The following is a 68,226-nucleotide window of genomic DNA, read 5'->3' as shown; positions in this document are numbered from 1 at the left end:
CCTGCTCTTACCTGGACAGACTGCCGGGCTCGGCACAGCTGTGGCTCATGGAGCAGCTTCCCAAGGCCGTTCTCTCTCCCAGCAGGAAGCACAACTCGCCTCCACACCAGGGGAAACCACGAGCGAGGCTGCAAATGGACACAGAACGAGCAAAAAGCATTAACGCTGCACCAAAAAACCAAGTTAAAGCAGTCTTTTTCCTCAAAACCCTGCACGAGGAAAGGCTTTGGGATTCCAAAGCAAACCCTCAGACACCCAGTGAGCACCAGCCCCACAGCCCCGCCACGGCTCCCCCCGGGGTTACCCGGCAGGTAAGGGGCTTACCCGGCCCCCGCCGCCCAGCACAAGGCGCCCCAAAACGCCCCCGGCAGCCCCGGTGCACAAACCCAGCGGCCAAGGCGCTCTCCCCTCCGCAGCCCGGGCAGCAGCGGGGCCGCACCCTCAGCCCTCACACACAACCGCCCCCACCTGCCCCGCCGGCCCTTTATACCGCGGGCCGGCAGCGCTGCCCAATCAGCACTCGAGCGCCTCCGCCCAATCCCAGCCCGCCTGGCCCTGCGGCCCCGCCCCGCCCGCTCAGCCCGGCCCCGCCCCTCGGCGCGGCCCCGCTCCCCGTTCCCTCCGCGCGGCTCCCGCCGCCGCCGCAGCCCCGGCGGGCGCTGCTGGGGCCGGGGAAGGGCGGGTGGGAGCTCCGCGGTCACGGCCCGGCCGGGAGCTCTCCCGGGAGAAGGGGAGCGGGGCGGGCAGCGGGGACGGCGGGGTTCTTGGGGGCGGGCAGGGCGGGGCCGGGCGGCGGGGCCGGCGCGAGCCGGGGGGCGGGCCTGGGCGGGCCGAGGGGCGGGGCCGGGCGGAGCGGCGCGAGCCGGGGGGCGGGCCTGGGCGGGCCGAGGGGCGGGGCCGGCGCGATCCCGCGGCGCTTCGCTCTGGGCTCCGGGGCTGTTCCGGGCTGGTTTTGGGTGCGGGTTTTGGGGCACTGCGCACACCCTGCCCTGGTCACAGCCCCGCCCCAGCTCGCTGCACTCCCCGCACCCCTCGCTCAGCTCCGCGGGGATTTGTGCCTCCTCTGAAGGTGGCAAATGTCTGCAAAGCCAGTGGCGAAGCCAGAGAGGTGCAGCCCCCGGGCCCCGCCGCGGCTTCCCCGCCCTCCCCCGGCCCCTCCCGCCCGTCCCGCCCCGCAGCGCCGCTCCCGCTGCCGCCCTCGACCCCAAGGAACGAACCCCGTGCCCCCAGCACAGGCCGGTCCCTCCCCGGCAGCCTCGGCAGCGCCGGGAGCGGCCGCAGCCCCCAAGGACGGGCGGGGCGCGCCGGGAGGGGCCGCGCGGGGCGGGGGCGGGTCCCGCGGCTGCGACCCCGCGGGGAAGGGACCCCCGGGCCGGCCCCGTCCGGCCCCGCCGCTGGCCCTGCTCGGCCACCGCCCCTCACCCACAGTTTTAACGTTAGAGAGCCAAGATTTAACCCAGAGCGCCGCAAGCTCCCACGTGCAGGGCATTTCCACAGACTTGTTATTTTTTTCTTTTTAATGACCACATGGCTAAAGTCAGGGAAATACAATCAGCATTCCCTAAACACCATCACTTCTACACCCACCTGCGATCAGGGGCCGATGGGCAGCAGCCTGCCCTGGACAGGCTGCAGGGATGGTGTGAAGGCCACTGTGCCCCAGGTTTGAAGGACTCTGGCCATGATCCCTGGCCCGTGGGCAGAAAGCCCAGAGCCAACGGGAACTCCAGCCAGCTGCAGGCAGATGTTACTCTGTCCCAGTTTGCCAGGGGTGGGCACGAAGGGGCCCTTCCCCGTTCGGAAGTGGAAGTTGTCCCCTGTGCACAGCCCGCTCTCATCCTCGGCCTCGTGGGAGCCAATTCCCTTGTCCCAGCCCACTTCCTGCAGAGAAGAAAGGGAAAGATTGCACAGAAGGGAGACATTCTTCCCTGGGAGGGTGGGGAGGTGGCCTGGCACAGAGAAGTTGTGGCTGCCCCATCCCTGCAAGTGGCCAAGGCCAGGCTGGATGTCTATTAGAAGGTGTCCCTGCCTGTGGCAGGGAGTGGAAGCAGATGATCCCTGAGATCCTTTCCAACCCAAACCCCTCCAGGATCCCAGGATGATTCCATGCTCTCTGCATTCATTTGGCATCATTTCCTCTCAAAAACAACATCTGCGATTTAGTTGATTGCTAAAGCCATCATTTTAAAATCATCCCAGGAATCCAAAGGGACTGGAAAACACACAGAAATCATTCCTGCACCCACCAAAGCATTAGGAATTGGAACCCCATTCCCTCATCTCTCTCCTTGTTCTTCTTGGCTGGAAAACCTGATGATCCCCACTGGCTGTTTTTAGGCTGCTTTTCTTCCACAGCTCCTTTCCTCCCGGCTGAAACCTCCTGGCATCTTCAGGCCTTATCTGGAGGGAAGCCCCTCTGAAGTATTTCCTCTCGTGGCAATTCTGTGGGATGAAGAAGTAAAAAAAGCACATCAAGAGCTCCTTCCACCCCCTTCCCTCGCAAACACCCTCCCAGCTTGTCCTTGGCAGCTCCATCCCCCCGGCAGCGGCACCCGACGCTTCGGCTCCGCTGGGAAAGGGACAGCAAGTGCAGAAGCAAGTTCAGGTCTGGGCAGGGGCTCCCTGGGGAACGGCACTTCAGTGCTTTAGTCCGTGGCCTTTCCTGCTGCCCTCCCTCCTGGAGGCAGAGGATGACCCGTCCCTTGTTTCTCCCACGCTGGCAGACCCAGGTCCTGCTCCTTTGGCCCCACTTTTCTTGGCAGACCCGGCATCATTTCCCAGGGTCCCCAGGAAACTTCTGCACTTGACCCACTGCTAAGTGCAGAGCACAGGGCGAGGGAAGGACAAATTTCTCGGCACCCACCCCCTGGAATTTCCCTCCTCCGCAGCACGCTCCTGTTCCCGCTGTCTCTGGAGGTGCCCGCACGAGTCCTCCTTCTCCCAGCACCTCAGAGAATGTCCTTTTCACCCAGGTCCTGCTCACCGTCGTCCAACAAAACACGCTGACAACATTTTTCACGATGCCAGTGGAGAGCTATTAGAGCACACTGCACAGGGAAGCTGAGCCTGCCCCATCCCTGCAAGTGTTCCAGGCCAGGCTGGACGGGACTCGCAGCAACCGGGGACAGTGGAAGGTGTCCCTGCCCACGGAAGACAGGCTGGCCTTTGAAGGTCCCCTTCAAACCAAATCGCTCTGGGATTCCCCTCCAAAATCACTCCCAAAGAGACACAGCAACCAAAGCAGAGGGACTGCACTCCTAGCTTTTCTTACCTGCAGGCACACACAGCACAGCACGTTGGACATAAAAGCCACAGGGTTAGTCCTGCCAGAGGCGTCCGGCACACCCACGGCGACCGAAGGGAAAGAGGGAGCCTGGGAACACGGAGTAAAAGACACCTTAATTAGGACTACCCTGAGCCATAGCCAGGTCATTCCCACAGACAGCTTCACCGTCCAGTCGTCCAAAAAGCACTCACCGAGGCCTCAGGTAGGATGGTTCCTGACGCTGACCAGGTGAATACCTCCCTGCAAGCCCGCTCTGCTCCTGCCAGGCACTGGGGCTCACCCAGAGGGGCTTTGCCAAGCATCCAAGGGAAATTAAAATTACAGCCTGGGCAAAGGCGCTTCCCGCAGGACCGCTCCTGGCCAAGGCCACCGGTCCGTGCAAGTCAGACCACTGACCACCCAGGGCTGGGGATTTTCAGGGGCACGCTTCCAGCTTTTATTCTCCAGAAACTCCAGTTCTTCCTGGCACCGCTTGCCAGAAAGTCTTCCCCTGTTGGAAGAGGTCACTTAGTCTTTCGAGGGGCCAGATTGCCAAAGCCCGGCCAGTCCGTTCCCACGAGGAAAGGTAGCTTTGTCTTGTACAAGATACTGGGGGGGAGACACAAAAGTTTAATTTAAAACAACTGCCGAGAATAGAAAGCAATTCAAACAGAAGGCAGACGAGACTCGTGCAAAACCCAATACATTTGACTTCAAAGGAGAATTATTTCCCTCTGCACCTAAGTCATTTTCACCCAGGTCCTGCTTACCATCCTCGAACAAAACGTGCTGACAAAGTTTTACACGATGCCAGTGGAGAGCTATTAGAGCACACTGCACAGGGAAGGTGAGCCTGCCCCTGGATCCCTGGAAGTGTTCCAGGCCAGGCTGGATGGGACTTGCAGCATCCAACTGGGGATGAGAGTGGAAGGTGCCCCTGCCCACGGAAGACAGGGTGCCCTTTAAAGGTCCCCTTCAAACCAAATCGCTCTCTCATTCCCCTCCAAAATCACTCCCGAAGAGACACAGCAACCAAAGCAGAGGGACTGCACTCCCAGCTTTTCTTACCTGCAGGCACACACAGCACAGCACGCTGGACGTCAAAGCCACGGGGTTAGTCCTGCCAGAGGCGTCCGGCACACCCACGGCGACCGAAGGGAAAGAGGCAGCCTGGGAACAGGGAGTAAAAGACACTGTCGTTAGGAGTACACCGAGCAATAGCCGGGTCATTCCCACAGGCAGCTGCGCTGTGCAGTCCCACAAAAAGCTCCGGCTCCGGATTTAAGCTCGGAGAAGCCCGGCAGTGCCAAAACACTCCCGCTCTCCGCTTCCCGGCCCGCCCCGACCGCCGGGCGCTGCCTCGCGGTCGCCGCCTGGCGGACACGGCCGGGAACGGCACTGCAGCCGCGCCCCCCCCTTGCGAGACCCGCGGCGCCTTTCGCGAGGACGGGCCTTTCTTCCCTAAAACCTGCCCTTCCCTAGGAAAAGCTGAGCGATTCACAGAGTTGCTGTTTTTATCCCGGCTTCCCAAAGGAGTTCTCTCTCCCGGCGGCGGCGGCGGCGGCAGCCGCAGCAACGCTCCCCGGGAAGCCCTGACGGAGGCTGGGAACTGACACACGACAAGCCAAGAGCATTAACTCGGCCCCAAAACACTCCACAACAGACCAATTTACAGTCCCCTTTGCCTCCTCCCCCCCGTGCAGGCCCAGGCTTTGGGATTCCAAGGCAAACCCCGAGAGGCCCAGAGAGCAGCAGCCCCTCAGCCCCAGCACGGCCTCCCCCGGGCTCCCCCGGCCAGGAACCGGCCCAGCCAGCCCCTGCTGTGCAGCACAGCAGGCGGGGGATGACTTTTGGGACCCCTCCCTGGCCGCTGCAGAGCAATGCAGGCATCGGGGCCAAGTCCTGCCCGGACCCCGGGCACCGCAGACAGTTCAGCCCCAGCAGCAGCAGCAGCAGCAGCAGCAGCAGCAGCAGCAGCAGCAGCTGTTCTGCCTCTTGCTCCCCTCTCATTTGGAACCGAACGGTGAGGAACAAGCCCTGGGCACAATCGGCACCGAGCAGCAAGGCCTGGGCTCGCCAGAGGCCCGGGCCTGCCTACTCCAGGCTCTGGGCTTCCTTTGCTTTCTTGCGCCGCAATTCTCCTGCCCCGGCAAGCGTTAAAAGACAGACTGCCCGGTGAGACGTGCCCCGAAACAGCCATCAGTTCCAAGGCCAGAAAATCTCAGCGCCACACTTCGAAACCCTGCCGCGAGGCCCCCGGAGAAGCCAAGGGGAGCTGGGATTCCCCGGAGTCCCAGGGAACCGAGGGGAAGGTGGCAAAGGGGCTGAGAGCAAACCCCCCCCCCAGCTGCTTCTCCCTGCAACCCCTCCGGCAGGCGTAGCTGCCCTGGGATTTCATGCCCCTCGTGTCTCTTGCGAGCTCAACGAGCGAACAAAGGGGTTCTGCAAGATCCGCTTCGTCTGTCCCTGAGGCGGCACAGACCCTCCCCGCGGGGGGGGTGCGATGCCAGGGCACATCCGAGCCCGGCCCTGCCGCCTGCCGCTCTCGCCGCCCCTTCTCCTGGCGGCGGCACGCAGGTGCGAGTGTCTCCGCAGAGGCGAGAAACCTGCCTGTCGCTTCCCCTGCCTGCAGGCCCCGCTGGCCGCGGCAGAAGAGCTGCCGCCGCCGCCCCCCCGCCGGGCCCCCGCTTACCCCGGCGACGATCTCCTGCAGAGCCCTACGTCGGATCTGCCGCCGTGGGTCGCTTCTGGGGGGGGGAGGCGGCGGCGCAGCCCCGACAGCATCTCCGGGGCACGGCGGGACCGACCGGGAGCGGAGCGGGGCGGGGCGGGGCGGGCGGGCGGTGACTGCCTGGGGTCCCGCGCCTGCGCCTGCGCAGCGGGGTCGAGAGGGGGCTGCCCGCGCCGGTGCCTGCCGCCGCCCGCGAACCTGCCGCCCGCGCCCGGCGCCGCCGAGCGCCCCGCCCCGTCCCCACAGCGGGAAGCGGCGCGGCGAGACGGCGCTGCGGGCGCGGGGCGGGGGTCCGGGTCGGGGAGGAGGTCAGGCAACAGGATAAACGCCTCTCTGAGGCGAGGGGGCCTCTCGCCGCCATCTTGAGTGTGGCCTGGGCTAAGTTCCGGTCCTGGCGGCGCCGTCTTGAGTGTGGCCTCGGGGCGAACTTCCGGGCCGGGGCCGCCATCTTTGTGTAGGGCCTTGAAGCACTTCCTGTCTTGGCGCCGCCATCTTTCTTTTGGGGTGGCCTCGCAGCACTTCCGGTCCGGGTGGTGCGCTTTCGAAAACAGCCCGGGCGCTCTCTACTTCCGGTGCCCCGGTTTACCCGGAGAACGACCCTCGCTAATTTCTGCGCTTTCGCCCCAAAAACCTCCACGTTATTCCCTCCGCGCACACCTCGGGAGAGACGGGAGACCGCAGCTCCCCCCGTGCCGCCGGAGCCGGCCCTCAAGTCGAGCGGGGAGCGCTGCAGCGGCACAGGAGCCACTGCGCATGCGTCGCCGCTTCCCCTCGCCCGGCCGCCCTCACTTACCACGTGATCGCCGGCGTCTCCCTTACGACTGCGCATGCGCCGCCGACGCCATCTTGTTTGCCGCCCGCCTTCCTTCTCTCTCACTGCGCGCGCCTCGCCCGCTTTGCCGGGGCCCCCCTCTTACATTTCGCGGCACCCCCTCCGCTGCCTTTTCGGCTCCCCGGCCTTCCCCCGCCCACCTTTTGGGGTCCCCTTCTCACACTTTAGGGGGCACCCCCAAGTGATGGGGCGGAGGGCGGGGCGGGGCGGGGAGTAAACCCCGGGCTGCCCAAGAAGCCTTGTTTTTCCCTTTCATTTCACTTGGCATTTTATTAGGGCCTTTTTAGTTTGCTCGCTTTGATTTTTTTTCTTTAATTTTCTTTTGTATTTTATATTGCCTTCTTTATTGCCTTAATTTTTTATTCTCCTTTCCTTTCCCCTTTCCCCTTTCCTTTCCCCTTTCCCCTTTCCTTTCCCCTTTCCCCTTTCCTTTCCCCTTTCCTTTCCCCTTTCCTTTCCCCTTTCCTTTCCCCTTTCCCCTTTCCTTTCCCCTTTCCCCTTTCCTTTCCCCTTTCCCCTTTCCTTTCCCCTTTCCCCTTTCCTTTCCCCTTTCCCCTTTCCTTTCCCCTTTCCCCTTTCCTTTCCCCTTTCCCCTTTCCTTTCCCCTTTCCCCTTTCCTTTCCCCTTTCCCCTTTCCTTTCCCCTTTCCCCTTTCCTTTCCCCTTTCCCCTTTCCTTTCCCCTTTCCTTTCCCCTTTCCTTTCCCCTTTCCCCTTTCCTTTCCCCTTTCCTTTCCCCTTTCCCCTTTCCTTTCTCCTTTCCCCTTTCCTTTCTCCTTTCCCCTTTCCTTTCTCCTTTCCCCTTTCCTTTCTCCTTTCCCCTTTCCTTTCTCCTTTCCTTTCCTTTCTCCTTTCCTTTCCTTTCTCCTTTCCTTTCCTTTCTCCTCTCCTTTCTCCTTTCCTTTCTCCTTTCCTTTCCTTTCCTTTCTCCTTTCCTTTCCTTTCTCCTTTCCTTTCCTTTCTCCTTTCCTTTCCTTTCTCCTTTCCTTTCCTTTCTCCTCTCCTTTCCTTTCTCCTTTCCTTTCCTTTCTCCTTTCCTTTCCTTTCCTTTCTCGTTTGGTTTTTATTTTTTTTAGTTCTTAGTCCTCCAGAGAGGAAGAAAGAACACTGCAGCTCCTCTGGGCCACAGAAAGGCTCCCCTGCCCTTCCCTTAAACACAACGCCTGCCAGGAGGACCCTGCAAGCCCGCTCCGCTCCTGCCAGGCACCGGGGCTCACCCCCAGGGGGGCTTTGCCAGCACCCAGTGGAAATTAAAATTACAGCCTGGGCAGGAAATTCAAATTACAGGCCGGCAGGACCGCTCCTGGCCAAGGCCACCGGTCCGTGCAAGTCAGACCACTGACCACCCGGGGCTGGGGACTTTCGGGGGCACGCTTCCAGCTTTTATTCTCCAGAAACTCCAGTTCTTCCTGGCACCCCTTGCTTCAGTCTTCCCCTGCTGGAAGAGGTCACTTAGTCTTTCGAGGGGCCAGATTGCCAAAGCCCGGCCGGTCCATTCCCACGAGGAAAGAAAGGTAGCTTTGTCTCGTACAGGATGCTGAGGGGGGAGACACAAAATAAAAGTTTAATTTAAAACAACTGCTGAGAAGAGAAAGCAATTCAAACAGAAGGCAGATGAGACTCGTGCAAACCCCAATACATTTGACTTCAAAGGAGAATTATTTCCCTCTGCACCTAACAGAATGTCATTTTCACCCAGGTCCCGCTTCCCATCCTCGAACAAAACACGCTGACAACATTTTTCACGATGCCAGTGGAGAGCTATTAGAGCACACTGCACAGGGAAGCTGAGCCTGCCCCATCCCTGCAAGTGTTCCAGGCCAGGCTGGATGGGACTTGCAGCATCCAACTGGGGATGAGTGTGTTATAAGTAAAATTGGCACTAGGCTCAAATATCGTAGTAAAAAGTTTTATTATAGATTTATATAAAAATCAAATAAGCAAATTACAGCGCTGGGTGACTTAGTGAGCTTTCCTTGCTCATCCAAGGCACACTTCAATAATTTCCAATTTGCCTTTTATAGGTTTGGAGCTGCTTATCTCTTTTAAAATCCCCTCCTTTGTTCATCAGGTTTATCTGCGCAGGCTCTGTTCCTGTTGCCAAGAAGCTTTACGCATGCGTATCTTGTTGCTAGGAGACAAGCTCGGCTCTGTTCATCCTTTTGATGTAGTCAGCTTTTTCTGCGCATGTGCTGTCTTGCCACTGGAAGAGAGTTCTGTTCTCTTTTTCAGTTCTTTTTCTTATTACATAACATAACAAAATATCACTAATTATGGTAACATAACATTATGGTTTGTGTGATATATAAATAATTGTGATTCGTGAAGCAAATGGGTGACTACATTAAAAACAGACTAAATAGATTCTAAAACTTAACTACACCCCCACAAGGAAACAAAACAGACCCTCCCAAGGTCAAAAGGCCTAAAACCTTCTCACTATCCTAAGGATGAAATATAGTACAACTTTAAGTCTTTAGGCGCCTACTCGTCCAAGAGTACATGAATTAGGACTGGCTGCAGAGATAGCTCTTTTAACCTTAGCTGTAAATATAATAGAACTTTAAATCTTTAGGCGCCTGTTCGTCTAAGAATACATGAACTATGACTAGTTGTAGAGATAACTCTCAGCTTCAGCCGTGAGAAAACTTTCACATTAAACATTTAGCCAAAAACTCACAGAATATACAGGTGTATGATACAATCAATATGCATGAGGTAGTCAAGACAAACACTAAATGAAATTATTACTTGAAACTTATAGAAACTTGGGACTTTGTTTATCGCAATTTGTAATTAGTGTTGCAAATATAATTTGATAAGCAAATTATCTCTCCTTTGGTCTTTATTGGCTATCACAAGTGGAAGGTGTCCCTGCCCACGGAAGACAGGCTGGCCTTTGAAGGTCCCCTTCAAACCAAATCGCTCTCTCATTCCCCTCCAAAAAAACTCCCAAAGAGACACAGCAACCAAAGCAGAGGGACTGCACTCCCAGCTTTTCTTACCTGCAGGCACACACAGCACAGCACGTTGGACAGAAAAGCCACAGGGTTAGTCCTGCCAGAGGCGTCCGGCACACCCACGGCGACCGAAGGGAAAGAGGCAGCCTGGGAACACGGAGTAAAAGGCACTTTAATTAGGACTACACTGAGTCATAGCCAGGTCATTCCCACAGACAGCTTCACTGTCCAGTCCTACAAAAAGCACTCACCGAGGCCTCAGGTAGGATGGCTCCTGACGCTGACCAGGTGAATACCTCCCTGCAAGCCCGCTCTGCTCCTGCCAGGCACCGGGGCTCACCCCCAGGGGGGCTTTGCCAGCACCCAGTGGAAATTAAAATTACAGCCTGGGCAGGAAATTCAAATTACAGGCCGGCAGGACCGCTCCTGGTCAAGGCCACCAGTCCGTGCAAGTCAGACCACTGACCACCCGGGGCTGGGGACTTTCAGGGGCACGCTTCCAGCTTTTATTCTCCAGAGACTCCAGTTCTTCCTGGCACCCCTTGCTTCAGTCTTCCCCTGCTGGAAGAGGTCACTTCAGTCTTTCGAGGGGCCACATTGCCAAAGCCCAGCCAGTCCATTCCCTCCACTCCATCAGCACCTTCCAACTCAGCAGTGGCACAAAGGAGCTTCAGATCCATCCAGGAACAACAGCTATGGAGCAGACAGAGGAGACACCAAGGCTACAGCATAGGCTGAAAAACCCATCTGGCCTGGAGGCTGAGCTTAAATGTGCTCCTGAGCCCAGGGGTGTAGCTGGAGACAGCAAGTGAGGCTCCTTAGGGCCCTTAAAGCCCATTAGGGCCCTCAGGTCACACCTGGGTCCTCTTGACCACTCTGTCCCATACAGCCCCAGGGCACCCGGACCACACTGTTCCTACCCATCTAACAGGGACTGGAGGGAAGGCTCCCTCTGCACAAAAGCATGGATTTTAGCAGGAAGAGAGCCTGCACATGTTTGAAAGCACACAAATTAGAACAGCACTGAGGAAGGACCCATCAGGCACACCTGAACAAAGAAAAAAAACTCTTACGTGGTTGTATTCACCTCTAATTGCTCTAATAAAGCTTGAAATAAAATTTAGAGGACAGCAAAGGCAGAAGGTTGAAAAATTAGGGGGAATCTCTCCATTCAGGGATTTTAGAGAGTTTTAAGTGCCACCAGTACAATTATGTGGGAACTGCTCACGTCCCTTCAGTTTTTCTCTTGGAGGGAAGGATTGATGCAGCTTGTTGACAGGGTCAGTGCTTTCCCTACCACTGCAGCGGCAAAAAGGGAGGTGGTAAAGATGCTGGGGGGAGCATAATAGGCAGGCTTTGCAGCTGAAGGTCACTTAGAGGGGAAGAAAGTAGTAGAGGAGAAAAAAAGTTAATTAAATTAAGTCAGCAGATGCATCCCTTTATCATGTACAGGCTCGTACGCTCCGGAGCCTGCAAACCCCTTCCCTGTGGCCCTGGAAACCTTCCTTCACCACTCAAAGCCAAGCCCTCCAGCAGCAAAAACCAAGGGGCTGGGGCCAAACCAAGAACTGGTTTGATGCAGCCGTTTCCCCCTTCTTGGATCACAAGCCCAGTGAGGGATGGAGTATCCCCTGATTCCCTTGGCAGTTTGCTCCATGGTGAATCATCCTCACTGCTAAGAGGACCTGCTGCCAATTGTCCTGTTAGCAACAACGTCCCTTGGGAAAATGACTGTTTCCTTTCTTTTCTTTGCTGCTTTGCCTTTGCTCTTTTTCACTGAGTCACCCCATAAAGGTTTACCCCCATGGGGCCTGCTCTGTACTCAGTTATCTCCTGCTTCCCCCTCTGGCTGCATATTTAATCAGTGAGGGGTTTTTTTCTACTTGCTTCCAGGTCTTTCCTAAAAATTCCTGAATAATAAAAGGCTGGAGTGGGAGTCTTAACTAAAGACTACCCACAAAAAAAAAAAAGAGAAAGTAACAGAACCCCTTAGGGAGCCTTTCCTTCCACCCTCCCATCTGCCCCAAGGTGATCAGATATTGGAAACAGAGCTGGAAATTCCTCAGCTAGTCAAGAGCAGTGCTGGCTAAACCCTGAGATGGTACAACACCTTAGAGATTGGCCACTGGGACTGGTATTCCCCTGTCTAAGGCGTGTTTGAGTCTCATTATTTCCACTAGACATTTTTTATGACAATCTGGACATGAAAATGCCCTGAAAACAACCATAGCTTGAGGTTTGCAGGCTTTGATGCAACAGCCCCTGTTTCCTCCATGCTGCTTCCCCCTGGGTTCAGCTGGGGGCACATTGACCACCGTTTGCCAAAGTCCACCCTGACATCACACCTGGGTGGCAAAGTGCCCATGTGCCTCCCTGCCCCGGGCACGGTGACCTGGTTACACTGACCACCCTGCTTTGCCCGTGGATTCTGGAGCTGCCACGTCAGGTCCTGCAGCCAGAGACCCCCATGGCAATCCAGCAGCTACCAGTGGGACAAGGACCACTGGAGCATAAGGGTGGGAGGGGCTCAGCACCCCAGTTCTGTCTGTAAACCTTCCCACCAAGTCATTTTCAAGGGAGTTAGCTTTCACCTCTCAAACTTCCCAATGGGTAGCAATCAGCAGTCCAGAGATGCCTATGGGAAAGTGGGTTGCAACTTGCCACCTTCCCACACCCCAGTCCTGGAAGGACTCAGCAGCCAAGCCTAAAAAAGCAACCTGCCACAGTTAGTTCCAGCTGGAGACCTCCTTATCAGCAGGGGTTTGTTTTTTTCCACAGGCTATTTCTGTTTGCCTTTCCTCTCCAGGCAGTGTGTTTAGCACACCCAGCACAGCACCCATCTCCTAACCCCTGGGGGGTAACGATGCTCATGGTACAGCCCATCCCAGGCTCTCCCCATTCCCTCCAGCCTGGCCCTTTAAGTAACTTGACCCTCCGGGCTGCAAATCCCAGTCTCGAACTAAAAGGATGGAAAAGCATTTTCCCCCCTCCCCCTGGGTCTTTTTTGCTTTTGAAAGAAACTGTCTCTTCCCCTTTCTCTGTTGGTGGGAAGACATGGATCACCAAGGGACAGAGCAGCTTTCTGAGCATTCCCCTCCCATATCAAGGCAAACTGGCAATTCCCCCCACACACACTGCTTCTGGCAGCTCTTTTTTCCAGCTTTCCTCCCCTCCCGCCGGTCTTTGGCAAAGCTCAGCTGATTTCCAAACCCTCCGTGGCTGCTGGGGGTTGGTACAAAGGTTTAATTATTTGCTTTTCCTTGGGTGTGTAAGGCGGGGACAGGGAGAAGGTTGGGCCCCATGGCCTGACACTGCTAATCTTGCCCACTTTTGTTGTGTAGTCCCTCTCTCCCCCCCCTCATTCCCTGTCTCCCGCCCAGCTCCCAGAGCCCACCATGAGCCCGCAGGCAGTTTTGGAATGCTTTTGCCTGCTTTGCTTTTCCTTCATGAGAACAGCAAAAGGTAAGAGACTTTGGGCTGATTTGGGTCCAGGGGCAGGATGGGGTTTGGATGCCCAGAGAGATGAGATGCTCATCCCAGGGCACAAAGAGCCTCCCTGGATCCACATAATCCAGTATCTCCCCAGACTCCAGCTGGGGAGGCAGGAGTGATTGCCAAACTGCACACGGCCTGAGCATCTCCTGAGGAGGGGATATCTTTGGGATCCTGGAAGTCCTCCCTGGGGGATGAGGAAAACCAGAGAGCTGGAACTGTATAAACTGCACACAGTGCAGAACTATAAAAACTCTTCAGTCCGTCTCACTGAGGAAAGCCCCGGGGAATGAGCTGGATTTCCATTGATTCCTGTCTTTTGTTGTTATAACAAAAGCAAACGTTTCAGAAGCCCAGCAAGTGCATCAGATTTGCAGGAGAATTTCAAGTCACTTCAGAAAATAGGTTTGACTGGCTTTGTCATGGCAAAGGCAACCCCCCACCTCACACACGCTACAATCATATTTGTATACAAACAAGAGAAGGGACTCCAAATAATTCTAGATAAATAAGTTTAAAGCAGGGAGTTTGGATCTAAAGCTGCCCCATCAACTTCATTTTGCCTTGTCTAATGGGTAACACATAATATGAAGAATATGGCCTCTCTTCTCCCCTACAAATGTTTTTTGTGCCCCAGTTAATGTTGAACAGGCACTGTGAGATATCCCTCTTGTCTGTGGGCATGCTCAGAAAACTTGACTTTAGCATTAAAGTGTGTCTCTCTGGCACTCTCTGAAAGTCCTGAAGTGCCCAAGCAGAGCTCCCACTCTGGCCATCACTTCTAAGGCAGAACTGGAAGCCTGAGGTGGCACCCCAAGAACACCCTAATATCCAAAAGCAGGCACAGATGATTTCCCATGGAAACCTTTCCGTGGGCTATACTTCCACATCAGCATAGAAGTGGCCCTTCTGGAGGCAGTGATGCAGGTCTCAAGCATCCCTAGGGTCTGGGGCCCCTCTAGGATGGAAGTTGCTGGATGCAGCAAGGGGAGGGATTGAGTTTCATGCCGGCTTCCCTTCAACATCCTTCCCTTGCCTCTTTCCGCAGGGGATTTGCAGCCACTTTCTTTCCAGCCCAGGACACTGTATCAGTACCACTACACCCTGGATGTCCAGCTGGACCACATGGCCCCACCATCCCCTGGGGGAGTCTGGCTGCGGGCTCAGGCGTCGGTCCACGTGCACCGGCTCTGGAGGGACCAAAGCGGGGAAGAGCTGCTCCAGGTGCAGGTGTGCGGGGTGGGAAAGACATCACAGCTGGAATTCTCCTCCCGGGAGCACCCCAGGAGGTGTAGCCCTCTTCCCTTTCTAGCCCAAGTCATCTGGAAAACATCCTCTCTGACAAAATCCGTTGCCTGCAGGTAAAACACACACCAGCCTTAGTGTGACACGCTTGGTCACTGCTCTCTGCCATCTTCTGCTGTCATAGATCCGTGACCTGAAAGCCCAACACAAGCCAGATGAGGAGAGGAGCCAGGATGGCCCTGGAGGTCCCCCTGCAGAGATTGAACTGAGCCAGGAGGCAAAGGCAGAGCTCCAGAAGCCGGTGTTCATCTCCTGGAACAGTGGGAAGGTTAGCTGGACACCTCCCGGGCTTGTCCGTGCCCTCTGCAACACGCTCCTGCGCACATCCCAAATTTTCCCAGCTATGAAGCCCGTAGGAACTGTTACTCCACCTCTGATTTCATATCAGAGCAGAAGGAACTGGACAGAGTGCCCAGTGTAGGACTATCTGGTCTCCCATATGATCCTAGATGGAGCCCCATCCTCCAAAGGGGCTGCAGCATCCCATGTTAAAAGCTCTTCAGTCCTAACCATGGGATACAAGCTCCTTTCTGACCTTCTCCTCTCTAAGGCTTTGGAAAACCAGGATGGGGAGGAAAGGGAAGTTTTGTGAACATGGATCCACAAAGCTCTTGCTATTGAGGGATGCAATCCTCCATGAGAAAACTCTTCAGGTGTTTACAGAGTGTTGCTCAGGTTGCAGGGGAGAGGCCTTTTGGCAGCAGAGAGCCTGCAGGGACCCCAGAGATGTCCCCTCAGCCAGGCACCACCTCTTGCCCCCTAGGTCAAAGCTTTCTACGGGAATGAAGCAGAAAGCAGCCTGACCTCCAACTTGAAGCGAGGCATCATCAGTCTGCTCCAGCTGCAGCCCCACGCCAGCACCACGGTGGAGGTACGTGCAGAGCTGGGGCCAGATCCTGCCCAAAAACCAGGGACCATGATGGACCAGGAGAGCTGGCCCTGGAGCACAGCCAGTCCAGGTGCTTCAGCAGAGGAGGCAAAATTCAGGATAAACAGCACAGGCTTTGCTGCTCCAACTGGGCACTGAGCAAGGATGACTGTTGGAAAGGCAGACGACTTAAAATAATCTCTAGACGATTTTCAGGAATGGGCACACTTACAAAATAGTAGTTTTTCCCTGGACAGTAGGAATAGTGGAGAAAAAACTCTGCAAGCATTCCTGCCAAGCAGGATTTGCTTTGCCAGCAGCCAGCAAATGGCTAAGAAATCCCTCCCTCCAGAGCTCAGCGAGGCTGGAGTGACCTGTGAACAACGTGGAGTAATCCCAGAACCCAAAATGCAGGCACAAAGATGCTGCTGCTGGTGTCAGCCTGAAATGCAAAGATGGCCAGATGGATTTGGAACTATCCAACACCCCCCCAAATTCGGCCCACTTTTCCAGCTTTTTGGTGATTTTTCTATTTATTGGGTTGTCCTTTGTGTCTGTCCTCTACACAGGTTGTTTTATTGAGGATGATCAAAGCTGGTCACCCTTGCCCACCCTGGTCACTCACCTTTGTGTTTCAGGAGGATGCCTCTGGGAGCTGCCAAGTCACCTATGCCGTGTCCAACCACTCCATCACCAAGACCAAAGATCTCCTCAGCTGCACAAAACCAAACTCTGGATTCACCTCTGTAAACAAAGCAAGTTCATTACTCTCCCTGTGGTGGGCTCAGGTTGTGTCAAGTACATCAGGGCCATCCCCCAGTTGATGTTTTGTATTCCTCAGACTCATTGGATTGGGAATTAGGTTGACAGGACCAAAGGCCTCTGTTTGTTTTGTTTAAAGCAGTAGCCCATGTTCAGCCCTGACATAAATAGATTAAATCCCATAGATCTCCATGCAGTTATAGCTGCCATGATCAAAATTGAAGGTTTTTTTAAAATATATAAACTCTACTGAATTGAATATAAAACCAGACATCACCACAGAGAGCCCAGGGGCCCTTTCCTACATTTTGCAAGCAAAGCAGGTGACTCAGTGGCCGAAAAGTTCTTTTTCTGCTGATAGAGAGGAGAGAAATCTCCTGAGGAGAGGGCAAGAGAGAAAAGGTTGCATTTTTTTCCTCCTTGCTTTTCCTTTTTCAAGGTTTTTGGAGTTGAGTGGCAGCCCAGCAGCAGAAGCCAGTATGTGGTGAAAGACAACCTCCTCCAGTCGGCCCTGGCAGAGGAAAGCCATGTGCTGGCTCCAGCCCTGAGGTCCAGCTCCAGCATCAAGATCAGTTCAAGGTGAGTGATGACTCCAGCCGTGAGCCACAGAGGGTGTAAATCACAGAGCACTTCCCAATGGCTTCTTCTCCCTTCACAGGCAGCAGCTTCAGTTACTGTCTCCTCCAAAGCCTGGTCCAGCAGAGGTGTCTGGACAAAGCCTTGAGGATGTGCTGGCTGGCGCAGAGGGACGGCACCAGCCCCTGGGCATGGCCAGCCTGCCCTTCAGGAGGGTCTGCACCAACTGCCCGTCGGTCAGTGATGCTACTGACCCCCAAAACTCACCACATGCTCTCCCCCCAACCCGGACACTTGTAGGATTCGGGGTTAAAACACAGTGGTACTTTTGGAGGGGCAGGATGCGGCCCCAGGAGCACACACAGCTGGGTTAAACTCATCACAGCTCTGAGGGCAGGAAATATTCCCACTGCAGGTCGGGCTGGAGAGGATAAACAAGGGATTATTTCTGCCTCCCCAAATCCTCCAGGCTTTTCACTTAGGAAATCTGGAATTGCAACAACACGACGTTTACAGTTTCTCCTGCTCTTTTCCTGGAACTCACCACAAATTGGGGTGTACGGGCTCCAGCACAAGTCCTCAGCAGTGGGGGTGTGAGGCTGCAGTCGATGCCTGCAAGCAGCTGCATGACCCCCATAGGCACCTTCCCACTCCTGAATATTTCCCAAGTATAAACATTATCCCACGATAACGGGGGGAAAAGAGGCTAAACCCCACCTAACAAACCTCACCTTTGCAGCTGAGAGCCCACCTGAAGGCTTTTGACAAATGGGGAATCAAAACAGACCCCTCAAAGGTGGCGACTGCCTGGCAGTTCCAGAGGTTCATCCAGATGCTGCGCAGTGCCAAGAAGAGAGATGTTGTGGAGCTGCTTAGGAGAGCTCCTGAGGAGACACGGTGAGACTGCCAGGAGCTTTCTTGCCAAAATTCTCTGCGTGTAGAACCCTGGCATGAAGAGTCATTCCTGGCTGAGACAGCTGGGGTCATTTGGTGCTGCTCCATACCCCATCCCTGCTCCAGGCAGCCACAGTGCCAGGGTACTCTGCTTTTCCTTAATGCCCTGCATGGTTTTTGAGGGTCATACCACTGATGACCTCCCTCTTCTTGCTCCAGCCCCTTCATCGTGGAGGCAGCAGTGGCTGCACAGTCAACGGCTTCCTTGGCAGCTCTCTCAGAATTCCTGGATTTCAGCAAGGAGGAGCCCAAGTCCCTCCTGGAGAAGTTTCTCTATGCAGCAACTTTCTCTCCCCGGCCTTCAGGAGAGCTTCTCCACCTGGTCTTAGTAAGTATGGACATCTCTTTTCCTCCCTGAGGGTCCTGCATCTGGGATGGATCCGTGCCCTGTTTCATGCAGGAGGGAACAGCAAGCATGTTTTCCTGAAAAAGGAAAATGTGTTTCTGTAGAAATAAATATTCCTGCTTATGGGGTTATTTTGTGTGTGTTTAATGGGACACTGGTGATGGGAGCTGATGGTCCTCAGAGGAAAAGCTTTCAGCAGAGAATGCCTCATGTCAGTACATTACACATAATAAAAGCTTAATTAAAACTACTGTGGAAAATCAGTGGTTTATCCAATTAAACCGTGCATGGCCTCCTTCAAGGCAGGTAAGAGCAAGTTTTTCCTTACTTTTGTGATGAACGCTCTGAGATAAGAGGTAAAACATACTCCTCCTCTCTATTTTCCCCCATTTTTTTTCCCTGCCTAATAATACCCCTTTCCTGATGCCCAGGACAAGCTGGATGGGAAGCAACTGGCCCCTGAGATCTGGGAGACAGGGATGGTTGCCGTGGGCTCTCTGGTGGGCAAGCTGTGCCAGCAGAAGCTGTGTGGGCTGCAGGTGGGTCCTCTGCAAACCCTCATGCTTGGCTTTTTCAGACAGCCCCCAGCTCCAGGCATGCCCAGAATGTCTCCTTCCCCTCCCCTCACTCTCCTCCTCTTCTGCCCTCCTGCAAACCCGGAGCAGGAGGTGGAGCGTGGGGTGGAAACCATCCTCAGGGGGCTGGGAAGTGCCGAGGAGGACCCTGAGGTGGTCATTTACCTGCTGGCCCTGGGGAATGCGATGCTCCCTGGAACCATCCCCGCCCTCCTGGAGCACGCTGAGGAGGGTCCTGCTGCTGTCACCACCACGGCCATCTCTGCCCTGCGGCGATTCCCCACTCAGAACATCTCCAACGAGGTAGGAAGCAAAGCTGCCAAGGCTTGGTGTCCTCTTCCCACCCAAAACCAAGTTGTTGGGGTGCTTTTGCACATCACAGCACTGTTTTCATTTCCCTCCTGCATCAGGTGAAACGAGCAATGAGGAGGATCTTCCACGAGACGAGGAGGAGCTATGAAAAAACCTGTCGCCTGGCTGCTGCAGAAATACTCCTGGATAACCACCCCTCACCCATGGATGTCATCAACATCCTGCTGGCCACCCAGGAGATGGAGACAGAGATGGCAAAATTGCTGCTGCTGAAGGTCCAGAACAGCCTGCGTGCCCACCACCACCCGGCAAGGTGGGCCTGGAGGGGAAGGTTGTGTTTTCTCCCCCTGCTCTACATCACTGTTTTCCTCATTCTCCCGCCCACTCCATCTGTAGTTTTTGACCAGAATGCCTTTAAAATGTGCCACCAACACTTCCTGGGGCTGGCATGGGAGCTGCCTGGAAATTCCTGGAGGAAGAAAAGGGATGCAGATGCCACCCAGCCAGCCAGAACCCAGCATCCTTCCTCATCCTGCCCTGTGACAGTGGGACCCGGGCTCGTGTTTTCAGCAGAGTCCTTGGAGGCCAAGGCAGCTCTGGCTGCCAGGGCAGTGCACAGTTTGTATCTAGGTGTATCAGGGTGCTCTGCATTAATCTTCCTATCTGCACAAAATCAACCAAGCACTCGCATTTTTCAGGGCTAAACAAAAGCTGCACTATAATGTCTGACTGGTTTATCCTAATAAACCAGAGGAGAGGAGAATTCCAGGGTAGCCCAGGTCTGCTCGTTTCAGTTTTTTGCTCTGGGCAGTCAGCAGCCAAAAGAAATACCTTGGAAATTTATATTTCCTCCTTTGCACAGCCTTGTGTAACGACCACTGACATTCTCTCTTCCTTCCCTCCCAGTGCTGACATACCCTTTCCCTTTTGCTTCTAGGAAGATAATGAAAGACATCATGGCAGTCCCGCAGATAAATAACTACAGCTTCTTCTCGAAAGTTGGCACCTCCTCTTCTTTCTCAGGACCTCTGACAGGTGACAGCACAGAGGACATGGATCCCGTGGTCCCCTCAGAGGGCTAAAGGAGGGGCTGGCAGGGAAAGGCAGCTCCCAGGAAAGGCTTAAACTCTATAGAATGCCCCAAAATCTCTGTGTGAGGTTTCTGAGCACGTCCCCCAACACCAGCTGGCTGCCATCACCTGAGATACATACACACCCTTCTCTAACACCCCTACAGCAGGAGGGCTAGGCTGTGCTACATACTTTTCCCAAATCCTGCTAATTTGAAAGAGGAGCTTCAGTGGGACCTGAAACCAATGGTAAATAGTAGGTGGGAGTTTCTGTGCTTTTCCTAAGTCATTTCACTCCATTCCTCAGTTCCTTTGGTATTTTTAATAAGCTCTTCAAAAAGGAGAATCCTTATACTGAGATTAAGAAACAAACAAAAAAAAAAATCAAACTTCAGAGAGACTGCAACAAGCAACAATTGTTAAATGACTGCTTAATTCTTCATCCCTCAACTCTCATTTCTGTCCCTCTTTAAATTATCTCAGTCTAGCTTTGTGGGGGTTAGTGAGGGTGGAATAGGCAACACCTGGGAAATAAAAAACAACCTTACAATGCTGAATCCTTCAAATATTGCAGGAATGGGAGGAGAAGGTGCAGAGTTTTCCCCTCTGGATCATGTAGTTTTATCAGATATAGAATGGCCAACATAGGAGATCCATCCCTACAGTACCAGCTGTACCCTCTATTGAGGAGGCTTACAAATTACCAAGGAGCCACCAGCATCCTGCTTTTAGTGATCTCCCAATTCCTGTCATCATTCTGGAGGAGCTTTTCCAAGAAACCACCCTGTCCTGCTGAGCACTGATGTGGTGACACCGGGTGCAGGGGATGCACTCACCACGATCCCAGCTTTGCACATCCCACCTCCAGCCTCCGTATTTCCACGTCAGCCTTCAGCCCTGCTGCTGCTCTCAGAGCATTTGGGGTTCACCACCATTCAGTGTCTCATGTGCAAAGAGAGATCATAGAATCGTGGAATGGTTTGGGTTAGAAGAGACCTTAAAGCTCATCTAGTCCCAACCCCTCTATCGTGGGCGGGGACACTTTCCACCAGATCAGGTGTGCCAGGTGCTGTCCAGGGATCCTTATGGGCATCTCTCCACCTTTCAGTCACCCAGGACCTGCTTTCCACCTTCGGGCTGGACCTGCTGTTTTTGGAGGGAGGATTCCTGAGGAAGAGCATCTCCGAGTTCTCACTGCTCAGCCGCGGCCGGCGGCTCCGCGTGGCTCAGGTGCACTGCTGGGAGAGGGGTGGGGGTGACAGCATCAATCCCGTGGTGCCACTGCCCTGTCTGTGTCCCCTCCTAGCCTTCTTAGGGTGCCTGACCTCACCTCTGCCCTCAGTGTGCAGAGATCCCCAGAAACAGGTAAATTCATACCCAGATCACCAAAGTGAAGCCAGACACACCCACTCTGGAGAAAGGAGCCCCCTGACCCCGAAAAACAGAGGATTTGACACTGATACCTCAGGGTGCTCAGGTTGGATGCCTCATCCAACCCACTCCAGGCTGATCTCCCAATCCAAAGCGCACCTACCCAAGGGTTGGACAAGCATAGCAACTCAAATAGTGCTGTGGGACACAAAGCACTCTCTAGCTTTGCTCTGTGCCGCTCACACATGTCCCACCTCCGTGTTCTAGGTCACCATTGAAGCACAAGGGATGGAGTCGATGATGGGAGAGAACATCTCGGATGGGGAAGAGGAGCCAGAGCTCATGGCCGGGATGTCTGTCACCTTCTTCGATGTTCAGCTGCGGCCGATCGTCTTCTTCCAGGGATACACAGACCTAATGGCCAAGGTCCTCTTGAGCAGTGGAGAGCCTACAAGTGTGGTCAAAGGGAACCTCCTGCTGATGGATCATCACCAGGTACTGGATGGGGGGTAAGAAGTGACCTGCCTCCATGCCAAATCCTAGTGAATCCCATGAAGTGAGCCGGTGGTTGTTACTCACCACAGATACAAATCTAAGAGCAAGGTGGCACTGCTGGATGCATCTGGGTAAACAGCAGGATGGATGGATGGCTTTGCCATGGGACAGAAGTGGCATGGCTGGAGTTCCTCCCTTGCAAACTCTGCTGCAGGTTTGGGATAAATGGTTCCAGCAGCCACAGGTCACTGCCGGTGTGAGCCACTCATGCAAGGGCAGTGCCCAGTCACAGCAAGCTCTCCCTTCTCCATCTCCCAGGTCATTCCTCTGCAGTCTGGTCTACAAGTGACCATCAAACTCCAGGGTGGGCTGGGACTTGACATTTCAGCCGACATGGACGTGGGCATTTGGGAGCAGGAACTGAAAACCAGCATCAACACGAGGTGAGAGGGTGAGGAACTGCCTGGCTGTGGGGATGGGGGTACCTGGGGTCTCAGCACCCAGCACCAGTGTGGCTTTCCACAGTCCCCAGCTCTTCTCCTGGTGGGCCTGGTTACACTTTCCCATGGCCAGACCTCAAATTAAGGTGTTGATGGAGTTGTTTGGTGCCCAGCACAGGGCCGTTGCTCAGTGATCAGGCTCATGTGCTTCTATCCCACAGGGGAAGCCTCTCCATGGATTTCCAGGCAGAACTAGACTCCCCTTTCCTCCAAGCCACCCTGAGGAGCCAGACAGAGGTGGAGACCTCAATCCATTTTGACACCACGCTAAGGTTTTCCAGCAGCCCTGTGCTCATGTGCCTGCAGCTGAGAGAGGAGCAGGTCCCATACAGGTAAGTCCCTGGGTGCAGTCAGATACTGTACAAACATCATGATGTGCTTGAGATAAAGGAGGATTTCTTGGGGGAAGGTGGGAATAAATGGCTGTACACTTATTGAGCAGGGTGGGTCAAAATTGGTAGGAAGAGGGGAAGGACAGTGCAAGTTCATGACAACATGGGTGGAAGCACCACCCCTAGACCACCAGGAGATGGTGAGTATGCTGTCTGGAATGAGGTCCACCACCACCACAGCCTCCTGACCATCTTGCTGTTACCTTGTCCCACAGAGAAATCTTCACGGTTTCCAAGTCTGCTGGGGGCCAGAGCAGCACCACTCGAAAAGGCAGGCGTGGCACCATGCCTGGGAGGGAATTTGCCTTGCACCAAACCAACTCCAAGGTCTGCAACCTCCTGCTGACACTGGAAAAGGAATAGGTGAGTCAGAGCACTACAGGACTGGAGAAGTGCCTTGTCTCTGCCACACACCCCTGTGAACCCAACATGAGCTGCCAAGGGCCCTGCCCAACCCCTCCACAGCCACCTTTCAATCAGAAAAATGCTGGAATAAGGACACCAGAAGAGGCCACAAGAGGAGATGCTGCAGGACAGCCAGAGGCACCCCTCGCTCGGGGCTGGAGGAGCCAAACCTGCCCTCACACCCCAAAGGCTGAGATTTCCCCCACCTGGACTCTTCCCCTTCACGGGGAAGGCCTTGCTGGAAGCCGGGCTGATCCTTGTGAAAAACAGGGCCACGATTTCTCACAGCCCAAGAAACCCTCCCACAAACCTACACCCCCAAATGCCCCGTTTTCTCCCCATTTATCAAAGCAGTCAGGAGGGAGCACATCTGCAGCCAGCTGGGAGGAAATTCCCAGTGGAGGGAGTGAATGACCCTCTTTTAACACACGGCTTTTGTGGCTGCCAAATTGTCCAGGAACACGTTAAAAAATATCTCTGGAGGAGGTGTGATGTTTTTAACATTTTTTTTAATGCATCCTCAGAGATACTCACCTCAGAATAATTCTCAGGGAGAGAGCCAGAGAAGCAAGACAAAATGTTCTATGTTCTTTCTGGCTTAAATGAAGGTGTTTGCACTTATTTGCATGCAAAGGCAACCCAGCTCCCCCCTCACAGCTTGGAGCCATCCTCTTATTCCTGGGGGGAAATTTGCACTCTGTTGCCAGGGATGCGGTTGGTGGCTTCCTGCTCTAGTGTCTGCACCTGAATTTTTCCACGTGTTCTTTCCTTCTAGGATAGGCAGGACTGCAGGAATCATCTGAGGTCATTAAAAACACCTTGAAATTAAAACCCATAAGGGCGCAAGAATTTTAGTGTTTGCAAAGAGGGGGTTGAAAAGGTGTTTTGAGATTATCAGGACTCCTAGGACGGAGTGAAAACAATGAAAATGGAGAAATTACAGCTCTAACAGGTGGCACACAGAGCTGGATCTGAAGTCAGCCACACTCAGCTAGGCAACCAAATGATTTCAAAGCTGCCAAGGTGTTTTAAAAATTCTCCAACCTTGGGTATTATTATTTTTTTTAATGAGTAATTGGTGGTGCAGCCTACCCAATTGGGCAAATACAGATGTGGCTGCCACAGAGGGCAAAAGATCCTGTTTGACTGACATGGTCCCCCCTGGATGTGAGAATGTATCACAGAACAGTTTGGACCAACATTACGAAGCTGTTACTTCAAGTAAACATCCTTCAGGGTGGACATAATTCAACCAAAACTGTGAAAGTTAAATAGTGGGATCACACCTCCATCCCATCATCCCATCCTCTTCCTCCTCTTTATCAAGACCAGCACATACTAGATGTGCCTTCTGCTGATGCCTGCAGACTCAAAACCCATCAATCCAGAGGTGACTCCTGCCTGCAGCCTCTCATCTTCATTTTTGATCCAAAGTTTACATATTAATGGAGAAGCCTCTGGCCTCTCTTATCTCCTGAACAGCAGTTCCCCTTCTCTTTTAATCGAGGCAGCAGATGGAGATAAGATTCCCTCCACCCTGCATGGTAGAAGGCAGCGTTCCAGCAACAGAGATACAGCAGCCTCCCTTTTCTGCTGATATTTGGGCTCTTTTGGCGACCATTTATGAAAACCACAATAAGCTTCGAGTAAATATTGTTCTTCTGCTTTGCACTCTGCTCTCGAGCTGGATTGTTATCAGCCACCACCACTCAACACCTCTCCAGCACTGGAAGGAGGCTCATGAAGAAAAAGCAGTATTTCTTCATTCCTCCCTGATAATAATGTGCATTTGAAATATTTTTAGCCCTTTTCTGTGTGTTATAAAACGTGCTTTTTAGGAAAAAAGAGAGACGTTGAGTATATTGTTTAAATTATGAGCCTGACAATGTAGCACTGAGTCTCCTGGTTTAGGGGGAGGAAAATTGTTTGGGTTTCCATCTGGGGACACTAATTACCAGTGCTTTGGTTATGTAGGGAAATAAATGCCATGTGCTTTTATATTTTCTCTGTTTGACACTTATAACTTCTCTGGACACACAGATGGGAAGAAGAGAGAAGCACTTCTGGCAGGAACAGCATGACCAAAGCTCTCCAGGGTCTGTCTAGGTCTGTATTTAAGGTGCCCCAGAGACATGTGGCTAAATGCCCCATCAGGGCTCCAGAACAGGGATGTGAGGGCCAGCTCTGCTCCTAGAACCCCCCAGAGCACCCTTAGAGATGACAACAACCATGCAAGAGGGGGTTCCCATGGGGCCAAAGACCCTGCCCTACCCTCTCCTGCCATCTTCTGCAGAGGTATTGGAGGCCATCCAAGATTTTTGCTTAGACTCAGGGCTTCCCCTGCACCAAGGCTCTGCTGATTACAGGGCAGTCTCAGAGCTGGCCTCAAGGACACAGAGAGGGGATTTGCTCTCGGGTCTGAACAGGGGGATCCCTGTGTGCCCGTGGGAGGGGGAGCCCATATCACCCTTGTTGCCCTGCTCAGCTTTGCAGCTTTGATAGCAGCTCAGAGTCCCACTGGCTCCCCAGCCTCACCCTTTCACCAGGAGCAGCCTGTAATTTCCCACTCCTCCAGTCTCAGGGCAGGATTTGGGCTGGCTCAGCTGTGTTTTACACCCCCATGAGATGCTATAACCCCTCCTGGCAGGCACTACCCTTGTGACCACCTGCACAGTCCCTGTCCAAACTCACTGCTCTCCCAGGTGTTTGGGGGGAACCGCTCAGACCTCAAACCTTTCAGCCTTGGTGTTTGCTCCTCACACAAAGCCAAGAAGCACCCTCTTGCCATTTGGGACCTTTTCCATTGTTCTCTTTCCCCTTTCTCCTTCTCTAAAGGAGATTCAGAGAGGCAGATTTGTCATTCAGCTGAGATTTACCCTAATTTTTGAACTTCTAGTCTTATCCTGCCAGAGGGACCAGGTCCTATAGCTGGGATTGGAGTTGAGAATGTGTTTCCAGATCCCATGGAAATGGTGATGATGTTTCAATAGAGATTTTACCAGTTTGCTCTCCTGCTGAGCCACCAAACCCCTCAGGTTTTCCAGGCCCCTTCCCAAGATTTTTTTCCCCAGTCCTGGGTGGATGCTCAAACAGCAAAGGCAGTGAAGGAACATGGGCCTTTTAGTGAAGTCACTCATTTCTTTGGCAATGGCTCCAAACCCTCCTAGAAGGGACCTTTCAGACTCAGTCACCCAGCACAGGCAGTATTGTGCCCATGGAGCTGGAGTGGAGCCACCTCAGTCTAAGTAGGCAGAAAGGGACCTGGACATGTCCCCAAGTGCCAGATCTACACATCTTTTATCCTCCCAGGGATGGTGACTCCACTACTGCCCTGGGCAGCCTATGCCAGTGCCTGACAGCCCTTTCCAGGAAGAAATTTTCCTCACGTCCAGTCTAAACGTCCCCTGGCTGTTTCCTCTCATCCTGTGACTTGCCCCCCGGGAGCAGATCCCGACCCCCATCTGACTCCACCATCCTGTCGGGAAGTTGTAGGGGGTACGAAAATCCCCCCCCATTCCCCCCCGGGCCTCCTTTTCTCCAGGATAGCCACCCCCATCTCCCTCAGCCTCCCCAAACGGTCCTTTCATCCATGAGCAGAGGAAAGGGATATACAGGGAGGGGTGGGGTGCCAGATCTGACTCCTGCTGGAGATCCCCCAGGACAGCCACTACCCGGCTCCGAGGGACCCTGCAAGGGGCGAGAGGCAGAGCAGCCCAGAGCCAGGAGCTGGAGCAGGGCTCCTGCCGCCTCTCCAGGAGTGGCTTTGCACGTGGAGCTGCAGATCGGCAGTGACCTCCAGTGGCTGCAGCCAAATCTAATAGAGATGTCAGGACAAAGCCCCTCCACTCCGGCCCCGCAGGGGTGTCCTGCAATCGGCACACAGAGGGACCTTTGTGATGGATCAGGGCTGACCCCTGGCAGCCCTTTACCGCCCTGAGCTGGGTTCTGGGTGGCAATGCCATCCTCTCCTGGCCTCCAGGCTTGCCATCGCAGGCAATTTCCCATATTTTCTTTCCCCCCGCGAGCCACACCATTCCCAGGACATCTCGTACAGCCCTCGGGAGAGCGCATGGACACCACTCACCAAACAGGGCGATAAAACATTATCTGCCTGTCTATCCCAGCTGGCTCCAGAGACAAAACTAACACGAGAAAGAGTGCACAAAAGTGAGGGGAATGTGTGTGAGAGCACAGACCGTGGGCAGGGAGCAGCTCTCCCTGGGAGCCGAGTCTAAAGCGCTGGGGCAGAACTCTGATCAGCCACTGCTCTCTCCTTCCTCAGCAGCTTGTAATAAAAAGATTGTATTTCCTCACTGCTGGGCCCCAGCGACTTGCCAAGCTCCGTGAAAAATCAAAAGAAAAAGTGGTTTGGAACTCACCAAAGCAGTGGTGTGAATCCCAGCGCCGAACTGTGGCAACAGCAAACCTCATGTAGAGCTGCAGTTGCATATCCCAAGCCTCTGCTGCAGAGCTTGCAGCTGCCCTGGGCCATGCACATCACACCAACAAACCTACAAGGCTTCCCTGAAAGCCTGGGACAGGCACAGGGACACTTATCTGGGAGTCACAGCACCCTGGAGTCACGCTGGAGCAGACTGTGGGTAAGCAGTGGAGCATCCATGGAGCAGCAGCCGGCAGGGTTGCTGTTATAACCTGCCCAGCCATCAGGGATGGAGGGAAAAAGCTGTGAAGCTGCAGTGGGACACAGCTGGGCAAACCACAGCAGCTGTGCCATGAGGTTATCCCTGCAGGAAAAGCTGGGGGGAAAGCTCAGGGCCAGGGCTGGTGAGTCAGGCAGGGAGCCTGGGAACTGGCTGAGCTGAGCTAACAAGTCTCCAGGGCTGGGATAAAACCCTCTGGCACATCAGGTCCAAAACCCATGGGGAAAAAAACTGGTCTTTTCCTAGAAAATTGTTCTACCCACTCCATCTTGGCCAAGAATGCGAGTATTTTCCTTTCTATAGGGAAAATGGTATTAGCAGTGTTTGAAGAGACAGCCAGAGTCCCAATTCTGTGTGGGACAAGGGTACAAAGAGTGACACAGGGACAAACACCTGCTCTGGCCCATCTCATAGAATCAAAGGATCACAGAATGGTTTGGTTCGAAAGGGACCTTTACGCTCGCCTCGTTCCACCCTCCTGCCACGGCCAGGACACCCTCCACCACACCAGCTTGTTTCAAGCCCTGTCCAACCTGGCCTGGCAAGAAACCCACTGACCCTAACAACACCAGTTGCAACCCTTGAGGTCTTTCCTATCCCTTTAAAAGCTGAAAAGCCTTCTCTGCCCAAATATTTTGGCTGTTGCAGCCTCATAGATGGAAGGTACAGTGAGCCCTAGGTCTGCTATGTGAAAGGGAAGCATCCAACCACTTGGCAACAGACAGGTGGAAGAGCTTTTCCATGGCAAAAATCAAAGCACTTGAAATGTGGACTTTAATATTGTGTACTTTGCTCTTGACGTTGACACATGGTTAATTAAGATGTGGTGTGTAGTCACTGTAGCAAGCCAGAAAAGCTATACACAACTGAAATTATTACACACTGGATGACTTTTATGATTTGCAATTTGCAATCATTTATAAAAACAAGTGTTTAACAATGAAATTGTTAAACAAGTGCTGCAAAGATCCAGAGGAATCCAGTGTGGTTGTATTTTAAGGAGTGACATGGTTGGGTTTGGGTTTAACCTTTTAAGAGGGGCCATTAAAAGCACAAGGGGAAGGACTGAGGAACTTCCTGCCAAAAGATGTAGTGATCCCACCATCACTGTGAGCACCCGAGGCCTGCAGGAGACATTTAGAAGGGAGTGAAGTAGAAAAGAGGAAAATAAAGCACTGTTTGAGGGATTACAGCAGCATCAATCACTACCACCACATCTATGAAGTTTTCATAGGAAGCACCCATTTTCCATGAGCATGGTTTTGCAGCAGCTTCCACGCTCCCTGAGAGCAAAGCCACGTTGCTGTCATCTCCTAACCCATCCTTCCCTCCCTGTAAGTGCCACCAGTTTGCCTTTGCCCCCACAGTCCTCAATAAAGTGGCACTGGGGACCACTCGAGTGTCCCCTCTTGGCCATGCCCTGGAGTTCATTCATAGCTGCCTACAAAGGGCAGGAAGAAAGGCAGGGAGTGCACATCCAGAGAGAAGTCTGGCTGCTCCCTCCGGCCCCTCCTCTCGCCTGCCTTGTCCTTGAGCGCTCCTTATTCCCAGCTGCTGTCTGGCAGCGTGCTCCTATCATCAGGTGCCGTCCTTCGGGCGGGCTATAAAGGCACGGCGGGATGCAGCGCGTTCCCGGAGGTCTCCCTGCTCCTGCCATGCTGCAAGCCACCGTCAAGCTGTGCTGTGGCATCGCCCACGATCCCCTCCGCCGCCTGCCCCGCTCACCTCCTCTCCTGCCCCGCTCACCTCCCCTCCAAGCTCGGGAAAAACAGGCAGGACAGAGGGTCCTAAAGGACGTGTCAAGTCTGCATCGGATGGGTGTCTCCTTAGGAATGTCACGTTTGTGGTCCCCCTGTGTTGTATCATGCACGGGGTAGTCTTGGGCCCAGGGCAATGACCTCCCAGCAGGGCTGTGGGGCACCATGGAATCATCCCTGCCCGCTTTGTGCTCACCAAAGCCCACCCGCCTCTCCCCTTAGGCTTGAAGACAGCAGCTGTTGCAGCAGTACAGAAGGACATCAGAGGGCTGGTGGCAAGAGGATCCCATCGCCTGCCTTCCAAAATTCCTCATTATCTTCAGAAGCTGATGGGGAAGGACACAGGTAAGCTCAGCCCGGGCCTGTGGGTCCCACCTTTCCTAGCCTTGCTCACAGCCTCCTTGCAGCACATGATGGAGGGATGTGCATTAAAATGCACCCCCTCCCGCAAAATTGGACCCATGTTTTGGGGGACAAAGTGTCTTCTCACTGCTGGGCTGGTCTCCAGCTCTCTGCTGGCTTAATAGCATTCCCTGTGCTGATGGCAAGCTGGGTTAGTGGGAGAGCCTGAGGTTGTGGGAAGGTAAATAGCATTTGCTCACTGTAGAGGCAGCCAAAGCTTTTAGCAGAGGTCAGAGGCACTTTGCTGTGTTTTGCTGCACTCCTGCTGTGTCCCTAGTTCCACCACTTACCTAAAGACTTGAAAATTGGCAAATTTATCTGCTTTTTTCGAAGTGTGGCTCGGTCCAAAGGCTGCCTGTGTGATGTTAGTAATACCCGAGCAAAGCGCAATTTGTACCGCGGTGTTACTGGGAATTGCTTTGGAAAGCAATTTCAAAGAGCTTTCCAAGCAGTCAGCACAGACACAGCAGATGGAAGCCAGCAAGGTTTTCTGGACCAAGCCATACCTCTGCCCAGCAGGGGACCAATTGCATGGGAAGATCCAAGATTTTGGGTAAGCAAGCCTCTCCTGCTCCAGCTCCTTTGTACTTCTGTACCCACAGCCATGTCCACAGGCAAAGCGGGGCTGGGAGGGTGTTTCACATTGCTCTGCCTTCCTCCTGCAGCTCCCTGCCCCGAGCCCACCAGAGGTGTCAGCCCCAGCCAGTCCTCCAGCGTGGACCTCTCCTACATCCGCCAGGGAGAAAGGGCCCTGCAGCGAGCACTGAGCATCCTGCAGCAGCACACCAGCTGGCAGGCAGAGCCCGTGCTGGTAAACCCTCACCACCTCTGGCCTTGGCTGCTTCGTGCCAGAAAAGCTCTCAAGGGGAGAGATTAGTCCAGGGAGGGAGGATCTGCTTCGCAGAATCACAGAATGATTTGGGTTGCAAGGCACCTTAAAGACCACCCAGTTCCAAGCCCCTGCCATGGGCAGGGACACCTTCCACTAGCCCAGGTTGCTCCAAGCCCTGTCCAACCTGGCCTTGAGCACTTCCAGGGCTATAGTGGCATGGTTCAGATGTGCCAGTTTTGGGGTTGACTGGGGCTCTCTGCTCCCCCAGGACACCAGTGCCGCCGTGTCCAGCGCTGCCCTCCCCGGGCTCGGCAGGGTGTTTCGGGCAGAGGTGGTCCTGGCCGTGCCCGTGGCACAGCTGCACCAGGAGCTCTTTGAGAGGATGGAGCAGATGCCCCAGTGGAACCCGAACCTCAGCCAGGTGAAGGTAAGGTGGGGCAAGATGCCATCATGGGCAGATGGTCCAAAAATTTCCATTACCAGGGTTGCCAGCACCCAAAACCCTCCATATTTATGGGCAGTTTTAACATGGCTGGAGGATTAAAGCTAATTCCACACTCCTGCAAGAGCAGGATATCACCCCAGGGAGAGGAGATGCACTTTGCTGGCACGGCATTGTAAATGTGTCATTTCCAAGCTCTCTATTCCTCATGGTGCCAGTTCACAGAGGTTTTTCCATATCAGGGAATCTGACATTACTCAGACTCTACTGTCAGAGGAATCAGATAGCTCAAAAAAAAAGAGGCAAAATCAAATATATTCACGCTGTAGGAAGCTTGTGTTGTCCTGGGCTTCTTTCTCAGTTCCCAAATTACAGCATATCCCTAAGGAAGCTGCCAGCCCCAGAAAGTCTCCCCTTGCTCACCCAGGCTGGCTCAGATGCTCCCCAGCCTCTGCTTATTTATTGCTACCACTTACCTGTGCCTTCTGGAAAAGAAACAGCATCAAGAAGCTCCCATCACAGATTAAACAATAAAAAAACCCCCAAAAGCTGCAAAATCATCCCTTTTCCTTCTTGAAGACTGGAATTTAATTATTACCAGGTGCCAGCCCCAAAAACCTCTTCTCGCTGCTGCTTCTGCCCACGCCGCTGTCCCCACGGTGGCTTGGGGGGAGGAGTGAGGGGGTGTCAGAAATGTCCCCGGAGGGGCAGCCACAGGGAGCCTAATCCTGATTCCTGGCACGTTCCTTGCTCCGGCAGGTGCTGCGGCGCGTCGGGACGGACACGCTGGTGACACACGAAGTCACCATTCCCAGCCTGGTGGGGCGGCGGGACTTGGTCAGCGTGCGGCACCGCGGGAGGAGGGGCGCGGCCACCTACCTGGTGGGCACTGCCACCCACACCGAGCCGCCGCCCCCGCAGGAAGGGTGCATCAGGTAAGGTAACCCCCCCTTTCCCCCCAAAAGGACCGTCACGGGGTATCGTGTCTCTGCAGAGGGGGGGCACCGCTGCAGCCCTGAACGCGGGCACCGAGCACGGCACGGGAGGCACGCCAAGGGCTGCGCCCCCGCTGGGTTTGCTCTGGGACCTCCTTGCCCCCGTGTGCCCCCCGGGGGGACCCTCACTGCCTGCTCCCCTGCAGGGCCGAGTCCCGGCTCAGCTGCATCGTCCTGCAGCCACTGGCGGGGGACCCCGGCCGGACCCGCCTCACCTGGCTCCTGAGCATGGACCTGAAGGCAAGTGCCGCCCGGGCAGGGACGGCGAGGGGGGCACACCCCGCTGTGCAGAGCCTCCTCCTCCCGGCAGGACCAACCTTGGGGGTGCTTTCTCTCCCACAGGGCTGGATCCCCGCAGCCGTGCTTCACCGTGTCCTGCCACAATCCCAAGCCGACTTCATCGAGCACCTCCACCGGCACCTCTCTGCCGCCGCGGGGCCCTGAGCTGCGAGAGACGGGCTCTGCCCGGGCAGGAGCGAAGTGGCCAGAGCTGGAGACTCATTCCTGGTTCAAAGCAAGGCTGGATGGGGCTCAGAGCAACCTGGTCTAGTGGAACAAGATGATCTTTAAGGTCCCTTCCAACCCAAACCATTCCATGATTCTCCACTCATTGCCAGTGATGGGGTGAGACAGTGCACCCACCAAGCAACCCTGGGCACAGAGAACACATTCTCTTCTCCCAGCACCGTGCTTCTGCTTCAAGGATGGAGTGGAGCATCCAAAAGATGGGAAAACCAAGGCTGCACTAAGCCTTGCACGAGGAGTTACCTAAAAACCCTGGCAAAAGCAGCTGGTGTTCAGCATCATATATAGGAGCAGCTTTTTGGCCTGAACCAGCAACACATCAATATTTATTTTTGCAGTGGCCAAACCACCTATTTATGTGTGTGTATATGTATATACATAGAGGTTTTTCCCCTGCTCAAAACAGCAATGTGAAATTCTGGCTGACAAGGAGGAGTGGCTGGGTTGAAATAACGTAAAATAAATCCATTTCAATAACCATTTGTATTTCTCCCTTCACACACCCACCCCACAAATAAATTAGCAGCAAGAGATTTTTATGTGGATTTCTTTTTCTTTTTTTACATTATGTTAGAGTTCCAAAAAGAAAAAAAAACACAAAATTAATAAATATTAAAAGTTAAAAAGCTCTGAATCTCATATGTACAAAATTTTATACATCGTGGTAACACTGGACAAGGGTTATATCACAGGAATGACACGATGGCTCTGCCAGGCCCAGGAGGATGAAGGGGACTAGGGGACTAGAGTCATCCTCTCCTCCTGGAGACAGGATCAAATCCCTGTGTAGCCAGAGCTATTCAAGCTCAGCCTGCCCTCAGCTGGAATAAATTCCCCATCCCCGGCAGTGTCCAAGGCCAGGTTGGACGGGGCTTGGAGCAACCTGGGCTAGTGGAAGGTGTCCCTGCCCATGGCAGGGGTTGGAACAAGATGAGCTTTAAGGTCCCTTCCAACCCAAACCGTTCCAAGATTCCATGAAACACCCAGTGCTGGGTGCCAGCCCTGCAGCATCACCACCCCAGAGCAGTGTGTGTGTGTGTGTGGAATTATCACACCCTGCTTTGAATCTCCCCCACCTCTCAGCCTGAGGTCAGGGTTAGCACCTGCAGCGCAGCCCCCCTTGCCTAAATTCCCCCCAGGGGACCCCAGCTGTGGGGTGTGAGGGGCCCCTGCTCTGAGGTACAGCAAGGAACCACTGCAAATATTCCTAATGCAATAAAGCACCAATGCCCAGGCCAGCACTGAAGAGGGGGGGAGACTGGGGGTGCAGCTGGGAATTTGGGAGGAAGAACATCACAGCCCATTTTTGAGGGGGAAGGGGGTCTTTTTCTTATGCTCCTTGGACAGTAAACGAAGCATTATCTTTGGCACAATAAATAAATGCTGGCACTCCCGTGGAGGGCAGTGGAGAGGCTGGCAAGGGGCATGGCCATCTGAGGGATGAATCCCGCCCTGGCACACCCACAGCATCTCGTGGGTCCTGTGGGTGCCAATACCTGCACAACTTGGATCTGGGCACTCCACAGGCACCCTCCACTGCCCACTCCCACAAGGTGTGCCAGTTGCTTGGCTCAGACAGATGGGGGGCTTTTTCTTCCTATCTTTTGGGATGCCCACCTAATGCCAAAGGGCAGCACCCGGGAGCAGGGGACCTGCAGCCTCAGGTGCTTTGAGAGTAGTTAGATAAACGTGTGTCCAGCCGTGACTTGGCAGCGATCTGGGGGCAATAGGGTGAACAAGCCACCCTCTTCACATCTCTTCAGCCCTTTTTATGCTGCTGGGAAGCTTTGGGGGAGTGTGGCAGTGTCCAGTTAGGAATACAGAGGGGTCTCCATCCATTTCAGCCAAAGCAGGTATCTCAACCCCTCCCCTGCTGCAATCCAAGCCAGACCAGAAAAGTCACCCCAGGCCACTTTACCAGCAAGCCCCAGACACCTGAAGAGCTTACAGACACTGTCCCTAGGGATGCCCCATCCTGCTCCTTGGATACCAGGGAAGCAGCACCAACAGGGCCAGCGGATGCACCCACACCACACACGTGCTGCCAACACATTCTGTACTTTGCAGTGCCAAACAGGTCTATCTGCCAAGCCTTGCCTTCCCCAGACTCCATCTCTGTGCCCAAATCCTCCTCTCTAGGGCAGTGCTCACCACCATGGATACCCCCCTTCCCCTGCCACTGCACCTGGGGGTGCCCAATGCCCTCAGCTGGGAGGCTGCACAGCCATGAACACCAAAACCAGGGCAGCCCCCTCAGGGACACCATTCTGGGGAGGTTTTAAGGACTGTAACTCCTCCAGGTAGACCCTGTGCCCAGAGTTGGCCTGACACCTGGCAAGGTATGCCCAGTCTGAGGCTCCTAAAGTGCTGTGCATACCTTTAGTACTTGGCACAATAATTTTTAATGGCATTAATCACCCCCCTTCCACTCCTTCCCACGCAACAAAAGATGCAGATGAATCTTCCTCCCTCCTCTCTTTGTAACTGCCCCTAAAATCCACTTCCTGCTTCCCAGTCACCTCCATTTCCCTCCAGCAGGTGTTGATGCCCCACAAGCACTGGGTACAAGGTGCAGGGATGAGGTTGGTTGTCCTGGGGAGGCTGGGCATCGGTATCAGCTCAAGGTTGGCCAAGGGCAGTACTGGCTAAAAAAGTCACTCCCAAGTGACAGGCATTTTTTACATCAATTTTTGGTCTTTGACCTGGTTCTTATTGCTCACATTGGAATTTCCTGGAGCATTTCCTGCCTCCAGGACAGAAGCTGCTCTATGTTTTTCACGCTCCACCTTCTCCCAGACAGGTTTCGAAAACTCTCTACCCCAACAGGGACAGCCCAGAGTAGCATTTGGGGATTTTCCCACAATTCCCCCTCCCCTCACCACCTCCCTCCAGTTCCTTGCCCCCTCAGATTCCCAGTATCCTCCCACTGCTACCCCTAAGCTCTGGGGCTGAGCTGCCAAGCCAGGACCCTCCTCTCCTGTGTTGCTACTTGGAATAGGGAAAGGAAAAAGCAATATTAAAGCCACTCTCTTCCCAAATCTTTTTAGCACCTTGGGAGGAAGCAGCCTGTCTACCCACAGTGTTTTCTTGCTCCTTTTCACCTTTTTTTTCCATGGCGCTGTCTGAAAAACGCCACAGTCAGGAGGGCAAGGGGGATCACAAGAAATAAGTGGTTTTCCTGGGAATTTCTGGGTGTGGAGCCAGGTCATTTCCAAACCTGGCAGTGCCACCCACGAAAACCATCACTAGAAGTGGGGGGAGAGAGGAAGAAGAAGGGGGAAAAGGGAGGGAAGGAGGAGAAGGGCTCCCCCTGCCCTGCGGTGAGGTGGCCCCGAGGGGGTTACCTGGCTGCCTGGCCCCTGCTCGGCTCGCTCGGGGCCGGCAGCCCCCCAGGAAAAGCACCACTGCTGGATATCCCAGGTGTTGGAGTGGGGTCCCCACCCGGTGTGGGGTATGGGGAGAGTGCCGGAGCGGGGCTGGGAGTGGTGATTCCCGAGGGAGCGCTGGGGCCAGTGACGGGGCTTGAGCTGGTGGTGGAGGAGGCTTTCTTGCCACAGGATTCACAGCAGAGTTTGTTGTATCCAGGGATGGAGCAGTAGCGAGCCAGAACCTCCATCTGGCAGAAGATGGACTTGTCCCCGAGGCAAGGCTCCCCTGGAGAGGGACAGCAGCGTCAGCACAAGATAAATCCCACTCTTGAACCTTTGCAACAGCCCCAAAGGCAACAAGGTGCCCTTTCAGGGTGCTGCCTATCCACAAAGCAAGGGAGGAAGAGGGACTTGGAAAACAAAGCCATAGCACTCAAGGATTCTGTGCACAGGGGAAAAAAAGAGAGAACAAGGGATGCTCCAAACCAGCACTCTACATCGGAGCGGGATGCGCCTCACCCCAGGTAGGAAAGACTCTTGCTCAGAGCAAGGGGCAAAAGCTAGAAAAAGCAAAAAAAATTCCAAGATAAAGAGGGCATAAAATCTGGGAGGCAAAAGGAATGCAACACAGAAACTGCAAGAGCCTGGGCTCCACGAGATGGCAGCCGAGCTGCAGGCTTTGGAGCAGAGGCACCAGGGATGAGCAGCCGAGGGTAAAACTCCCCAGAAGCACTGCTGGCTGTGTCCCCACTGCCAGCTGCCTGCATTTCCCACAGGGAGGTGATGGCCTCGGGAGGGTTATTGCAGGAAGCATTGCCCTCACACAGGCAGGGACACTTACTAGAGGAGATCTTGCTAACAGGGTTTTTGGCTCCGTCCTGGGGCACCCGCTGGCCTTTGGTGGGGCTGTGGTCACCGGCGTCGGCACTGGCGGTGATGCCAGAGAGCTTCCCTGCTGAGAGAGCACCACGATGCCCAGAGGCCACGGGAGGCTGGGGGCACTCAAAATAGCTTGGGAGGGTGTTTTGGTGAGGGATTTGCTTTGTTTTAAGGGATTTCCTTAGCGATGAAGTCCCTTGGGGAACACCCAGTTGGCCCAGCACCTCAGCCACCCAAAAACCGCCCAGGGTGCCCATCTCCACTGTACCCTCAGCTCATCACACCCTCCAACTGCCAGAAAACCCCAAACCAGACAATATCAGGGTAAAGAACTAAAAAGGGAAATATTCTGGCTGGTGTTTAATCCGTTCTCTGCCAGCAGCTGATGTTCAACCTGACCTTCTCCGCTGGCACCTCCTGACGCCACAATGGGCTGGAGACGTGCGTGAAGGTTGATCCCCACCAGCGTGTGCCCCATCCCAGTGCCACCTCCAGCTCCCTCCCCCCCCCTCTCACCTGGGCAGAGGGCCATGTGGCAGCCCTGGATGGCCTCTGGCTTGTCTCCCTCGCAGCGCCCGCCGCTCTCGCTGCCCTTGCACACCACCTGCCGCTGCTGGACACCCTCCCCGCAGGTCGCTGAGCACTGCACCCAGACAGACGGACAGACAGCCAGTGACGGGGTGGGGGGAAGCCCTCACACCCCGACAGCACCCAGAGGGGCATCTGAAGTATGTGCAGATATGACTGCTTGGGTGGATATTGCTTTCTAATACGGGGTTTCCCTCCCTGTCTCCAGCAAACCCCCACACTCTCTGCCGGGGTGCACGGGGTGTTCGCCCCTCTCTAATTTGGAGTGAGTCAGTGAAAAACATCGCTGGCTCTTGTGCCCTTATCTCCATCTCTGGAAGTGTCCAAGGCCAGGACGGACAGGGCTTGGAGCAACCTGCTCTAAAAGAAAGTGTCCCTGCCCACAGCAGGGGAGTTGGACTAGATAATCTTTAAAGCTCTTTTTCAACCCAAATCATTCTAGGATTCTACTCCATGACCCCTATCAGCACCTGTCCTTCACATTTGGCTCCCACATCCCTTCTCCCAGGCACTTCCCACCACCTTCATCATGTCCCCCCAGCCCGGCTCACCTCGGACCAGGCTCCCGTCCTCCACTGCGCGGGGCAGGGCAGGCGGGCGCAGGGCCGGCGGGTCTCGGGGCGCTGCCCGGGGCAGTACTTGGTGTGCAGGGTGCGGTTGGTGCCGTCCTGCAGGCGCTGCACACACTGCACCGCCCGCGCCTGCACCCCCAGCTTCCCGCAGGAGCGGCTGCAGGCACCCCACTCCTCGGCCACCCAGCTGCCAGGGCGGGAAGACGGACAGGGAGGAGGCGTCAGAGACTCGGCTCGTGCTGGGAACGCTCCCAGTGCAGCCCCGAAGAGAGATGGGAGCACCTCGGGCCGGGCGGGGAGGACTTACATGGGCTGGGAGCACTCCTGGAGGTTACAGCGCCGCCGGATCGGCTTCGGCTTCTTGCCGTTGTCACAGAAGTTCCTGTGCACCATCCGGTTGTCGCTTTTCCGACGGCAGCCGTACTTGGTGTACTGGATGCCTGGGGGGTGGCACAGTGTGGGCAGCGAGGTGACGGGTGTGGGGTTCACACTGGGTCCCCACCAGGTCCCTCTCCTGCATTCTGCAGGAACGAGGGCTCTCCGATGTCACTGCTGGGGTGCGACCCGAGCGGTGCATCACCCAGCCTTGCAGAGGATGCTCACGTGGATGCTGGACCCCCCCCCAGACTCAAGCTGCCACCGGGTGCAGGTGTGCTCATTGCAGTTTCCCTGCTCATTGCAGGGGGGTTGGACTAGATGACCTTTAAAGGTTCCATCCAACCCAAAACATACTGTAATTCTATAACATCTTGCCCGTTATTTGAGGATCAGATCCCACTGGCCATGTGGAAGCAAGGCTTTCATCAGCAAACCCCACAACACCAGTGTATGGGTACACATGCTTCTTCTCAGAGGGAAAAACCCAGCAATAATCCTGCCAGGAGCTCCTGTGTGCTACCTGCTGCACCTCTCAGCACTTCCTGGTGTGTCCACACCTATGTCCATGCAAACTTGAGGAGCTGGTCATCTGCAAGATCGCTATTCCTTGGCTCAAATCCAGTTAAAAACAACCAAGGAATTCAAAAATCATAGCAGGCCCATGGATAGACAGGCAAAGGTTATGCACACACGATCGTGTAAGCCTGCTTCTGTAAGAAATCTGGCTAAAATGCTCACCTAAACTGCTCTGCAATAATTTTTCCAAGCCAGAGACACCCCGAAGGGCTCCCACACCCTCTAATGTGCCCAAGCATCCCTCCCAAGCAGGCACTGCAGGCTGCTATGAAAGGGAAAGCTACCTCCTCCGCACGCCTTGGAGCACTGGGACCAGCTCTTGAGGGCCCACTCGTAGGAATCCATCTCCTCAAGCAGGACGTTGTTGTTTCCGATCATGGGCAGCAGGTCCTCGTGGATGATGTACCTGTACATCAGGCTGCTCCTCGCCTCCTCCTCCTGAGGGATGACCTGCAGGCACAGAGGGGGAGAGGGGGAAGGAGTGATGCCATGGGAGAGGGAAGGGAAGAGGAGGCCATCAAAGGATGAAATAAGTAATCAATGACCACGTGGTATAGTGGCCCATGCCCAAAACCAGGGGGGGATACAGGGGTGGATGGGAGCACAGACCTGCTCTTCCCTAGGTGCCCAGGGAACTCAATCCCTAACTCTCCCAAATGCCACATAACTAAAATGGGACATAGAGTCGCAATCAATTGCTGCACAGAGCCAAATGCAGCTGGACTCAAAGGCAAGTGCCCAAGCATTGCCTCCTTATGCCATTCTTGCATGCAGCCCATTATCCCTCGCTTTTGGCTGGCTCATCCCCTGGATTTAATGATGTGCCCTACACCTTTTCTTTACCAAAGTCTTTTCGCCACTTCCCACCTCAGACCACTTGCCCTCTCTGTGACAGTCACCCCCAAGCCCCCCAGAATACATCCAGTCAGCCTTACCAAAACACTGATGGCCTCATGCAGGGGACCACTGGTTTTCAGGCTCTCCTTGTCCTGTTCAACAGTGTATTCCCACTCCAAGCCCATCTCAATGAACACTTGGCTTTTGGTTTCTTTGCCCTTGGCATTCAGGATGAAGTTACCCGTGGCTTGATTCTTAACAGCTGGAGGAGAAAGGAGGTATTTCAACATCATTCCCTCTGGTCGCTGCCTTTGGAGGACTGGAATGACCCAAATAAGACCCTTCTGGGTGGGAATTATCAGAATAGGGATGAAAAAGAGCGAAGGCAGAAGTGGACTGCAGCGTGCTCACCGATGCTGTGGGATGCTGGCTCCACCTCTTCTATCTGAAGGTGCCTCGCTCCAGCCGGAATCTCAAACATCTTCAAAACACCTACTGAAAGGGAGGGAGGAAGGGTGGAGGAAGAGAAAGAGCAGGTGTGTTCCAGCTGGACACGCGTGTGAATCCAGCTGGGCCTGACCAAATCTGCTCCCAAACTCTCACCTGACTGCTTGGGGGTCTTGGCCAGCGTGCCCTTCACCGTCCGGCAGTGGGAATTGTCCCCCCCACAGACCCCACACTTGTCATCCTGCTTCAGGGAGCCAACCTCCTTGTCACAGCCCACGTGCTGTCACCCATGGGGAAGAGAGAACAAGCCCAGGGTTACATCCCTGCAGCCCAGCCCATTACCCTGCTGCCCCCTTGGTTGCCCACAGGGCTAAAACACGTGTCCCTAAGGGGCAATGGGTCAAGGAGGTGCACAAGTTCGGGCCTGGAGAGGGGAAGGACAGGGAGAATCCCACGGCAGGTCCTCACCACGCACTCGCCCCGGACGCAGATGCTATAGGGGTCTCGGTAGCTGCACCGTGTCCCGTCGTGAACGACCTGGTTCATGAACACCACGTCCCCTGTGCCCTCAGACTGGCAGATCAGCTCGCACTTCTGAGCATCTGTGGCAAAAGAAAGAGGAAAGGGGGAAAAAAGAGGGGGGAAAAAAGAGGGGGGAAAAAAGAGGGGGGAAAAAAGAGGGGGGAAAAAAGAGGGGGGAAAAAAGAGGGGGGAAAAAAGAGGGGGGAAAAAAGAGGGGGGAAAAAAGAGGGGGGAAAAAAGAGGGGGGAAAAAAGAGGGGGGAAAAAAGAGGGGGGAAAAAAGAGGGGGGAAAAAAGAGGGGGGAAAAAAGAGGGGGGAAAAAAGAGGGGGGAAAAAAGAGGGGGGAAAAAAGAGGGGGGAAAAAAGAGGGGGGAAAAAAGAGGGGGGAAAAAAGAGGGGGGAAAAAAGAGGGGGGAAAAAAGAGGGGGGAAAAAAGAGGGGGGAAAAAAGAGGGGGGAAAAAAGAGGGGGGAAAAAAGAGGGGGGAAAAAAGAGGGGGGAAAAAAGAGGGGGGAAAAAAGAGGGGGGAAAAAAGAGGGGGGAAAAAAGAGGGGGGAAAAAAGAGGGGGGAAAAAAGAGGGGGGAAAAAAGAGGGGGGAAAAAAGAGGGGGGGAAAAAAGAGGGGGGAAAAAAGAGGGGGGAAAAAACGGGGGGGGAAAAAAGAGGGGGGAAAAAAGAGGGGGGAAAAAAGGGGGGGGAAAAAAGGGGGGGGAAAAAAGGGGGGGGAAAAAAGGGGGGGGAAAAAAGAGGGGGGAAAAAAGGAGGGGGAAAAAAGGGGGGGGAAAAAAGGGGGGGGAAAAAAGGGGGGGGAAAAAAGGGGGGGGAAAAAAGGGGGGGGAAAAAAGGGGGGGGAAAAAAGGGGGGGGAAAAAAGGGGGGGGAAAAAAGGGGGGGGAAAAAAGGGGGGGGAAAAAAGGGGGGGGAAAAAAGGGGGGGGAAAAAAGGGGGGGGAAAAAAGGGGGGGGAAAAAAGGGGGGGGAAAAAAGGGGGGGGAAAAAAAGGGGGGGGAAAAAACGGGGGGGGAAAAAACGGGGGGGGAAAAAAAGGGGGGGGAAAAAACGGGGGGGGAAAAAACGGGGGGGGAAAAAACGGGGGGGGAAAAAAGGGGGGGGAAAAAAGGGGGGGGAAAAAAGGGGGGGGAAAAAAGGGGGGGGAAAAAAGGGGGGGGAAAAAAGGGGGGGGAAAAAAGGGGGGGGAAAAAAGGGGGGGGAAAAAAGGGGGGGGAAAAAAGGGGGGGGAAAAAAGGGGGGGGAAAAAAGGGGGGGGAAAAAAGGGGGGGGAAAAAAGGGGGGGGAAAAAAGGGGGGGGAAAAAAGGGGGGGGAAAAAAGGGGGTTTGTGGAAATACATTAGAGCGAGTGAAGGATGAAACCCATCTCAGCTCATATCCCTGAGCACACTAGATTTCCAAAGCCCAGGTTATTCATGTGCCTGATCTCCCACGTCCATTTGCTGCTCAAAAACCTGCATTTTTGCCCAGTACACTCAGGAAATTAGGAGAAGGACGGGACACACTACATGACACTGCAATGCAAGATGGTCCTGGCTCCCAGCCCAGCCTGGAGCAGACGTTCCCCACTGCAGCTCCAGGAGCAAACAGGCAGCTCTGCCATGGAGACAGGCTGAGAGAGCTGGGGATATTCAGCCTGGAGAAAGGAATGCTCCAGGGAGACCTTATAGCTCCTCCCAATACCTAAAGAGGTTCCAAGAGAGCTGGAGAGGGATTTGGGACAAAGGAGAAGGGCCTGGAAGGACAGGACAAGGGGGAATGGTTTAAAATTGACAGAGGGCAGGGTTAGATGGGATATTGGGAAGAAATTCTTCCCTTACAGGGTGTGGAGGCCCTGGTACAGGTTGCCTGGAGAAGCTGTGGTTGCTCCATCTCAGGTTGGACAGGGCTTTGAGCAACCCAGGATAGGTGTTCCTGCCCACAGCAGGGGGTGGAACAAGGTGATCTTTTAGGTCGCTTCCAAACCAAACTGCTCTAGGATTCTACGATTTTAAAGACTTGCCTTGTTGCACAATAGTCTCCAGCTCAGCCTCTTCCCACCACCCACCACCAGTGCAGCTGGCACAGCCTCCATCCCCTGGTGATGGCCACAGCCTCCTCTGGGAGGGGAGGCAGTTTGGTTACAGCTCCTTTGCCAGGACCTGCCGCCACTCACCATCGTGGTGCTCGTAGGGAAGCCAGGAATGTTTGCTGTTCTGGTGGGTGTAGTAGGAGTTGCGCTTGGAGCACTGCTGGGCACGGAAATCCTGGTAGGGCCCCGGGCACTCCTCGGCATTGCACACCTGGTGCTCGTAGGTGGCACCCGGGCAGTGGCGCCCACCATATGCCGGGCTGGAAAATAAATGCAGCGGGTTATAAGAGCGCCGGAGAGGGGAGGATGTTCAAACCCAACACAGCTCAGCAGGCACAGCTCGCACAGGAACAGATGTCCCCATCCTTGCCAACACAGGGAAGAGCCAGGAACCTCTGGCTCTCGGCCACTTCCAGTTTTACCCCTGTTGAAAGGGAGGGAGGAGAGATCCAGACGTACGGCGGGTTGTCGCAGCTCCGGCTGCGGGATCGCACACCTCCCCCACAGGTCCTGGAGCACGAGCCGAACTTGGACCAGGAGCTCCAGCTGCCGTCCTGGCTGTACGGCTGCTCCGACGTCTTCCAGATGCAGTGGCCCTTGAAGCACCACTGGAAGGGAGGAGAAGGAGGGGTGAGCTCCCCACCTGCCTCTTCCAAAGTGCTCAGTGAAGAGCCCTCCAGCATCCAAGTACTATAGGAACGGTGCAGCACAGGAGGAAGGTGCTCTTCAGTGTGCCCTCGGGCACATCCCCCTCCAGAGGAAGCAGGACCAGCCCCTACCTTGCCCGGAGAGCACTCAGTCCCATCCAAGGGTGGTCCCTTCTTGGTCTTGCAGAAGTAGGGGTTGTCCGGGTGGCTGCACCAGAGCTGCTTGCAGGGGTCGAAGGTGCGGAACTGGGGAGCACAGAGGGGCTGGGCTGGGACAGCAGCAGCAAGTCCCAGCAGGCTCGTGGCACCCAGCCCGGCTGGGGATCCCGGGGAGGGGGCACGGCGCGGCTGTACAGCCCGTACTCACCGCCGTGCACGTCTTGTAGCCCACGCCGAAGTCGAAGCGGCACTGCTCATCCATGGAGTAGTTGATGCCTGGCAACTCGGGTAATGTGGGCCACTGGTGCTCAAAGGGGTCGTCCAGGAGGCAGTCGTAGGAACTGCAGAGACACAAGGCAGAGTCGGACGTGGAGCATTTCCCTCCATCACCCCCATCCCTCAGCTCCGGGCCTCTCTCCAAATTCAGGTTTTGATACATCTGAATTATCACGGAATTCTAGAATGGTTTGGGTTGGAAGGGACCTTAAAGCTCATCTCATTCCAACTGCCTGCCATGGGCAGGGACACCTTCCACCAGACCAGGTTGATTCAAGCCACAAAGTGGTCTTGGACACTTCCAGAGATGGGGCAGCCACAGCTCCACTGGGCAATCTCTGCCAGGGCCTCAACATCCTCACAGGGAAGAACTTCCTAACCTCTAATCTAACCCTACCCTGTGTCAGTGGGAAGCCATTCCCCCTTGTCCTGTCCCTCCAGGCCCTTGTCCCAAGTCCCTCTCCAGCTCTCTTGGAGCCCCTTTAGGCTCTGGAAGGGGCTCTCAGGTCTCCCTGGAGCCTTCTCTTCTCCAGGTGAACCCCCCCAGCTCTCCCAGCCTGGCTCCAGAGCAGAGGTGCTCCAGCCCTCGGAGAACCGTTGGCTACAAAACACCACCAGTTGCACCACCTAAAGGGAGAACCTCCCCTCCCAGTTCGGATTGACTCACTGGATGTAGCGGTTGAGCTCCTGTTTGCTGCAGCGGGACCAGTGGTAGCGGTGGAAGGCGGCCTGGACCAGCGGGGCCATGATGCTCCCCATGCTGGTCTCGTCGGCGCAGCGGTTGCCCTGCCCATCGTGCTCCATGCCTAACCTGGTGGGAAAAGGGATTTCTGCCCCAGCAGAAAGCATGCTGTGCAAAGCAAGGGGCTCCCACCATGCTTGTCGGACGGGCACAGCCCGCTCTGCCCCCGTGACTTACACGTGCCCGGTCTCGTGGGCCACCACGAACGCCGAGGAGAACCCGTCCTCGTGGTTGAGGGTGCAGCTGCGGAGAGGGTGGCACATCCCCGTCACTGGAGCGTAGCCTGGGGCAAAGAGAGAAGGGAAGGAGACAGGAGGAGAGGAGAGAGAAAACCTTTGAGAGAGGAGGGGGAAAAATGACAAATTAAGAAAAAAAAGAAAAAAAAAAGGCAACAAAAACACAACCTGGCTCCACCGCGGCAGGAGGAGATAACGAAGAGGAAGCCGCTGAAGAGGAGGAGCTGCCCACGCAGCTCAGAGGGCAGGCCAAGGACTTGCTCACCAGTGTGATCACCCCCGTGCTAAAAGCCAGCTGAGGTTGCTCTGAGGCTCACAGGCACCTCTCTGCCCTCGTGCCAACACCCCTGGGCAGGCAGGAGGGCACCCTGTGTGTGCTTTATGGGTGCAGGTCACCACCACCTCCCAGCCCAGCAATGGCACCCCCCACGCCATTCTTCAGTTAGAACAAATAAAGAAGAAAGGAAGGGAGAGAACGAAAGGCATGAGGTGTCCCCCAGAGAGCCCTGCCAGAACCACAGCCCTGCTCCCCCGGAGTGCATCCACACGTGTCCCCAGAACCACACACCGCCCCGGCCCCCAGCCCTCGATCAAGTGCAGTGCAGTGGGGCAGCTGTGGGCAGGGAAACCTTCCCCCGCCCAGTCAGCATCACATCACCTCCAGTTTGGTCACCTTTTCCTTTTTTTTTTTCCTCACGTTATTTCTGCCCAATTCAATCAGCTCGTTGGCACACTCCAGAATTTACTTTCCGAATAGTTTTTATATAAATACGTGTTGGGGTTTTTTTATGACCGACCCTTTTTGGCATCAAGGGGGTTAGAGAAGGAAGGACTTACAGGTCCAAGAGGCAAAAGCAGGGCAGGACCATGCTGGATAACTGTGCCCTGGGGATAGGCATGCTGCAAGAGGAGAGCTCTGTGAGCCAAGAGGGAGGAGCTGAGCTGCAGCAGGACAAGGGGTGGTGATGAGCTGAGGGTGGATGCACACCTGTCCTCCTGTACTCACCCCGGCCAAACCACGGGATCCACAGAGCCCATCATCCTCGTGGGATCCTTGCTCCACACCAAGGCAAGACCCATAATTGGGTCTAACCACACAGTAATCAGTCAAATCCTGGATAAATCATTTTAAAATATTCCCCCCCAACAAAACCTTCCACAAGAAAGAGTAAAGATGTGGGAAGTTTTCTGTATAAGGGAAGAGCAAATATATTTTGTCTAGGATGAAAACGGGATAAATTCCTAACCAAAGAGGCTCTGAACAGGGGATGGGATAAAGGAATATGAAAGGGTGGATGCTCAGTAATGCAGATACTGGTCTTTCATAATGAAGATCCCAGTAGGAACTGGAAGAAGTATAAAGGGTTCTCTACAGAAGAACGACGGGGAGAAGTAACTGCCTGGAAAATTTTAAATTGGGAAAGACTGGATTAGCCTGCAAATGTTTCCCAGACATACACACTCAGGAGAAGCAGCATGTCATGGAACCATGAAATGGTTTGGGTTGGAAGGGACCTTAAAGATCATCCAGTTCCAACAATCACCTGCCCTCACCAGCACAGCAAGACACCAGCCATTCTCCTTCTTCTTCCTCATGCACTTAATTCTTCTTTATGGACATTTCCTACCCATTTTCAGCCTCTCTGACTCTCTGCATGGACCACCAGCCTGCTCTAAGGGGACGAGCCAACTGTGGGTGATGACAGGGCAATAAATGCACAAGAATCCCTCAGCCTGGGCCAGAAATCCCCCCGTGCCACATGCTGCGGAGGGTCACAGAAACTCTTCGGGTATTGACAAGACTTCTGCAGCAGTAATTAATAATTTACAACCCATCTATCCACTGCCTTTCTCTCCAAAGGGCAGGAGTTTATCTGCAACCCACACGCGAGGGCAACAAGGCTCAGCTGGCCCTTCCTTCCAGCTTTACAAACGAGTACTGGAGGTGCCACAGCCTGGTCCTTCATGCCACAGAGCCCCGAGCTCATCAGGGGTGAGAGGCATCCGAAAGGACTTTGTTTTGAGGAAAAGAGGCAAGAGTAAGAGAAGTGTTATGACTCCAGTGGCCCAACCAGAGGGTAGTTCCCAGTGGATGAGGAGCACCTTGTGCCATGCAACACAGCCAGGCAAGGACACGGCAGCCACGGGGACTTCTGCAGAAAGCAAACGTCCATCCCAGGGGTGTGTGACAAGCAGGAAGCCGGATCCACAGGGAAACGGGGAAGGAGGTGGAACAAGCACCCCTAGAGCAGGGCTACTCCACCGTTCCCACAACTCCTTCCCACCAAGGCGGAGCCCAGGGAGTCTTCTCCCCCTTCTGCTGACATGCCAAAAAAGGTCCTCTCACACTTTGGATACAGTCACTTTGCCAGGAAGGATCTAGAAAAACGAAACAAAACCTGGTATTTTGCCCACGCTGCCACACGACCCCAGACAAGGAGCCCAGGGCAAGTCAATGGCTCGGTGAGGAGGCTGTTGGCACAACCCAGGCTCTGCTCTTTGGTGGCCAACAACATATTCAAGAGGGTTTCCAGCTGGATATCTCCTGTGGTTCATCTCCCGCTGTGGAGAGATCCTTTTCAGGCAGGTAATCCAGGTGAGGACAGGTCTTCTCCATCTCTCCTCCCTCCCTTGCACAACAGGAGTACTCGTGCTACAAATCAGTGTGAGGTCACCACCATGTTCATGGCATCAAATGGAACCTCCTGGTGGAAATTCAGACCTGGCCACCAGCGTGGGAAGAAGGAGATGGCAATTTGGAGGCAGTGGGCTCAGAACTGGGAGAAGTCACCTCTCACGATGACACCAAAGCACCTGCTTTTCTAATGGAGCCCTGAAACACCAGGAGCTTTTCCTGCAAATTTTTTTGCCAAGGTCTTTAACTTCCCAGACCACATCAGTGCAGCCTCTGCACCAAGAGGGTGAGAGACCCTTGCAGTAAAACCTCCTCTTTGGCCCAGGATTCATTCAATGCTCTCACATCCAAGAAACCAATCCATATAAAACCAGGTTTTAAAGGTCCTCCAGAGGACAGAAAGGATTGACTGTCCCAAAGAAGCTTCCTGTGATATTTTATCTTTTTTATCTTATTTTTATATTTTTTAAGGCATTTTGGGACAAGAGGAGGACTGGTACAAGAAATCAAAGAAGAGTAGAATTAATAAAGACATCATTTCACCCATTCAGGCTGGAGCTCTGAATTTGTTCCGTCTTTCTTCTACTTCACATGGGGGGAGGAGGAAAAAAAAGCAAATACCAATTTTTATAACCTTTTTCTGGACCTTGCTGGCCAAGACTGTGTTTTTGCAAGAAATCCTCTCCCCTGGCTGGCTTTCCCCCAGCAAACTGCACATACCTGATCGAGATAAGTACAGTACCTTGCATACCTGCGGGACCAAAATCTTGCCTGGTGAGGAAGACGGCGTGGTCGTGGTGCTCGGCGTGCTCCGGGTCCGAGCGCTGCTGCGAGTGAGCCCAGCGACACACCTGCTCCAGGCTCCGGGACGGGTTCCCTCGCTCGATCAGGCTGACAGACTGGGAAAAGGATCAAAAACTCAGCGGTGGGAAGCAAAGGAAGACACACTGCCCTTCCCCCCCCCCCCGGCCCTTAGTTGGAAGCCACGGGAGGTTTTGTCCCGCAAAGTTCCAGGTGGGAGACAAGAAGCTGCAGGAGGACTCGGGTGTGAACAGTGGTGAGCTGAGAGCTCGCCTGGATTCAAACATCTGCTCATCATTTTCCTACATCATCCCCTGAACCGCAGCATAACTGGGCAGAGCAGCTGCCTCCAGCACTGGCTTTCGGGAGGATAAATCATCCTAAAGGGAGCCCGGCGGGTCTCATTGGCCATAACACCACAGCTCCAAATCCCTTCCCCTCCATAAATCATCCTCCAGCACAGAGCACAAACACCACTGGGAGGAAGCCAGACAGATTATTGGCTTTCTCAGGTGGAGACGATGTTCCTGGTCCCACAGAAACCTCCAAAAATGGGCCACCCTCCATCCTCGTCCCTGTTCCTCAGAACCAGCCCCAGATCTCTTGGATTTCTGCCAGCTGAGCATATTTCTATAACAAGGAGGGGTTTTTCCAAGACCTAAAGGGTCTTATTTGTGGATCACACACACATACACACAGACACATCACCATGTTGAATCATTAACACCTTCGTAGAACACTTCGGGTGGGATAGGGGCTTGCCCCAAAAATAGGAAAATCACACTGTTGTAAAGAAAATCTTCTGGCTGCCATGCTTGAACAAGCCTTAAAAAATAAATCCAACCTGAGAAACGTTCCCAGGAAACCTTCACATGCTTTTTCTGTCCACGCCCAAGCCACTTGAGAGCTGGACAGCCAGCAAAGCCTTCCAGGGAGCCGAGTCGAGGCTGGGACACAGGAGATCCCAGCCTCATCTTCTCCTCACTAATATCCAGCTCCTATCAATTTGGGAAGCCACCTTTTTCTCATCATCTATCCTTGAGCTCCTGAGGAAGCCTCTCGTATTTTTCCCACTTCTCCTTGGCTATGGGACTCTTCAGACCTTCAGACTCCAAAATCCAGGCCAAGAAGGGTTCAAATTCACCCCTGCTCAGCACAGTTGTCATTTGGGCTTCAGCAGCTTACCTGAACAGCCACATTTTTCCAAGCCAGGGCTTACCTAAGAACTAAATATCACAGCAGGCCCTGCCCAGCACGCCCCAGCACCGTATTTACCTGCCGGTACCCCACCATGATCATCCTGACCAGCACGATGTTGATGTGAACGCCCAGGGACTCATCGTGATAAATCTCATCCACCTGCACAAAGGAGGGAAATACAACAGGGAAGAAATTAAGATCATCCCCCAGCCCTCAAGCCCCTCATGTCCTCCACACTCCCACGTCCAGTACCCGACCCTGCTTTCCAAGACCAGATGCAAAGATCTCACCTCCCTCCCCCCACCCCCAGTGTGGTCATTTTTTCCCCTGTGTAAAAACAATAAAGTCAAAAGGCCAAGCTGGAATAAGGCAGTTTTTCCCAGCATAGGTGGCTCAGATGGTCAGTGGCATCGCCCACACCATCAAGAGAGTGGAGGAGGGCTGAGTTTCCTCCACCACATCTCGCAGTGAGCCGTTGCCCCTTGGGAATACAAATTCCTCAGAGGGCTGGAAATGCTTCAGCCCCCAGCATGGTGGAAAGGAAAAATGCCTTTTTGAGGAGAGGCAAACCATTGTATCAAAGCAAGGGCATTACTCAGTCACATCAGTGAGTCAAACTTGACCTACCGCTTCAGAAATCCTGGGAGAGGACAACACAATGAGAAGAACAGGGAAGGCTTGTGAGTCAATGAGATTTCTATCACCCCGGGCTATTAAAAATGACTTTGCAAAGGAAATAATGAGCTATGACCTTTTCCTTCCGCGTTTCCAGGATGAATAAACAAATTCTACTCCTAAGTGCTACCAAGGGAAGAAGAATCCAGGTGGGAAAGACCTCTGAGAGCCAAGTGTGGTGACAGCCACTGAGAGAGGCACAGAGTGAGCAGCCACAAACTCATGTGAGATCCTGCACCACCTTCACCCACCTGCAAAGCACGTGTGAAAATGCAGCCGGGGGAAAAAAAAATGATTTTTGAGAATGGGACCCCCATTTTCCCCCAAAAAGTCTCCAAAATGAACAGTTCCACAAATGGAGGTTCACTGCAGAAGTTGAGGAAACCATATTAAAACCATTTTTAATACTGACTGGAATTCACATTTAAATGAAAATATATTTTTTCAGCTTTGTCCAAGAGGGAAATAATTTGCCTCAGCTCTATCATAGCTTTCCAGACTCAATGAAGATTATAAAATCAGATTTATGAAGCTTTTCTGTTTTTTCCTCACTCCTTTGGGGTTTTTTAAGCTCACATCAAGGGATGGGTGACAAGTACCCTTTTACTGCCGCCCAAATCCAAGTCAGCCATTTCCCAGTGTGTTTTACAAGCCCCCCAATTTACAGCCTGTGTATGTGTTTGAAACACCCACTCAGGCCATTTTTAAACCCAAAACGCTGGCATTAATGTTTTCCCACGATAACTAACACTCCTGGGAGGTGGCTCCAAGATATGCAGAGAGGTAATGCAGATCCTGAGCCTTGAATGCAGCAAAATTGATTAAAAAAAAGTAAAATCAATCAATAAACTGCCAGTCCACCCCCATTAACTCATCCCTTTGGATGCCTAGGCTGCGAGAGCCGCAGGGTTATTTATTTATCAGTGTGGAAAGACAACACTGGTCAACTCATTCTCAGGTCACCCCTGCTTCCCGTGGTTGGGATGCTCCTGCACCTTTCAAAGGTAGTTTGTAAAAATAACGAGCATGTGATGGATTCCTTCTGATCCTAACTCTGTTTTCGGGGATGTGCACAGATGGGAGGAAGGCTGTGCAGCGTTGCAGCTGCAAACATTACTCAGAGTTACAGTCCCACCAAAGCATTAAGGATCCACTCCAGCAAGGAGTTTCAAATCCCCAGGGATGTGAGGCTCAGCCCTGGGTTTTGGGCTCTGGGAGGCTTTGGCAGCCCACAGAAAACCTCATCAGATCTGAGAAGTCTCACATCAGGAGTTTGACCTGTTACAAAAATATTCCAGCCTTAACATGTGTCCTGTGAGAGTCAGTATAAAAGTATGGGAAAGGGGGGAGAGCGGGAGAAATGAAAACTATGCTTGGAGAGATGGAGAGCTGGACCTGGGGAGTGGTTCAGGGAACAAGGAGGGAAACACAAGCACTTCCTTCACTTTCCCAAACTTTTACACGTTTTCCTTCACCACCAGCACTTGTCAGGAGCTGGAGCTTCAAAGTGGCAGAAGGTAGGGTTAGGTGGGATATTAGGAAGAAATTCTTGGCTGTGAGGGTGGTGGGGCCCTGGCACAAGTTGCCCAGAGAAGCTGTGGCTGCTCCATCCCTGGCAGTGTCCAAGGCCAGGCTGGACAGGGTTTGGAGCAACCTGGGCTAGTGGGAGGTGTCCCTGCCCATGGCAGGGGGATTGACTAGATGATCTTTAAGGTCCCTTCCAACCCAAACCACTCCATGATTCTAGGATTCTCCGGTCATCCACCAGCACTCTGCTGCTTTCCATTCACTAGGATGAACCACATTCCTGCCTTAGGGACTTCTCTGCCAGCCAGAGCTCCCGGCCAAGCCACTTGCTGTGACTGGGAGCATCCAGCAGTACAGACCTCTCCTTTCCCAGTTGCACAGGATATTTTGGCAAAATGCTCAGCAGATCCCACAGGCAGCAGGAAAGGATTCTCCATGACAACCTGATGCAGCCCCAGCTGGCAAGAGGAGGGCTGCACCCAGGGCAGGAAGGAGCACGAGCAGAGCTGCTGTCAGAGCAGGAGCTTTGATCCATGGTACACAGCCCCCTGCTCTCAACAATGGCTCTTCCCACCTGCAGGACCTACAAACAGTCCCCAGGTCTGAGAAGAGCTCCCTGGCCCAAACCATGCACCCTCAGGCAATATTAGATGCCCTGGGAGAAAAAAAAAAAATTGGGAAACAGCAATATTTTTCACAAGCATTAACAAATAGACTCACCACCACCCTCCCAGCACTGTAGATCCTTCCTCAGCCTCACTGGAGGAACAGCAGGACCATGAGCAGCTTAGAAACAGTTCATTAAAGGACTAAGACCAAGAAGCTGTATTATTCCAAGATGGGATTTAATCTCCTAAATCTTCCTTATAAAGCAGTGCTAAATCCCACCCTCCTCCAGCTCACAGGTACCCCCCTCCAGCCTCTGAACTGAAGGGTTAACCCTAAACCCCAGCCCCTGTTTAGTCTAGGGTTTAGGAAGGGATCTCTACCTAACTGATACTAGCTCAGCAGCAACCTCCAGGGTTAACTCAGAAAGCACTTGTGGAACCAGACTGCCCAAGGCTATGGACTTCCCTTAACAGCCAGACAGAAATAATTGATTGAGGGCAAAAAAAGTCATATCCAAAGGGCTTGGTGCTTGCTGCTGTGGGGACTGTAACCCAGGTTTTGGGGTTGCTGGGGACAGGGGAATCAGCAGGGCCAGCGTCCCCTCAAGTGCTCCAGTGCCTCTGGAAGGAGAACAGGGCATCATCTCCTCTCTCCCCATCAGCCCACCCTGGAGCTGGTTCAGGCCAGCAGAGGGGATGGAAACCGGCCCAGAGAGCAGTTTGCAGGCTTGGCACAACTCCTCCTGCCCTCTGCAGATGCCATTATGCAAGTCAGTGTCTTCAGAGAAACCCCTTCCCCCCCGAAAAATACCTGCTCGGCAAAGGGCTCTGGCAAAGGGACCTACATCCCTGAAGACATGGGACAAAGATCTTCTTATCCCTCTTGCCCATGTGGTTACATGCCCAGCCTGTTTCACACTGTCACCTGGCAAGAAAGGCTCTCCTATTTATCTAAAAGGGAATTTTTCCACCTATAAACAGCCCAGCCCTTCAGGTTCGCTGTGAATTAAGGGCAAACCAGCCCACAGGACCTCCCCCATCGCCGCCACACCAAGGGGACAACACTAATATTTTACAATGAAAGGAACATTAAAACCCTGTGTATCCTCTCCAAAATGCTCAGTGAGCTCACCCTGTGCGTGGGACCCCCCTCAGAGCCCCGCTGGTGCCGGGAGCAGGGAATGCTGCCTACCTAAATCCCTGCAAGCCTCTGGCCAGCCCCGAGCCTGCAGCCCCAGACGCGAGATCCCGACAGCAAACCGCACTGGCAACGAGGTCTAGACCTCGCTGTTCTTCAGGGAAGGAAAACAAAGGGAGAGACACGAGAAGAATTTGCCAAACCAGCAGAACAGCTGACATTTCAAAACCCCGGATCGCTTACTCAGAACAGCCAAGTCATCTTTAAACTCCTTTCTTTTATTCCCTTCCTCAGTTTTCATGCTGGTGGATTCACCCTGAGCCTCTTTTCTGGGGCTGAGGGATTAGGAATGGAGGGGAAAGTCCCCCTGACCACATTTTTGGGCTTGCATGCCCTGTAGGGATGCACAAAGCTGTTGTCAGCACCTCTGCAAGGGCTGAGCAGAGGAACAGAGGAACAAGAGGGAAGGGGAGGTTTGCTCTGCAGGGCACAACTATAGATTTTATCAGAGCTCTCTCACCAACAAGGTATGTTGTCCCAAAAACACAGCAACAAGCACATAAGCCTATAGAGAGGGTGGGAAAAAGTGCATGGACACACAAGAGACATCAGAGGTATTTTTGTTATTATCAGTTAGCGAGGAGGGGACTCATGAACCCCTCTCTCCCACAAAAAACCCCATACACCAGAAGGACCAGAATTTTCCCATTATTTTAGATTGGCTTCCTGAAACAGCAGCAAGCTCATGCCTTGAGCAATCCACGCTCCAGCTTGGCTTTTCAGATAAACCCAAGTTAAAATTAAAGCTGAAGGTTTAATTTTTTTCCCCAAACCCCCTCCTACGTGGGGTCTCAGTAGCACTCTTTGTTGCTCAGCCCTTAGGAACAATAATTTCAGCTGGAGTCAGGCAAGTCCCAGCCTGGAGAGGGCTCTGACTCATGGGGTTTCCCTAGTAACCTGAAACAATGGGAAAACACCAAGTACCTTTGCATCCTTAACCAAATCATGGGCAATATCCGACAAAAACCCAGCAGACTGGTTAAGGCCCAGGCTTAGCACAGCCCATAGCTTGGCTTCTCCCACTGGAGTGGGGCCATCCCCAGACTTGAGAGGATCGGGACGAGTGGTGGGAAGTCCAGAGGAGAAAACCAAGGAGCCCAACTGAAGGACCAGAGGCTGCAAAGCAGAACAGGACACAAAGCATCTCCTCTCCTCTACCCCTTAAGTGGTGCTGGATCCCCTCCTGGTTCCCAGCCCTCGCTCCCAGCAGGCACTGTGGCTGGGGGATGCTAATTTTCCTTCAGTAACACCCCAATCCCAGCCACAGGCAGCAAGCAGGAGATGGGAATGGCTTCTCCAAGCCACCACAACACCAAATATTCATTCCAATAGCCCAGTGACAGGGAGAGGGACAAGGTTTGGTCGGGTGGACACCACGATGCTCAGCTCGGAGCACCAAGATGTGCTCAGCAAGCAATGGCAAAGGATGCATTTCCCAATCCCTCCAACCTGACCCCAAATTCCTGTGTGGCATCCGAGCTAAGAAGGGAAGGGCAGGCTGGGAACGCAGGCTGGGAGCTGGCAGAGAAGGCAGCCTGCCTGCAGGGAAGCTCTTAGGTGCACAAAAGGAGCAGTCATCCTCCTGTCAGCTTCCCGGGGTGGACACAAAAAAAAAAAAAAAAAAAAAAAAAAGAAGAGTTCTCCGTGACAAATCATTTATCACTGAGCTTCAGCTGACACCGAGTTCCTAATACAGGAGTCTGTGCCTTGGGAAGAGCCGCAGGACCCCACCTACAGCAGGGCTGGGAAGGGGCACGTGTCCCACCACCCCCTTGGCACCCAATGGAGACCCCAGAGAGAGCCAAGAAAGCTTATTATCAACTTCCAAGATCGCTGCCCCCTTTCCTTGGGATATATCTTGATAGGAAAACTCCTAGATGAGAAAACTTTCCCAACATCTCCCCGACTTACTCCAGCCCAGCTCATTAAGTCCTTTCCTCGTTAGAGGGCTGGCCAAGTCCCTTCTCCTTCCCCTCCAACTAACGGGATTAGTGTTCAGCTGTGTGGTCCCAGCACGCTCCTCCCCACCACCTTCCTCTCTCCCTCCCTCTGCCATCCAGGCCAGAAAGCAGGACACTCTTTTTTCTGCTGAATCGGGTATTTTAAGGAATCTGAGCCAGTAAGGAAATGAGGCGCGCTGAGGGAAGAGGAGGCGGACGGAGGTCACGGCAAAGCTGGGAAGAAAACGCACTAAAAACCAGAAAGAAAGAAGGGGGGGAAAGAATATACAGAAGGAAATAATGCTTGGGGGAAGTATTTGTTGCGTGTATTATCCCTGGGGTTTTTTTTCCCCCCTTTTATTGATGCTGCTTTTTTCCCCCCTTTATTTAATTCATTAAAGTCTCCAGCGCCGCCTGTAATTGAATAGGCAGCATCCTCCCTTCTCCCAGCACAGCATCCCATGCATTCACTCCCTGAAAAGTCCTGCCTGCAGGGAAGGAACCATGAAATGTGCCTGAAAACCAACCTTTTGATTAGAGCTGACAATCCCCGGGCGCGCAAACCGTCCCTCCCACCCCCCACAAGATGGGAAAGGAAAAATGACATCATCTCCGACCCCCATAACGTGGGAAGAGCCCGAGGTCAGAGCAGGGAACCCTGTGGCTTCCCACTTGCAGGAGGATTTAGTAAACCAACGGGAGAAACGTTCAGAGAGGGAATTTGAGTGATGCCAAGAGCAGCCGACCACAGGCATCGCGACAACGTGCCGGAGAATAAAACACTGCAACGAAGGCATTTGCTTCTTAAAGCCAACATTTTCTCTGTTTTGGAGCAGCCACATCACTCATCCTCCACCCCATCACCCTCTAATCCCTCAAATCCTTACCCCCATGTTGATAATTTCCCCTTCATTACCGAAAATATGGCAGAAATAATGCCCAAACCAACAACCAACCACCCAAAAACCAAAAGCACCTTCATAACTTTGTTATTTCTGAACTGGCTGAGCCTTTCCAACATTTTTCCATCACCACGTAAAAGAGTACTTAAAGAAAAAAAAATAAATAGAGGTGAGGATGAAGCATGGAAAACAAAACAAAACTGGAAGAGAGAAAGAGATCCTTGAACATGTACCCTCTTTGCTGACATTCAGGTGCTGGCAGAACAAACCTCCTGTAAGATGGCTACCTGAATAAACATTGATCCCTCCACATCTCTCAGGACTCAGGGAATATGGATGTTTCCATACTAAAAAGGAAAGAAAAGGGATGTAGGGAACCAGCACAGGCTTCCCCATCCCTCCAAGTGAGGAGAGTTGCAGGAGCTGTAAAGTAGAGCTGCTCTAAACTCCTTTTCAACAGCACCAACACACCAGACCCTGCCGTTGGCCAGGGGAACATGATAGAGGTGAACACCAAAGGACTCTGCTTTCCATCCCTCCAGTTCCCACAGCTGTTAAATGCCAGAGCCAGTCTCGTGAAGGCACAGCCCTTCCTGCAGCACTCCTTCCTCTCCCAAACCCATTTTTTCCAAGGGTGACAGATTTGCAGCATCAGAAGAGCACTAAGCCAAGGGAAGGGTGGGAGTCACATCTTCCCCCCAGAAGCCAAGCCTTACTATGTTCATGAGGGTGAGGACGTAGTTCTGGACGTGCTCCTTGCCATGGAAGCGCACGACTGAGTCATCCACAGCCAGCAGGACCTCGATGTTGTAGTCATCCTTCCTGGCATGGCGCCTCTTGCGCTCCGTGTCCCCCAGGCGCTCCGCCAGCAGCTCCAGGGAGTTGGGGAGGTCACCCACCTGCGCCCCGGGCTCTGGGCAAGGCATGGAGGGCAGAAAAACAAACAGCCGCTGAGGTGACCTGGCACCACGGCGGCACTCCACAGAACAAGAAGTGAAGCAGGGAAAACAGACAGGATATTTAATTCCAAACAGGATATTTAACTCTGACTGGCTGCTCTGTGGTGCGGAAATGGCTCTGAATTGGAAGTACCAGGGCTAAAATGCACGTTAGTGGTTGGACTCTGATCCTAAAGGTCTTTTCCCACCTAAATGGTTCTGTTTGATTCCACAGTTCACAGAATCATCATAGAATCACAGAATGGTTTGGGTTGGAAGGGACCTTAAAGCTCGAGTTCTGTGGGCAGGGGCACCTTCTACTAGATCAGGTTTGCTCCAAGCCCCATCCAATCTGGCCTTGAACTGGGCAACAACTTCCAGTGCCCCACCACCCTCATTTCACAACATGGAGGTGATTAAACCAAGGCTGGGCTCCAAGCCCAGCATTGTCACTCCTTTCTTCTCACTAACAACCCAGCTGGCAGCTAAAACCAGTACAAGCCAGGGGGCACGTGGAAGGAGAAATCCTCTCCCCACTTATTCTCAGTTGCTGGGACAGAGCAGATTCCAGCAGCCCCTACCTTCAGGGTGGAGGTCGTGGCGCGGCGCGGCGCTGTCCTGCCGGATGGCCGACCGGCGATACACCACGTGGGCCCTCCCGTGCTCCTCCATCTCCTGCTGCCCCCTCTCCAGGGGCTCGATGAAGAACTCGTTGCTGTCTGTCCGAATCAAGCCAGCCTGGACTCCACAAGGAAATCAAGGGGAAAAAAAAGGTGTGGTTTTGTATAGGCACAGGCAGACACATACACTCAATACATGCTTAAAGATTGATGCAGAACACACATGATTATGAAGACCAGCCCAAATAAACCTGTCTTGTTGCTGCTCCGTGACACTGGGATGGCTCTGTTACCATGCTAATCTATGACAACCCGTAATTTCTCCTGCAGATGGCAAAAAAAAATTTAAAAAGAAGGGAAAAACTAACCAACCAGAAAAACAAACAAACAAAACCAACCAAACAAAACAACAACAACAAAAAACAACCTGGATGAAATTCAAGTTATGTCTTTAAATGGCAATGAAACTCTGTTCTTCTCATCAGCGATGAGTTCTGCTGAACTCTGAACTCAAGGGATAACAGGATACACGCCACTTCACCTCCCTGCACCCTCCCCATCCCATTCCCATAGCGCCAGTGAGGAAATCTGCCATTTCACCAACCCTAAGAGCTGCAACAAGAAGAAGAAAAAAGAAACTGTCCTCTCTGCCCCACAAAGCGCTTGGGAATTAGCGCAGGGGAATCCCGTCGGAGGAGAAGCTGGAAAGCATTACAGTTCCACCTCCCAAACACAGGGAAGATCAATGAGAGGGCAAACATCACTGGAAATGTTGTCCTGGCTACCGACCTGCTCCTAATTAACACCAAGCTCCCATCAAATCCCTCTTACATCAGCCTGAGCACTCAAACCCCGCAGCGCCGGCCGGCTCAGACCTCAGGCAAGGAAAAGGATCACTGGGATTTGGCTTCCATCCCGTGGGCAGCACCCCTCCCAGCCCAGAATTTTTCACAGCTCCCTCCACCACGCACGCGTGCGTTCCTTCCTCCGGCGCTGCCCGCTCTTGAATTGCTGCCTGGAAAGCACCAGCAGAACATATGGATCTGTTCTTACAGCAAAGCCTTCGGCAGCTCGTACCTACTGCAGTCCTCATCAGGGTTTTGATTGGAACGGTTTCCATCAAATAAATCAAATAAAAATAAAATGTATACAGAGATGGATATTGGACAGAGTGTGGGGCTCTTCCAAGCCCGCATGGATCTTTGGATCCCCTTTCCATTCATGTACTGTTGGATTCATCATGGCATCGGCCAATCTGGCTCTCTTAGACTTCATCAAATTTCCTGCTCCACTTGGGTTTTAGTGGCTGCTTAACTCCTCTGCAAAGCACATTTTTGGCTGGTTTTGTTTTACACCTCCTTCCCGAGGAATGTAAGTACTTGCCTGACACACATATGTCAGATCCTTCCCACAGGAGACGTTCAGGTCAACCCAGGGCAGGACCTCTCCAGCCAGGGATTGTCCCACTACCCTCAGCCAAGGAGATCAAGACCACAGCCAGGTTCAATCAAGAATCTGGAGCACCAGGCAAGGTGGTGGCGATGAGGCAGAGAACAAGCCAGGGACTGAACCCACAAGTCAGGTTCAGTGATAGCTGAAGATGGGGCAGGTCACAGAATCATGGAATCAGTAAGGCTGGAAAAGCCCTCTAAAATGATCAACTCCAACCGCTCTCCCAGCACTGCCAAGGCCACCACTAAACCATGTCCCCAAGCACCACATCCATACGGCTTTTAAGTCTCTCCAGGGTTGGTGACTTCACCACTGCCCTGGGCAGCCTGTGCCAGCACTTGACAAGCCTTCCCACGAAGAAATTTTTCCTAATTTCCCAGTCTAAGCCACTGCCCTTAACTGTATTACAAGAGAAGGAGAAGAAGCAACCCGTGCCCCAGGAGGAGCTTTGCTGGGACACCACCCCCCCCTCCCAGCCCTGCCACGGGGCGTTTCACCCCGGACCAGGCACCCCAAAGCCGGTTTATGGGTTTAGGGCGAAAGCCGGGACTTGCTGAGTCAGGCGGCCGGAGGAAAGCTGTGCCGCCGCGCCGGGGCAAGGCTGGATTAAAATGTGAAAGAGCCTGGTCCCGAGCCACAGTCCACTTGGGTCTGAGCTGCTCTACAGCTCGTGACTAATTACAGATGGCTCAAGAAATAAAGCAGCCCAGGCTTTCTCCCAAAGGCGGGATGCAACGCGCTGCCGATGCTGGTGGTGACCGACGGCAGAGCGGATAATGAGAGGATCTGTGTGCCCATCTGATCAGAGCAGCCCAAGGAATGAAACAGAAACCACACAGCAGTCACCCTGGCATTTACAAAAATAAATTAAAAACCAGAACAACTCAAAAAACACCATTGCAGGCCATGCACCAACCTGCCTGGTCTTAAAGAGGAGCAGCTCAGGTTGTATTTCAGCATTTTTGGAAGGTTATAACTGTAGGCAGCCAATAAGAAAGGCCAGACACCACCTAGAAAGCCATACTCAGCTTTCCTTGGGCTCTTTCCAAGAGATCAATCTCATCCTCAGTGATCAACTTGCCATGTGCTCTCCCATCCTCGATTTTAATTTGGTTTAATAATACCAAATGGAATTAAATTGATTGGTGGGACCATCACTCCTAACATGAGATGCTGTCTGCAGCTCTCAGTGAAGGTAAGCACCAAACTAGAAAATGGCCCTTAAAGACAATTCCACTGGAAAGAGGGAAAACACACTTTTTTTTTTCTTTTAAGGAAAACACCAAGCTCACTCCTGTCAGCTCACAGAGGGTGAAGTCTCTTTTCCAGCTCTCCTGAAGCTCACCAGGCTACAGGAGAGGTGAAATCCAGCCTCACTAAGGGGGAGCCCCCCAGAACCCTGGGTAAGCAGCTCGTCCACCACCACTGGGTGAAAAGCTCCAACTCCCACAGGAATTCAGGAAATTCTGACACTTCAACAGAGTTGAGATGTGGAAAAATTAATAAAGCTGCTGCACTCAGCCAGAGAAGCAAACAGTGCCGAAGGGGGAAGCCAGCTGCGTGCATAGTATGTATTTTTCCTATGAGATTCACACTTAATTTGGACAAAAAGTCCTAGAAAACCAGGCAGTGTGAACACAGACACCATCACTAACACCACTGCCCTTCCATCCAGGGACTGCCTGGTGAGAGCATCGGGGGGGTCAGTAGAAGGGTGCATGGTCCACAGGTGCTCCATCACCATTCTGGTACCTCTCTGTCTGCAGCACAGGCTTTGCAGCCTATCAAATTCAACACTTTGCCCTCCTTGACTCCTCTTCCCTACTCTTGGTGCCAAGGCAAGAGATTTTTGGGATGGCTACAGACCTGCTTTGTCAGGTGACACAAGCCAGGACTCCTGGTGGGGTGAGGACATGGAGGCACTCTCACTGCTGATTGATTAGGTCTTCAGCCCAAACAGGGCTTGGTTTGCAACTCACTGCCAAAAATTAGGATTATCCCCTGGGAGAAAAGCCCTTGCACTCATATAAGACCCAAACCAGCTGAGGCCAGTGGGACATCTCACACCTTCTTTCTTCCCAAAATTAACCCTACAGTTATAGGAGCTGCAAGGAAAATCCTCGAAGACAAATGCTTTTTTTTTTTTTTTCACTGGGGCATCAGTCTGGGGACTATTTCTCCCCTCATTCCCTATGAATTACTCTTCCTGAGGTCTTTGGTGCTCTGCTTATCTGCTGCCACCCATCTGAAGCAAACCGGGGTGCCAGGGCTGGAAAAGGCTGGCTCTACAGTTTACGGGACTATGGCAAAAAAACCCGGAGGAAAAGTCAGCCACAAAAAGCAAATAGGGTGCCTATGGGTGATAATCCTTCACCCATCTCTGCAACCAGCAAAGCAGGAAGGAAACAAGGCCAAGCACACACTGCTGAAGCCAGCATGGAAAGATATGGGATGCCTCCGCTGCAGCGAGATGTGTCCGCCGGGGGAGATTTCTGTCTAATGCTACTTTACCAGTTAGGAATTTGGTGGCTTAGATCAGCTTTGAAATTATGTTATGGGCGACAGCACCTTCCCACCCTGGTACGAGACACCCTTGCAAAAAAAAAAAAAAAAAAAATCAAAGAGCAGATTTTCACGGGTGGATGCCCGCGGCCAATAACAGCCGAGGAAGGTGCCACGGGCTTGGCATCTGGGAAAAGGATCGGCTCCACTTACACGGCTAAATATGGACTGAGGAAAGGCTTTGTGCTCACTGTCTTTTTCAAGAAACTGGGTTGTTTTTTTATCCCCCCCTCGTTATTTATAATCTCAGTCTCCGTTTGTACAGGGGCTGATCTCCTTGTGTACACAGCCTTCATCCACAGCATCCCAGAACGCTTCCTCCGACCGCAAACCAGCGGCCGAGCGCGGCCCTGCGCCTCCCACGCACGCTATACTGGGACACCAAAGCCACAGTCCCCTCCCCGAGCTGGTGGATAACTTCCAGAAAAAGTCCACAGCAATTCCAGGGTCCTTGATTAAGGAAGAGCTTCCTCCAGCTGGTGCTCCCCACATTAAGTTAGTGGGGAGCACCTTAGTAGCAGTCCTGACTGCGTACAGCCCTCCCAGATGTTCTACTGCTTCTCTGACAGATCATAAATGTCATCCTCCCATCCCATCCACACCCAGCACCATGTTTCTGTTCTGTTTCTTGCTCCATTTCCTAAATCAAGCTCTCTTCACTGCTTTTTGGGGGTCCCCTTGGGCTCCCAACTCCTCCAAAGCAGATGGATCCTGAGCAGACTGTAGCTGTCAGACTGACTCAAGCCAGAGGATCACACAGCCAGAAAATCCATGGAAGAGGGAAGACAACTGTGACATTGGAGGTATCACAAAATCCTCTTTACTGGGGGAGGAGGAGAGCCCTTGCTTGGGCTCTGTCCTCCCAGCCTCTTCCCCCAGCCTCATGCCCTTCCCCAGATGATGGGAAATTCCTGGTTGAGGTCAGGATATCTATTTGTTGGCCACAGAGCAAAAAATACGCTGCAGGAAGAAAAGAAAAGTCCTTGTCCTGGAGAAAGGTCACTTCTTCCTTTATGTGGGCTCAAAAGGGTGGGCTTGGGGTACTGTGGGTGGCCAGAGAGGCATGGCTCCATAAATGCACATGGAAATACATCCTGTGGCACAGGCTACATCCTAACCCAGCACTGCTGCTACTACCTGCGGCCAAGGGATGGCAACAACAACAACAAACCCCACCTGGGGAGGTGTGCAAGGGGCTGAGAAGGGAAAAAACTTGGGGCTAAAGCCTAGGAAAGTTAAATTCTGGATGTTAACAGTATCCAGGGCTCCAGGGAAGAGAAATCCCCTTGCTGCTTCTCAGCTGTCAGCTGCTTCCAGCATCCCTTTGCTCATGATGCCAAAGGGAGTGAGACTGTCCACGGAACCTCCACACTTCAGGTCTCCATTCCAGACACATCACTTATTTGCTGGAGCTATAGGAAGTGCCTTTAAAGCTCCCAAGCCTGCCCAAATTCACCAGCCCCAGTGCAATCCGTGTCACGGAGAAATGTCTGCAAGTCCGCAGCCTCAGCAAAATTCCCAACAGGATGCTCCAAAAGGTGTGGATTACGTGCTGAAAAAATTTAACTACTATATGTAGGCAAAATATGTATTTCTGGCTACGCTGCTCTATCATTTCTGCTTGTACAGTAACACTGGGTGCTGTATAAAAAGAAAGGAATGCCAAATTTTTTTGTGCTAGTAATCAAAACTGGCTTAAGGAACTCCCAGAATAAAGCAACCAAAAAAGAAATATATAAAAAGAACCAAAAGAAAAAAAAGTTCAAAATAAGACATTTATTCCAACCCAGGAGTAACACTGAGTGGTACCAGGAGGAAACAGCCAACGCTGGCACCTAAAACAAGACTTAAACTGGCTCAAAGGAAATCTGAAGGGCAACGGGCCAAAGGTATTAAAAAATGAGCGATTCCCCAAGCGTATCAGAGGTAGGAAACCCACAGGCAGAGCAGATGCCGGGGATAAGGAGGTAACAGAGCCATTTGAAGGAATTAAAGCCCTGTGGCAGCAAGTTACTAATGCTGAACTGTGCTCAGAAAGCCAGGAGGCTCTGAGCATGAGAATGATTAGAAAAAAAAAAAGAGGTCTTCCCTTAGAAAGACACTTGGTGGAAGCCAGACTGCACCTATCAGTGATTTCAGGAGATGCTCGAGCTCACTCAGCACCACTTAAGAGGTGGGAAATGCAGAGAAAAAGTTCCTGGGGCAGTCCCAAGGTAAAAGACAGGCAAGCAAGGACAGAGCAGCACCACCCAGTGTGGTGTACCCATTCCAGAGGCAGGGCACAGCCCGTGGGTGTAACAACATGTGGCACAGTCCACCTCCGGGCAGGAGGCAGCTCAAGCGTGGGACTGGCAATTTTTTCAAGCCCTTTAAATAAATATCCCTGCTCAGCCAATGGAAGGATGGAGCAGGCAGGTAGAACCCTGTGTCAATGTGGGGAAAGGCAACCTGCCAGGTAAAGGGCGATGAATGCCGTGGACACCTAAAGCATCACCAAAAAAATCAGGTTTCAGGACACCACCGTTCACCTCTTAAGAGAAAACCACACCAAAACACAGGCACCACCCACGAGCCGCCCCGCCAGCCCCCAGCTCACCAGTCCGTCGCAGTTGCTGATGGCCACGGCGGCTCCGGGCATGCCGGAGATGTCGCCGGTGAAAAGGCACCGCTGCTGGAGGGGTTCCCGGAAAAGCACCTCAAAATCCTCCTGCCATTCAGCCACGGCGCCCGGGGGCAGCAGCCGCGGGTTGGGCCTCAGCCGGAGGTGCAGCTCCTTCCCAAAAACCGTGACGTTGAAGTAGAGCAAGCGGCGCTGGGGGGGCTCATCTGGGGGGCTGCGGGGGACGCGGCGGTGGGATGGGGAGGGATCGGGGGGACAGGCGGGGTCGCCGATCCCCGCCACCGCCTCGCCGGACACCACGTGCGAGAGGAAGCGACCCCGGCAATCGGTGCTGAACGGGACGATCACACCATACTCGCGGAGTTTGCCGGACAGGAGCAGCTCTGCGGAGACAAGACGGAGGGAAAGAGCCGTGGGCGCGGAGCATCCCGCTCAGGCACCGGGATCTCGGCGGCCAACCCAACCTGGGGAGCCTTTGGCGAGCCCCGCCGGAGCTCCATAAACCCAACAACTGCTTTTCCGTCCCAACACGGCTCCGCTTTGTAGTTTTAAGCGGGTGCGTCCAACGTAGCAGAAGGAACTCGGGCTGACGTCCCCTCGCACGCCAAGCACGCCAACTATTTCTCGCCCAGGCTCCATCTCCCCCAATTCCCACCGAAACCAAACAACCCCCCCCGCCGCCGGCGGATTCTCCCCTTCTCCCCATCCCGCGGGGCGCAGCCACCTGTCAGTCCCCCCCCGCCCATCCCGCCCCGGCGGGGCCCCCCGTCCCGTCCCGGGGGCAGCGGCCGTACCTGGGGCGCTGCCGGCGGCCAGGCAGCCGTGCAGGGGGACGAGGCAGGAGAGCACCAGCCGCAGATAATCCATTTGGGGCCGGCGGCGGGATGCGGCGGGATGCGGGGGCCGGCGGGATGCGGGGCGGGCGGCGCCCGGCGACCGCCTCCCCCCGCCGCCGCCGCGGCCGCCGCCGCTCCCGCCGCCGCCGCTGCCGCCTCCGGGGCGGCGTGGGGCGGGCCGGGGGCCGGGTCTGGCCGAGGGGGTGGGAGTTTCGGGCTTGTTTTAATTAATTTCCTTTCGACTTTTTTAATTTTTTTTCCTCTGTTTTTTTTTCTTTTTTTTTTTTTGTTTTATAATTTACTTTTTGTTATTGAACAAGCGCCCCCCACCAAAAAAAAAAAAAAAAAAAAAAAAAAAAAAGTTCTCGCGTTGCCTCCGGATCGTTCTTTTCTTGGAGATTTAAAAAAAAAAAAAAAAGCCTTTTCGGGCAGCCCGCCCTCCCTCCCACCTCCCACCATCCCTCCTCCTCCTCCCCACCATCCCTCCTCCCCACCCCTCCCCGCCCCGCGGCCGCCCGGCTCCAGCGCTGCCCGAACAAAGGCGAGGCGCGCCGGGAGCCGGGGAGCCCCCCCACCTCGCTGTGCCCCCAGCCCTCTCCCCAAATCCCACCTCCCGGCCCCGGCGGGAGCGGGACCCTACGCGGGGATGCTCCACAGGGAGAGCCAAATCGTCTCCCAGCGCTTAGAGCGCTGCCGCCGCGTGAGATGGAGGTAAACATCCTGTTTGGAAACATCTGGGATGTTTTCCAGATGTGGAAACATCCATAGCAGTCAATTTGCAGATGTCCCATCCCTAGAAGTGTCCAAGGCCAGGTTGGACGGGGCTTGGAGCAACCTGGGCTAGTGGGAGGTGTCCCTGCCCATGGCAGGGGGTGGAATGGGATGAGTTTTAAGGTCCCTTCCAACCCAAGCCATTCCATGATGTCATTATTCTTTTTTCTCTCTACCCCCTGTGTTTTAAGGAGAGAAAGCACTGGTATGAGAGCCATGCCCTTCACACCACTTGGGTTTTCCAAAGGGCATCACCAAAGCTCTGGAGCACGCTGAGTACACGCTGTGCTTCCTCGGGCACCTTCCTTGTCACCACCACCCTTACAAAGGGCAAATAAATTAAGCACTCCCCTAAAAAAATCTATGGAATTTCAACAAATCCAGTGCCATGGTAAAGGGGCTTCCCACATCACAGAGTCATGGCATGGGTTGGGTTGGAAGGGACCCTCCAGATCATTTCATTTCAACCCCCTTCCATGGGCAGGAACACCTTCCACTATCACAGGTTGCTCCAAGCCCCATCCAACCTGGCCTTGGACAATTCCAGGGATGGGCCATTGATCAACACAGAGGAACACACCTTCTGTTGCTGTTTCCATTTGCTGTGTCCAGCTATTCTTTCCTTCTGGATAGGACTCCAAGGCCAAGCCCAGGGAAGGGACTGTGCTGCAACACCGGTTGTGCGTGGATTATACTCAGCTGGGGCCCCAGGGGTTGAGCAACCCAAAACCTGTGTCAGGAGGTAATCCCTGCCTTGAAGACCTTGCTGTCCAAGCTGCCACAGAAGCCAGAGCACAATGGGAAAGGCGAGCAAGGAAAACAACATGCTAAGCTGATGGGCAATCAGCTCTATCCTTAGGATTATTGCATTGGATTTCCTTGGTAGGACTTCAACTGGAGATTTTCTCCCAACCCACCAGCACGGTGATGCCAGGAGTGGTAGGAGAGGACCATCATTTGGGAGAAGCCACCTTTGGAATGCCCTGCTTACCTTCACTGCAGATGTGAATGGATGGTGGGGTTGCTGGGTGCCAGAAGAAGGATCCAGATGTGGGAATGGGGAACCTCTTGGAGACGGTCCTGCTGAGGCCGTTTCTGGTGAAGTGCCAAGGGAAGCGGTGCTTCATCGCTCTCCAGTCGTGTCATCCACAAGGAATTCTGTCAGAGCATCACTGCAGATGAGGGTGGAGAGTCTTGCCTTCTAGCTGGGTGATTCAGTTGGGTTTTGGGAGGCTGAGGCCTCAGTGATGAAAATCCAACCCAAAACCCCCTGTAGGTAAAACCACAAGATGCATCCAGAGAGATGAATATGCTGACTTGAACTAGAGAATTTCAAGTTGGAAAAAAACTGATTTTATTTCCCAGTTTAAGGCTTTGCATGCTTCTGTTGCTTCGTGCAATCTATAATTAAACATAAGAAGCGATCTCTTAAGAGATTCTTTGTAGGAAAGACAGAAAAAGAATTTGTGCTCCCAGCATTTCAGGTGATTTCAGCAGACACATACCTGTTAGGGCATTAAAGCTGGAACAAGCCCTTATTGGGACTAACTGGATTTTTGACAAAACACATAATAAAGGGCAGGCCTTACTTGTGAAGAACAGCTCTGCAAAGCATCATTTAATTTTTACTGGTTTTTTTTAGAGGCAGAAACTATTTCTTCCTCCACAAGATCCACGAACTCATCCAGTCCCTCTGGACCTTTAGTGTCTCCCTGGTGTTAGCAAACCATTGGCTTCAGCAGCATAAATCTGGCTGATGACAATGGCAGTGAACTGACACACAAGCTGCCTCATTTATTACCTTCTAAAGGTAA

The 68,226-nt window shown here is 53.6% G+C and overlaps 4 protein-coding genes across 15 annotated transcripts in view; 2 read left to right on the top strand and 2 right to left on the bottom strand.

Annotated features, from left to right (window-relative positions):
• Positions 1–6,483, bottom strand: part of LOC127476609 (uncharacterized) — a 32,346-nt gene extending 25,863 nt beyond the window's left edge. For 4 of the 11 annotated variants that reach the window (XR_007906676.1, XR_007906675.1, XR_007906670.1 and 1 more), the window contains exons 1-7: positions 5,958–6,483; positions 4,334–4,435; positions 3,478–3,874; positions 3,272–3,373; positions 2,247–2,442; positions 1,588–1,881; positions 1–128 (exon numbers count right to left, since the gene is read on the bottom strand). The exon at positions 1–128 is cut by the window's left edge and continues 1,970 nt beyond it. The gene's annotated coding sequence lies outside the window, so the exon portion shown is untranslated. The remainder of the gene's footprint in view (positions 129–1,587; positions 1,882–2,246; positions 2,443–3,271; positions 3,374–3,477; positions 3,875–4,333; positions 4,436–5,957) is intronic. The other 7 variants (XR_007906678.1, XR_007906671.1, XR_007906674.1 and 4 more) reach the window with 7 other exon arrangements.
• An 8,443-nt stretch (positions 6,484–14,926) lies between these two features.
• Positions 14,927–22,781, top strand: LOC127476654 (microsomal triglyceride transfer protein-like). The gene is made up of 15 exons (XM_051799777.1): positions 14,927–14,935; positions 15,347–15,454; positions 16,090–16,197; positions 16,653–16,792; positions 16,872–17,025; positions 17,529–17,686; positions 17,903–18,071; positions 18,521–18,628; positions 18,755–18,967; positions 19,075–19,289; positions 19,914–20,011; positions 21,155–21,276; positions 21,685–21,912; positions 22,231–22,355; positions 22,574–22,781. The coding sequence occupies exons 1-15, from the start codon at positions 14,927–14,929 to the stop codon at positions 22,746–22,748; spliced, it is 2,130 nt and encodes a 709-aa protein (XP_051655737.1). The 3' UTR covers positions 22,749–22,781.
• Positions 22,782–22,792: 11 nt separating this feature from the next.
• On the bottom strand, positions 22,793–65,756 carry ADAMTS14 (ADAM metallopeptidase with thrombospondin type 1 motif 14). Of its 2 annotated transcripts, XM_051799614.1 has the most exons (23): positions 65,600–65,756; positions 64,782–65,188; positions 58,133–58,289; positions 57,330–57,526; positions 49,839–49,922; positions 48,505–48,661; positions 45,069–45,174; positions 44,817–44,960; positions 44,082–44,214; positions 43,847–43,960; positions 43,527–43,675; positions 43,152–43,327; positions 40,937–41,070; positions 40,625–40,748; positions 40,433–40,516; positions 40,120–40,283; positions 39,469–39,634; positions 38,538–38,670; positions 38,210–38,417; positions 37,587–37,713; positions 37,033–37,143; positions 36,168–36,477; positions 22,793–23,152 (listed from the first exon to the last, which is right to left on the bottom strand). In XM_051799614.1, the coding sequence occupies exons 1-23, from the start codon at positions 65,670–65,672 to the stop codon at positions 22,927–22,929; spliced, it is 3,684 nt and encodes a 1,227-aa protein (XP_051655574.1). In that variant the 5' UTR covers positions 65,673–65,756; the 3' UTR covers positions 22,793–22,926. The 2 variants fall into 2 exon arrangements, with proteins under 2 accessions (XP_051655574.1, XP_051655575.1); XM_051799615.1 differs by lacking the exon at positions 22,793–23,152 and having other exon boundaries at positions 33,144–36,477; positions 40,433–40,513.
• Positions 29,526–32,742, top strand: LOC127476621 (steroidogenic acute regulatory protein, mitochondrial-like). The gene is made up of 7 exons (XM_051799743.1): positions 29,526–29,589; positions 29,850–29,972; positions 30,695–30,840; positions 31,130–31,288; positions 32,063–32,238; positions 32,445–32,538; positions 32,641–32,742. Exons 1-7 carry the CDS (start codon positions 29,526–29,528, stop codon positions 32,740–32,742), a joined length of 864 nt encoding a protein of 287 aa, XP_051655703.1.
• Positions 65,757–68,226: the final 2,470 nt, after the last annotated feature.

The sequence above is a fragment of the Manacus candei genome, unplaced genomic scaffold (assembly GCF_025592945.1).
Source record: "Manacus candei isolate 608988 ecotype Guabito, Panama unplaced genomic scaffold, ASM2559294v1 h1tg000050l, whole genome shotgun sequence".
NCBI lineage: Eukaryota > Metazoa > Chordata > Aves > Passeriformes > Pipridae > Manacus > Manacus candei.
The sequence above is the reverse complement of the archived record's forward strand: the minus strand, read 5'-3'. Positions and strand labels throughout refer to the sequence as shown.

Bases quoted from the DNA above. Each gene is read 5' to 3' on its own strand.
- LOC127476654 (XM_051799777.1), top strand. The intron at 16,198-16,652 runs GTAAACAAAGCA...TCCTTTTTCAAG, and splicing joins CAAACTCTGGATTCACCTCT to GTTTTTGGAGTTGAGTGGCA. The intron at 17,026-17,528 runs GTCAGTGATGCT...TCACCTTTGCAG, and splicing joins TCTGCACCAACTGCCCGTCG to CTGAGAGCCCACCTGAAGGC.
- LOC127476621 (XM_051799743.1), top strand. From the start codon at position 29,526: ATGCTGCAAGCCACCGTCAAGCTGTGCTGTGGCATCGCCCACGATCCC. The intron at 31,289-32,062 runs GTAAGGTGGGGC...TTGCTCCGGCAG, and splicing joins CGAACCTCAGCCAGGTGAAG to GTGCTGCGGCGCGTCGGGAC. The intron at 32,239-32,444 runs GTAAGGTAACCC...GCTCCCCTGCAG, and splicing joins CCGCAGGAAGGGTGCATCAG to GGCCGAGTCCCGGCTCAGCT.
- ADAMTS14 (XM_051799614.1), bottom strand. From the start codon at position 65,672: ATGGATTATCTGCGGCTGGTGCTCTCCTGCCTCGTCCCCCTGCACGGC. The intron at 57,527-58,132 runs GTAGGGGCTGCT...TGCCTTGCCCAG, and splicing joins CCACGACCTCCACCCTGAAG to AGCCCGGGGCGCAGGTGGGT. The intron at 45,175-48,504 runs GTACTGTACTTA...TCTTTGCCCCAG, and splicing joins TGGTCCCGCAGGTATGCAAG to GCTACGCTCCAGTGACGGGG.